The sequence below is a fragment of the Periplaneta americana genome, chromosome 9 (assembly GCF_040183065.1).
Source record: "Periplaneta americana isolate PAMFEO1 chromosome 9, P.americana_PAMFEO1_priV1, whole genome shotgun sequence".
Taxonomy (NCBI): domain Eukaryota; kingdom Metazoa; phylum Arthropoda; class Insecta; order Blattodea; family Blattidae; genus Periplaneta; species Periplaneta americana.
The window spans coordinates 128,559,371-128,620,318 of NC_091125.1; the positions used below are offsets into that span (position 1 = coordinate 128,559,371).

General features: G+C 34.7%; 1 protein-coding gene and 1 non-coding gene across 4 annotated transcripts; both read left to right on the forward strand.

Moving 5' to 3' along the window:
• Positions 1–9,122: 9,122 nt before the first annotated feature.
• Positions 9,123–60,694, forward strand: LOC138706499 (solute carrier family 66 member 2). Of its 3 annotated transcripts, none has more exons than XM_069835850.1 (6): positions 9,123–9,274; positions 15,467–15,748; positions 17,602–17,738; positions 22,931–23,017; positions 55,880–56,096; positions 59,911–60,694. In XM_069835850.1, exons 2-6 carry the CDS (start codon positions 15,546–15,548, stop codon positions 60,101–60,103), a joined length of 837 nt encoding a protein of 278 aa, XP_069691951.1. In that variant the 5' UTR covers positions 9,123–9,274; positions 15,467–15,545; the 3' UTR covers positions 60,104–60,694. The 3 variants fall into 3 exon arrangements, with proteins under 3 accessions (XP_069691951.1, XP_069691950.1, XP_069691952.1); XM_069835849.1 differs by lacking the exon at positions 22,931–23,017 and adding an exon at positions 48,378–48,473; XM_069835851.1 differs by lacking the exon at positions 22,931–23,017.
• TRNAS-GCU (transfer RNA serine (anticodon GCU)) lies at positions 40,936–41,009 on the forward strand. Its single transcript has one exon. It is a non-coding gene; the product is annotated as a tRNA-Ser (tRNA).
• Positions 60,695–60,948: the final 254 nt, after the last annotated feature.

Genomic DNA, 60,948 nt, shown 5'->3' on the forward strand with positions numbered 1-60,948 from the left:
AATGCAAACTTGATGGATTTTCTTTATTTTTAATACTATAGGTGTAATATTGAATTTCATAGTTCTAATGTGCGGTATAAAAGTAAGTTTTTTTGTCTGTCTGGATTAAATAAAGTCTGACTTATCAGAGTCTGGATTAACGAGGTTTTACTGTATAACACTAACACCTAACCATGAACATAAACGTTTCACGCAATTACAGGCATCCTACGAATTCTCTGTCACATTTTTTTATCAGACATGTTTCCATTTCATTTATTATATTCCATAAATCTTACATTAGCATTGAAGCTTTAAGATGTGGAACAAGTAAAAATTTTACAAAATTACAATTTTTTGGTGCGATATCCAAAATTATGTAAAGAAAGCTTCCAACGTTTTATTCACATGGACTTGGATAATAAAAATAGCTCGAGCGCTTAACTTCAGGAATCACTCTGTATTTTAAGAACTTATGCATAATTTACGCAAGTATTGAAATCAAATCAATCTTCTTAATGTATCCAGCTGTTTGCTGACAACATAAAGTCCACTATAGTCCACTGTAGTCTATTCAGTTGTTTTTCACGAGAAATGAGGGGTATTTTGATCAGTGTTCATTATAGATGCCTGTTGCTAGTAGCCAGAGTTGAGGTGTAGTCAATATATACTGCAGAGCTGTGTCTTCTGCAACTGGTACTGATGATTTTAATTTACTTCTTTTGTGGTTTATGGATGGACAGTATAGAAGAATGTGTTCCAGATCTTCATCTCGTTTTACAAACCTATGGATCAACAATTGGCTCTCTTCTGACAAAGGAAAAATTTTACAGTCTGTAAAAAAGAAACCAAATGACCTGGAAATGTACACAAGTATTGAAAAATGAATAGAAATCAGTGGCAGCTACTTTCATGATACACTGCCATATTTTCACATGTTGTAGAGTAAAATTTTATGCATTAGTAAAACATTCTTTGCCCTGGACGTTGTATTACCCCATCTCTGCCTAGAGACGTCACCAGCTATGAATGTGTGCCAAATAACTTTTTTATTTATCGTATGTATTCAGGGCTCTGTTATTGTATTGTCATATCATAGTGTTCCTTTATTGTATTACAGAATTAAATATATTAATTTGAACTAGTCAAAAAGGTAACTGATTTCTTAGGTCACTTGAGATGAAAAAAATGTTTTTTCTTGAGGTCAAGTTCTGATTTTCATATTTGTGGTGTAAATGTATGATTTGTTTATTAGTAAAGTTATATAAGTTTTTTTTATTTACTCTAACAACTAGGATATAATCGATCCTAATCTTATTTTCCGTTAACTTTGTAAATTGAAGAGTTTGATAGAATGAGGGTGCAGGAAAAGAGGAGGAAAATTACGCTTATTTTCCATTAATCAATTTATTGTTGGTTAAATTAGTTGTCATGAAAGTTTGATCTCAATATCTCTACACTATAGGTCTGAGCAGTCTTACTTTTATTTCTCATTTTTTAATTTTTGTTTTTCTCAAAAATCAGTTTTTGAATCGCCCTTATTTCATCAAACTTTTCAGTTGTCCTACATGTGTGCATTGCTGCATTTTCTTGTCTCAAAATTGCACGAAAAATTATTTTTTTTCCCCATTCGTGTTGTTTATAGAAATATAAATACTTTATAATATGTTGATCTCAAAGCTTTCGTAATCTATTACTTTTGTACCTTTATTTCGTTCATTTTTTCGTTGGCTAGTAATGCATTTTGTATTTTACTTATAAAACTGAATTGCATTTCTGAAGCTTTGATGATTTCCCTTCTTCTGTTTTGTACGTATGTAGTTGAGAGTATATATATTGAAAATGTTTGGATAATGTCTGTTTTTAGGAGTGCCATTTATAAACGAACTGTGAATGCACTGTATGCCATGTTAAAGAGATAGTCTTTATAAAATGTAAAAGCCCCGTGTTTGGTAATTGTTACTGAGTTGATTAACAGATTTAGTGTATTTAAAAGTAAACCAAAGTCAGCCACACCAGTGCAATGTTAAATATAATCTTTTTTCATTCGATTATATTTTATATTACATAATAATCTCTCACAGTTATTACTTAATTCTGAAGATCATATATATTATATGCTCTAAAAGTTTAAACAGCTACAAACCTGTTTGAGAGTAAAATATTTTATTGTATATAGCTTGGCTCATTATTTTTGACTTATTAAAATTGTGAAGCTATTCAATCTCTGTGCACTATTTTCCATTGGTTACCAACATAGTGCAGATTTGCTTATTAATTATTTCGTACAATTTACTTGTATGTACAGATCTTATTTTATTGTCTTAAGCTTTAATAAATATCTTTCACTAACAGTGTACTCTCATCTCTGTCACACCCACTGGTTTTTTTAAATCCTACTTAGTCTGAGACTTCACTAGAATTTACCCTGGAAGAGGAACATTTCGAAAATCTTAATGGACTTACTGGTGAGATTGTGTACCCTTAAAAGTACCAGTGGCGACACTAGGTGTAATCTCCTTACCTTATATTTTTATACAGCAAGTCCAAACGTCGATCCTTCTTGGTTGCTAAAGTATCAATTAGAGTCTCTTCAAACGAGACCACTTTTAGAAGCACTGCCGCTTCTGAATAATGGATATAAATGAGAGTGTTCAGATGCAGCCACAGCCACAGAATAGTGGCGCTGCAGATGCTCTGAGTTGTTGGCTTCGACGCTGCTGGCACCCACTAAAATTGGTGCTTCCCGCCATGATATATGAATTAAATTGTAGGTTTCAGACGGGACCACAGCCACACCATTATTTTAGTGGTGTATGAATGGCATGTCTGTGGCGTTGCTAATGGACCACTGTTGGGCTATCAATTCCTTATGACAGTATACAGCCTATTGTGCCACGGTGTCTTTTTTTTTTTCTCGAATTTTATTGGTAATTCCTATTAGAATCTCTTGAAATGATTTCTTAAACATGCGAAAATACGAAAAAAATCTTTTTATAGCCCTGATGTAAATCATCAAATAAAGTGTGAAATAGTCCTCGATTCTGTCTTTCCAAACCAATGGATGGATCCAGACTTTTCTTCTATTTTTACGTCTTTTCTTTCTCCATATGAGCAAAGTTGCAGAAAGTATATCTCCCTCTATGTCCATGTTCACTGGAAGACTGAAAAATTCTCTATAAAAATTTAGTATATTAAACAGTTCTTCAAACGCACGTTTGCAGCACTAATAATGCACGTTCCCAGCGCCACTAACACTCGTTTGTAATGTCATGAACAAGCCACTAGTGGCGCTGCTAAGTGGCCTCGTCTGAAGGAGCTCTTACTTGTTCCTTGAAACTCTGATCAATTGCAAGTTGTCTAACCAGTTTTTTTTTAGTGCCGGTTGTACTGAGAGAACTTAATCTTTCATTCTTCATTGAATTATTAAGATAATTTTTTTTATCCTTTCCAATGTGCTCTTACTCCTTTCGGAGAAAGCTGTAGTAATGGCAAATGCCAAGACCAACAGATAAGTCGTGTTACCTGTTTATAGATGGTTTGAAGATCATTGCTAATTATGAATTTCAGGAGATCTGCAGGGAGTAAATGCTGTTCTATAATTCACTTTCTAATCGTCCTTTATTGAAAAATGGATATGTGAGCAGAAGGTTATTTAATTTCATAACATGAAAATTTAGTTTATATTCCACAAAGTTATTTTGATCTAGCAATTCAACACATTTTATCTTTTCAACATCTCCAAAACACGTTTCCATTTGTACAGTCATTTGCACTTGACGTAACATTAAGGCCAGAAGAGCACACCAAATGATCACGTATAAACTGTTCTTGTTTGGAGAGAAGTTTCAATAATAAATCAAGATAACTCAGATAACTTCCTTTGTTGTCGGAACTTTCACCTTCAAGCTCTTGCTTACCTAAGAAGCAAACAACTTCGATAAGTCTCAATTACAAATCTATTTTGTTTCACAGTTTCATTATATTTGTTGGCTTTGAATCCTTCAGAAATTGCATGTTGAATTCTTCCGTGATCTAACAAGAGAAAAGTATCTTCCTTCTGAAGATATGTTCTTTAACTCTGATGTTTCTCGGCTCTTCTATCAAAATTTTTTTATGACACACCCCATAAGAAGATGATGAGAATTGAAATTTTGTTTTCCTCCATCTGCTATTTTAATATGCAAATGTGTTGTCAGGCTCCTATCTTTGTAAGTTTCTCTTCTAATTCAACAAATATTGACTTCAGTGTTCTCTTAATATGAGCAATTTTACACAAAATTAGTAGGCCTATAAAAAAAAAACACGCGCACGTATGCGCGCACACAAACACACACACACACACGTGTTTGATTAACCTAATGCTCCACAATGCAGTGCCTTCACAGAAAACCAATATAGCGCGGCATATTATATACATATTGTAGCTAGCCACCTTTCCTACAGAGCTGTAGAAGCAAATCCATATCCCCTCCCGTCCCTGGCCTCCCCACATGCTTGTGAGTGCCGCTGCCTATGAGGAGGCTTGTTCTATGAGTCTCATGCACAGAACTATCCATGACAGTGAATTTAATATATGGAAGGATCAGAATGAAATCTAGTGTTATGATACAGCGTTATTACGAACTTATACTGTTACTACTGGGTGTTCATTTCAAAGTGTGTCATGACGTCACTGTTGTTGGGTCACCGATTTGAAGCGAGTTTCAGTTTATATGTTAGAGAAGTTGCCTATTATTTAAGGCGTTCTTCAATCTGAACTTGAGAACATGTACGGTATAACTTGAACGTCGTAGCAACAGATGGCTGTCTGTACGGTCTGTGTGCTACCATAACCTCTTTCGAACCGTGTTTTGCGCCGGCAAGTCGTACGCAGGGTATTTGTTATCATCGGTTGCGTACGGTAACATTCCACAACACAAATCAAATGCTCCGTGTCCATGTTGACCGTCGAAGTTAATGTCAACAAATACGTAAGTAATCGTCTTAACCCTCTCCCCATATCCCGACAGTACGTATTTCCAAACAGTTCACATTCCTGCCACTACCGGCGTTACCGTACGTATCGGCACGTGCTCTTCAGAATGAACGCCGTACTTGCTAGCCAACTTCTCTGCCTCTTAGATTATACACCTGAGCTGCGGAAGTGTAGGAAGATTGAATTCTCTAGGCTCATCAGCTAGCCACATGACGGCATACAGCGAGCCAAGACACATTTTGAACTGAACACCCGGTAGTTATAATAACTCAAATTTTTTGGTTAGGCTAAAGCCTCAAAAACCTCCTAAGAGCTTCGCCACTGAAATGTACATGCACAGAATGATAACATTTGATGAAAAATATACATATAGGCTTTGTAAGATAGAAGAAAAGACCATCAATGCATATGATTCATCAGAACTGCTGCTTTTCATTTTCATGAGTAAAGACAAAATTACCAGAATTGCATAAAAATACCTTTTCCAAAGCCTCCTTAGTGCTGTACCATGTTTAAATAACTTGAAAACGATTAGAGATATCTCAAAACAGATTGCACCACTTTTTCTTTCAAAAATTTCACATGATTTTGAGTAGGCTTACCTACATGATCTCCTTTCCATTTAAAATTTCAAAGTAGCATCCAAAATGGCGGCTTTTGAGATGGCTGAGGGCTAAAATCGAATGTGTCACTGATAGAGCATTTGGTCACAGTCTACTATATACAGTCACGAAGCTTGAGTTTTGAGGGTGCTAGAAACAATAGACTGTGACGGTACTATTTTGCATTGCCTGTAATGAGGCGATATTAGCGATCCTAGTGGTGAGCAACTATCTAATGTTTGCATATTTACTACGTATTGAGCTTCGCGATTGTATATACTAGACTGTGATTTGGTCTTATAAATACTTGTAACACCTATAGTAATCGGAAATCAAGCATATGGAAGATATTTATATGGTTCCAGACTTTTGATTCATCCTGTAGAGAAATCGAAGTTCTTTTGAAGATAGAAGATTAGTATTTTCATTAAAAAATCACTTTCTGATGATTTTATAACATTGGAGTTAGCTTTGCTTTTGCTCATGAGTATATGTCGCACACCCAGTAAAATACTGTCGTATGTCGAAAAACACATACTACTTTCGTAAATTATTTCCAGCGCTGTTTTACTATGTAGGTGAAGGTGTGAAATTCTAATAATAAAATACTAAATTATCAAAGGTTTTTGTTTCTAATTGTTTGGTTTGGTTTCCAATTGCAGAAAAGAATAATTAAAATTATAAAGCAAGTCCCTATCCGATCTGAAAGTATAAGCATTTTTAGAGAACTAAAAATTCTACCTGTGCCCTGCATATATATACTAGAGGTAGTGTGCTACATTCATCAAAATATATACTCTTTTAAAACAAATTCATTTTATCATGAGTATAGTACCAGAACATCCAGGAACATACATTTGAATTACCACAGACTTACCAGAAGTATTAACAGTTTATCACATAGAGGCAGCAGTCTTTATAATAAACTCCCACAAAATATTAAAGACCTTAACATGCGAAAATTAAAAAAAAGAGGTAAAAAATATTTTATTAAAACACTTGCCACTTTGCACAAATGATTATCTAAATTTAAAGCTCTAGTATTTAACATTCTCCTCCAGATACTACCTTTGATGGTTTTATGTCAGGTAGAGTTAAAGCTAAGACTGGAAAGAGAAAACATAGAGACTGCATGGGACAGTGCCACATGGCTCTAGCTTGAAAGAAAAATATTAGTATATCTGAATTAGTGTATTCTGAAATTGGTACAATTAAGATTGACTTTTACATGTTAATTAGTATTAAGTTCTAAGTATAATACTGTATATATTAGCTTGTGTCGCCAAAAATGTTCTCCCTTCAGCGTATAAATTAAAATATTTGTAATTCTGTATCCTAGCATATTTAACACTAGATGTATTATATGTATTGTCAATTTTCTATATACTGACGATGCCATGAATGCTTATCATTCCTATGGCTTAATAAAAAATCAATAAAAATATTTTCACAGCAGTATTTTACTAGGAAGTAGCATATCTTTACAAATTACAATTTTTAAGTTGACACTATTTTACTGGGAGTGCATTGTGCCCTATAAAGAAGAAAATATTAAACTAAATGCATAAATTACATATGGTTTATGTATCGTTTTGATATACTCGTACTATGGCAACGCTATGTAGAGGAGTTCTGAAATAAGCTGATATTACTGTCTAGCCAACAATGCAGCACATTTTGAACATTTAATTTAATTAATAGAATACGGTAATTTACGAAATTACCCAAAAGAAACTGTGCGAACAGTCCAGGTTGCCAGGCGACAATAGAAAACAAAAGATGTGAGAACAAATAAATGAGAAGTAACAATCGAATACTCTTCCAAATTTATGTACCATAATATAGGGGTACTATTTGATATTTTTAAGGGGGGTGGGAGGCGAGTGGTGAAACCTAAAATGTAATTAACACTGGTTGTAAATTTTCCCCCTCAATATGTACATTGACGTGTTTTTTGTTTAAATTAAATTTAATTCAAACAAATAGTTATTTAGACTGGGAAGTTTTAAGATGAGAGCTCTGTATAATACCTTCATTAAAATTGTGATAATTTTTTACAACAGGTAATTCAGCAAACTGGTGATCAAGACGGTCTGTAGCATATCTATTTATTTTGAAGGTTGAATTTTATGCCACTGTGTGGATAAATTTTATTTCTTACTGGACTTAGGATGAGTTAGTGTTTTCGTGGTTTTCCAGATTTAGGCATTTAAGGACGCTGTATCATTAACTCAGTCTCATATTTCCTAATTTTTAGCTCTTTTGCTATTCTATGTAGGTAGTATTTTAAATTATTAAGCTATATAAAAATTTTGTCCTTTTTTCTCCTCTGTCATTGTTTCCTCACTTTTCTTTTTGACTTCAATAATTCTTTAAGATCTGTGTTGAGACCATATCTTGATGTTTGAGAATTGGATATAAAAGCAAATTTTAAAGAAAAATTGGTAGTTCAAGTATAGGCCTACTTACCAGAACTCACTGCTACATTTTAGTCTTATTTAGTTTTTATTACGATATTATTTGCAATTGAATTAGGTACTATCTCAACAATTTCCTAATATTTGATAGATCACACATGTGTTTCTGTTGCTTTTGAAAGTGGTGAAGACAGGAATGTGATCAAGAATGAGAAACACTGGTTTATGATCTGAGGTAAGAACACAGATTGCTGTAAGAATAGACTTTATTAATACAATATCTAAATTATCAGCTTTTTATGAATTATTATATGGAAAATGAGTGGGATGTTGACCAATAACATTATAGCCCTACCCATGCGAATCTGCATGCATTTCAAGTTGATGTCTTCTGAGTGTTGTATAAGCAATGAGTTTCAACTGATAGGCCCACTCTTTCCATTGAAATCTCCTGCATGCAACAAATAATTTTTAAGTCTGTTACTTAACGAAGCTTTATCAACTACTAAGTATTAAGCGTCAGTAGACTGTGTTATAGCAAGATAGTATTAGCCACCGATGTAGCTCAATCGGCTGAGGCGCATGCCGGAGTTACGCTCGGGCTTGGGTTCGATTCCCAATTGGGCTGGTTATCTAATTGGGTTTTTTTCGAGGTTTTCCCCAACCTTAAGACGAATGTCAGGTAATCTATGGCGAATCCTCGGCCTCATCTCGCCAAATTTCACCTCGCTATCACCAATCTCATCGACGCTAAATAACCGAGTAGTTCATACAGCGCTGTCAAATAACCAACTACAAAAAAAAAGCTGGTATTTGACGAAATGAGGTCGAAGATTCACTATGAATTGCGTAACAGTCGCCTTACAGTTGGGGAAACCTCGGAAAAACCCGAACCAGATAATCAGCCGGAGCAAGAATCGAACCCATGTTAGAGCGCAGCTTCGGATCAGTACCGTAAGTAAACTTAATAATTCATTCATTCATTTAGTGTTCTACCCAAGGGCAGATGTTTCATTGCACACCCAGCTTTCTCCAATCTCTTCTATTTTCTGCTTTCCTTTTCGTGTTGTCCAATATTATACAAACATATAACGCGCGCTTTTGCCAAGTCTTTTTGAAAGCGAAGACAGATGGCGTTGTCGGTGCCTAGTTCTGACAGGAAGTAGAAGTGTAAACATTTATCAGCTGGTTCATGTTGTAGATAAAGCAGCAATTATTCACACGTAAATTACAAGTGTTTGAACGATGTAATCGCAAACTTATGCTCTACAGCATACCACACCCTATTTCTCCTCCAGGTAAATAATTCTCTGTTCTTAGCTTACATACAGAATTGTAGTATTTTTTGGCAAAGTAATGTTTTGTGTAACCTTAAAATTAATATTTTGCACACTTATTACTAACATGGTCTTGAAATTAATTAAGAAAGCTGTAGTTAAATTTATCAGGAATGAAATCTCCGATATTTCAAATCTAATTTAGTATCGCAAGTCTGTCATTCTTAAACCGAATACACATGTAATTTTGTTAACTGGCTAATGATAAAGAGGTTATGTAGCTAGTTACTTCGGCATTTAGGATATATTGGAATTATGTTCAGTTCTGTATCATGCAGTTAAGTTAATGGAAAACAAATAATTATATAACCACCAGGTTATCCTGACATCGAAGTGAACTGAGTTTATTATCCAGTGTAAGTCCTCTTCCAATATTTGAAGTATAGACATTTCAGTAAGTAGGCCTACATACTTATGTATGTAATTTCAAATCCAGTTTCGAAAACGAGCTATAACGGCTTGGGGATCTTCATGCTGACAACATGTTACTCTCGTATTGGGTGGATTATCGCTCATCTCTACTGTGGCATGTGGACGTGAAAGAGTCGGTAATTCGGCCTTAGCCCTTCATGGACTGCCGTGCCACGAATTACCAGCACATGAAAGTGGATTATCAGTAATTAGTTCACTGCAAAAAAAAAAAATCCATCATTAATCTCCAGTACCGGTAACAAAAATGTCCCTAGTCAACAAATATCCAGTATGAAATAAATCCACAGTCATTAAATGGCCATTATCATAAATGCCCATTGACATTAAATGTCCAGTATCAGAAATGTCCACGGTCATTAAATGGTCATTTGTCCGGAGTTATTACGTGTATGGTTTTGAATGTAAATTTAAAGTTTAGCAGTGAAATCTAAGTAAATTTACAGTACCAGTATTTGTATTCTGTAATTAATTTTATTTTTCAATTTACTTCTCCACTGGGGTCAGAATGCAGCTTCGTATGATATGAAAGTGCCCTCAGATATTGTTTCACATTATTCTTGTCCTTGTATTGATTTTATTCGATGTGTAATCCCTTTACTTTGTCGTTGATTTGTAATACTGGCACACTTCTTGTATAAGTACGAGGTGCCTTACGTTTTTATGACCATTGTGAATTTGGATTATATATAGTATTCTGTGGCTGATTCTGTTCTTGTATTATGTTTTGTATAAATCTCCAAATACTGACGTCCAGAAACCATCTTTTGAAATTTAGAGGGGAAGCCTTCTGACTACTTTATTGGTTCTATGATTACCGTGCAACGTTATTTCATAGGAATTCCACTTAGGAGGTGGAAATTTAGACATTATACCTCTCCGAAAAGAATGTTGAATAATCATCTCTGTATGTACCATATTGGACATTTCTATATATTAAAAAGTGTCTTGCTTACCAACTTTATTGATGGAGGTGCTGAAACTGCCCTCCTTCGTTGTCCAGACATTTTTGGCACATCTTAATGAAATGTCCCATAACTTGCTGTAGCTCTGGTCGATTAATGCTGTTAATATGTGAAGAATATTACGTTTCAGTTCTTCCAGGATGCGTGGGGTACTTCGTCATAGAGGGATACTTCATGAACAATATCAGGTTTCTCAGAAATCTAATAATGATTGTTTTATGAACACACATAACCATGGAGCTGGAACCATGCCTCGTCTGAGAAAAATATAATTTTTTTGTGAACACATAACCATGGAGGTGTAACCGTGCCTTGTCTGAGAAAAATATTAAATGTGGGTCTATTAGTTCATTATGAATATTATTAAGCAGCACTCACAAAATGCGCGCCTACATGCAGGATCACCAAGTTGAAGAGCATGTGTCTTAGTTATTTTATATGGCTGCAACTTTAAAAATTTAGTAGCTTTTGCACAGAGCCATCAGAAATTCGTACTTGTTGTGAAAGGTGCCTAAGTTATTTTCTAGGAGAATGTTCCAGTTGATGACCAATGTCATTTAATATTTCTTCTGTGAGAACCCTACGCTCTCTGTTTTGTTTCTTAGTCTGAATACTTCCTGTTGCATGATGAAATGTATTATAAAGATTATGGATTGTTGTACGTGATGGAATTTTTACATCTGGGAATTGTGTTTCAAACCACCTTCGTACTTGACTAGCAGATTGGGTTAACACATATGATATGAATCATAAATATACACGTTCTTTAGTTGAAAACATTTGAGTAGCCATTATACAGCTTATACTTATTCATATTTTCATTATAAATGGACAAAAAAACACCATATAATATAGTCTTGTGGGATTAAATCAATTAATCGATCAAAAATATTTAATCGAATAATTGAGTCGATTAAAATTAATCAGTCGTAGTTGATATTAATTATTATTTTGTTACTACAAACTCATACTAAAAATTCCGACAATATTTCTCTCTCTGAAATTGCTTACTTAAAAGCACAATAGTACTGTTATTTTCTAACTGTAAACCAGGTAGTGTAGGGAAAATCTTTGCACAAACACTTCAGAAAGAGATGGAGATAGAGTCTACTTCTATTGAAAGTTGAAACGCAATGTGAAACCCTTATTAAGTTTTATGGTTTTCCAAGAAAACTTCCACCTTGTTGTCAGCTCATCTTCCTAGCATATGAAATATATACTTTTCTGGGATTCGTCCCACTTATCCCTTATAAAATAGCCATGTCTACACTGTGTGTAAGTGAGAGCGTAACTATCTTCTTCTCTTTCTAAAATCTGGCCAGTGTTCTGTTTCGACCGCTGTATTTTTGCAGTTACAGTTTCTGTACTGAGTTTTTATATGAAGGTTGTGTGTTTAGTTTGATAAAGAAAAAAAAAAAAGTTTTCTGTGGTTTGTGAAAAGTGTAAACTCCATTATGTCATATGAGAATTTGAGAGGTAAACTCGGTGAAATGTTGGGGTTTAAATTGAATGATCGTGGAGAAGTGCTTGACAGAAAAAAAAAGTTTTTTTTCGTGTTTAGCGATGCAGGAAACATTGTTAGTAAATGTAGAGCGGCACTTAATTCTGAGCATGTGAATGCACTCACATGTTTAAAATCATGGATGAAGCAGTATTAACTAGGCGAGTCTTCATACTTTTTGTTATTTATGTTTATCTCAAAAATTCCCGGAGAAATTGACGCAATAAATTTTAAGTCTCATAATAAATATGTTAGTAAGTAATTAAAATAGTTGTTTTGTAATATAATGATACAATATATACAGATATATAACATTTAATACTTATGCTTATCACCAAACACAAGTTAAATTTAACAATAATTGTGTATTACAGTATATTAAAACATTTTTCCACCTCGATGTGCATGTGAATGCACTCACATGTTTAAAATCATGGATGAAGCAGTATTAACTAGGCGAGTCTTCATACTTTTTGTTATTTATGTTTATCTAAAAAATTCCCGGAGAAATTGACACAATAAATTTTAAGTCTCATAATAAATATGTAAGTAAGTAATTAAAATAGGGCCTAGTTGTTTTGTAATATAACGATACAATATATACAGATATACTGGGTGTTCATTTCAAAGTGCGTCATGACGTCACTGCTGTTGGGTCACCGATTTGAAGCAAGTTTCAGTTTATATGTTAGAGAAGTTGCCTATTATTTAAGGCATTCTTCAATCTGAACTTGAGAATGTGTACGGTATAACTTGAACGTCGTAGCAACAGATGGCGGTCTGTACGGTCTGTGTGCTACCATAACCTCTTTCGAACTGTGTTTTGCGCCGGCAAGTCGTACGCAGGGTATTTGTTATCATCGGTTGCGTATGGTAACATTCCACAACACAAATCAAATGCTCCGTGTCCATGTTGACCGTCGAAGTTAATGTCAACAAATACGTAAGTAATCGTCTTAACCCTCTCCCCATATCTCGACAGTACGTATTTCCAAACAGTTCACATTCCTGCCACTACCGGCGTTACCGTACGTATCGGCACGTACTCTTCAGAATGAACGCCATACTTGCTAGCCAACTTCTCTGCCTCTTAGATTATACACCTGAGCTGCGGAAGTGTAGGAAGATTGAATTCTCTAGGCTCATCAGCTAGCCACATGACGGCATGCAGCGAGCCAAGACACATTTTGAACTGAACACCCAGTACAACATTTAATATTTATGCTTATTTATATAAATTGAGGGAAAGAAGGCAGAGGACGGACACTGGAAAGTTTTCTTTTCTCAATCGTACTATCAGGGACTGGAATGCTTTACCTGCAGACTTACTAAAGGCTTTACCAACAACCAAAAATGTATTTAAAAATAGGCTTAAGGACCTTACTAATAGACGGTAATTATACACAGTACTTAAAGGGTGTAAATGATATGTTGTTATTGAAGTGTTGTATCAGTGAAGAATTATGTTGTGTCAGTGAAGTGTGTTGTATCAGTGAAGAAGTATGTCGTGTCAGTGAAGTGTGCTGTGTAAGTGAAACGTGTTCCTGTCAGTGAAGCTGTATAGGTTATAGTGGCAGTGCAAAGTATTTGAACAGTGAAATGTTTTTGAAGTGTTAGTGAAATCAGGATAGAATCAGTGAAATGTGTCGTAGTTCCAGTGCAGTGAGTGAGTTGACAGCGAAATGAGTGTAATGTTGAAAGGTACTTGTGCAGATATGAACATATACTCGTGGGTTTTAGTTCGATCTTAGTTTTAAGATACAAATTAGAATATTTCAAATGTTATTTTAAGTGATCGTTTCATTTAATTTAGTATATTCCCTGTTGTTGTTGTTATTATTATTATTATTATTCATTATTAGTATTATCATTAATTGTATTTTTAATTAATAAGTTTATTATTGTCATTATTGAGTGTAATTAGTTACCACTGCCACCGGGTATATACCCATTGCAGTGTGAATAAATATATACATACATACATACATACATACATACATACATACATACATACATACATACATACATATACATATACATCACCGAACACAAGTTAAATTTAACAATAATTGTGTATTACAGTATATTAAAACATTTTTCCAACTCTATCTAAACTCGATTAATCGATTAAATTCAAATAGTTAATCGATTAAATATTTTGATCGATCAACAGCACTAATATAATATGTACTGTGTTACTCACCAGTCACTTGGAGACTGATTCACTAACCTTGTCACGAGACAGAACAAACACATGCATGCTTGCGTCATCATTATGGAAACTTGTATGGTTATATCACCTCGACTCTACACTTTCTGTTCTGTGCCGCGAGAACATCAGCAGCACACAGTGAAAACCCCATTGCTCCTGTCCAGACCTCATCTGATCTCTCTGTGCCTTATTTTTTCCTCTTAATTCTTCTCTTCAGGCTAATTTAGTCAACACATTCATCTTTCCAGTTATATACTTATAGAGACTTGAATATGTTGGAAATTTCACAGGACAAGTTACAGGCTTGTCACCAGTTAGTCCAGTGACAGGCTGCTATCGTAGTCTTTTGGAGAAGCTAGTATGAGGAATTTCCTCCATATAAGATGCAACAGATATACCACTGTGACTCAGTCCAGAGCCTCGTTAGTAGAAAGAGGTAACACCACGACAAGGTCCACCGCTGTAGTGTAATGGTCAGCACGTCTAGCTATGAAACGAGCGAGCCAGGGTTCAAATCCTGGTTGGGGTTTTTTCCAGTGTTTTCCCTCAACCAACTGAAGCAGAATTACTGGGTAATTTTCGACGTTTGACCTCGGACTCCTTTCGCCATCATTAACTCACATATTATTGTCATCATACAATAGCCTGGGTTAAGTTCACAGTGCTGCATGCTGTACTTGTCCAAGAGCGCAGTCGTTCAGGCCACCAACACCAACAGACTGGAATATGGCTAATATTTGTTGGGAAGGGGTGCTCGAGTTTGAAAAACCTGTACAACAGCAGTATTAGCAGCAGCAGCAGTAATGACATATATATATATATATATATATATATATATTTAGCTACAATAAATGTTTTAGTAACTTTTTAGCGTATTTGCAGGCATTTTTAATATCTGCATTTGCATATTTGGGCTCTTGCTATAACAATGCTACTGACATAATATAAATTAATGTGACAACTGATATTTAGAGAGAAAAATATCCATACAATTTATTTCTGTTTTGTATAGCAATTATTATTACCGCAACTTTTCTCTTTTTAAGTCGCACCAAGAAAAAATCACCAGTATGCTACATTTGACATAGCTCCACTAATAAAACGCTCATATCATCGTTCTTTATAATGGATTCCATATTGGAGGAGGTTTCAAATGTATCAGTGAGCAAGATAGTGAAATGGATCAGTGCAGGAGCTATGATATTCGGAGGTGTGGTTCCTTACATTCCACAATACAGAGAAATAAAGAGGACGGAAGATGCTGAGGGATTTTCACTCTTTGTATGTCTCGCCCTGCTTGTTGCAAACACACTCAGGATTCTGTTTTGGTAAGTACAGTACTGGTATGGCGAACATTCAGCCTACTTTTTTTTCTGTCTTACTTTTCCTTCAGCTTGATAGTCCCTTACATTGCTTCTTTTGTGGATAAAGTCTAGTTCTCTCTCTCTTTTATTTTACTGCTGAAACTCATGTTTACAATATCATGCTCTTTCAACTACCGTACATTCCTTAATAAATAATATTTTTTTTTTATTTGGTGTAGTAGAAAATATTGATATTCGATCATTTTTTAAAATTAATTTATTTTTTATCAGACAATCTATCAAAGGTAGAGAAATGATCTTGTATTATATTGTAGACATGACATGCATAAATACACACAAAAAATTTAATCACAGAATGTTGGATAGTTTTTGAGTTATGAGGGAAAAGCTTAATCAATGCACAGTGAACTGAAAAAAAAAAAAAAAAAAAAATTTAAATCGTAAAAATATTTTTTTTTCATATAGCAGAAGGTCAGTATTTTACACATACTAATTTTGATTATTGTACAAGATGCAGTGGAGAAAAAATGGGAGTATAAGGGTACAGTACATCAGTTATTCATAGATTTCAAAAAGGCGTACGACTCGGTTAAGAGAGAAGTTTTATATAATATTCTTATTGAATTTGGTATTCCCAAGAAACTAGTTCGATTGATTAAAATGTGTCTTAGTTTGTATAGGCCAGTTTCTATCTGATGCTTTTCCAATTCACTGCGGGCTAAAGCAGGGAGATGCACTGTCACCTCTACTTTTTAACTTCGCTCTAGAATAATGCCATTAGGAAAGTTCAGGATAACAGAGAGGGTTTGGAATTGAACGGGTTACATCAGCTTCCTGTCTATGCGGATGACGTGAATATGTTAGGAGAAAATCCACAAACGATTAGGGAAAACACGGAAATTCTACTTGAAGCAAGTAAAGCGATAGGGTTAGAAGTAAATCCCGAAAAGACTAGGTATATGATTATGTCTCGTGACCAGAATATTGTACGAAATGGAACTATAAAAATTGGAGATTTATCCTTCGAAGAGGTGGAAAAATTCAAATATCTTGGAGCAACAGTAACAAATATAAATTACACTCGGGAGGAAATTAAACGCAGAATAAATATGGGAAATGCCTGTTATTATTCGGTTGAGAAGCTTTTGTCATCTAGTCTACTGTCAAAAAATCTGAAAGTTATAATTTATAAAACAGTTATATTACCAGTTGTTCTGTATGGACTCTCACTTTGAGAGAGGAACATAGGTTAAGGGTGTTTGAGAATAAGTTTCTTAGGAAAATATTTGGGGCTAAGAGGGATGAAGTTACAGGAGAATGGAGAAAGTTACACAACGCAGAGCTGCACGCATTGTATTCTTCACCTGACATAATTAGGAACATTAAATCCAGACGTTTGAGATGGGCAGGGCATGTGGCATGTATGGGCGAATCCAGAAATGCATATAGTGTTAGTTGGGAGGCCGGCGGGAAAAAGACCTTTGCGAAGGCCGAGACGTAGATGGGAAGATAATATTAAAATGGATTTGAGGGAGGTGGGATATGATGATAGAGACTGGATTAATCTTGCTCAGGATAGGGACCAATGGCGGGCTTATGTGAGGGCGGCAATGAACCTCCAGGTTCCTTAAAAGCCAGTAAGTAAATAAGTAAGTACAAGATGCAGTAATGGAGGAAAAAAATGTTGAATATTTACAAAATTTTACTGCTGTAAGCTATATCTAACCCCTTAAGGTCCGAAAAATGTAGTCATAAGGCGCAATAATAAAATAACTTCAGTGAATGCATGGAAGCATAGTTTAAAAAGTGATGTGTGCATTGCAGTAATGTGTTTTTGTTATATTTTTGCTTTACAGGTTTGGGAAACGATACGAAATACCTCTTCTAGTTCAAAGTATTATCATGAACGTGACAATGTTCGCAATGATCCACCTTTGTGTAAGTGTACGAAGTAAGAACCAGATAATTCGAGGCAGGGAAAGAGTTTTTACAGGTAACTTTAGTTAATAAATATATTTTATTGTCTATACTAGTTCTATGGTACTTCAGTAAAACAAATTAATTATAATAAATCGGTGGTAAAAGTTGATAACCCAGAACTCCTTATTTACCATAAAACCACAGAATTCATAACTTTTAGTTGATTATGTAATGTTGAAGGATTTTTTTTCTTCTGCAGGAAAGGTTTACTGTATATTTTTGTGTGTGACTGGTTTTTAAGTTCTGGTATAGTGAAATGTTACAGCAGCAAGCAACACAGTTCACTCATTTACCAGCGTAATCTTGTTGTATATCCATTAAAAATGTATTTTATTTATATTCAGTGTCGCAGAGTTCTGTGCAAGTGATGTAAAGAATATAGAGCAGATATTTCAAGAAAAAAAGTCGATTTTGCCTTATCACTGTACTCTAGCATTAGCACCAACTCTAGAAATTCTGAGTTGTTTCATTGTTTGCCATCTAGATTCGATAGAGTTCTTGTCCTGTAAAAGAGAACATAATGTAGTAATTTTCCATTGTTATTGCACTGATATTTTATTATTTCTACAGATTGCAAATCCTAAAATTAAGTAGGCCTACTTTGTACTATACAGTGTCCATTTTTAAACTATGCAACAGCATACCATTTAGTAATGAAACACCTGAATCTTACTTCTAAAATATTACATATTAAGTCACGTACATTTCAAAATAAATAACTGTATATTCGAAAGAAAATTAGTTAATAATGGAGTTCGACAAGGTTGTCCACTATCACCAACTTTATTTAATATTTATGTAAATTAAATTATTTTAAAATGGAACCAAATCTACACATCAGGAATCAAAATAACCAGTGCTCTAACATTAAATACCTTACTCTATGCCGATGATCAAGTCATAATTTCCAATTCAGAGGATAATTTACAAAGAGGATTATATACATTAAATAAAATATTAAAAGATTTTGGGATGGAAATTTCAGCACAAAAATCAAAAAGTAATGGCATTTTTAGGACAAGACCCAGTCAGAAGTAAGATAATACACAATAACCAATGCCTCGAACAAGTACAAAATTTCAGTTATCTGGATTGTGAAATATCTTATCAAAATGAAAAAGATGTGAACAAGAAAATTACCAAATTTACACAAATTCTAGGAATAATAAACAATACATTAAAAGCTAAATTAGTACAAAAATCTACAAGAATAAAAATATATAATACACTAGCATTACCCTCCCTTTTATACGGAAGTGAGATTTGGACATTAAAGAAAAAAGACATGAACAGAATCAAAGCAACGGAAATGAAATTTTTCAGGAGGACAGCAGGATATACTCTTTTAGACCGAAAAAGGAATGAAGAAATTTTAGAACAATTAGAAGTAGAGTCAGTAGAAGAAAAAATCAGCAGATGCAAATTCAATTGGCTAGATCATATAAGAAGAATAGAAAATTCAAGAATCCCAAAAATTATGATGCAGTATAAACCTAGAGGACATCGTCGACCAGGAAGACCTTTTAGAAGACTGATAGATGGGGCCGAAACAGGTCTACAGAGGCCTAATTCGTGAAGGATGATGATGATGATGATGATGATGATGATGATGATGATTACATTTCAAGTGCAAATAAGTAATGTTTCATGCCATTTCGATGTGAAGAACAAGTTGGTGAATTGCTGAAACGATTATTATTTACATATGATACTGCCGTAAAAACTGAGTCATAAGGAGATAAGGTGAAAAAACATTTTACAAGAAATTCCCTGATATAATTATTCTCAGAATGGCCACTCACTATGTACTAGACTGTAATTATAACAAAAAGGTATGATGAAATGCTCTGATGTGTTGAAGGTTTCCAATGAAATTGACCAACATATGGAATATTTGAGCAGGTGAGGATGTCTATAATGATACATGATGGAGCTTGTATAGAGCACAAGAAGCTCATTATAGCTCTAAATGTAAGTATATTGTTCCTTGGACTATTGAAACTTAAAATCAAAGCGATTTTGGGCATAAGTTTACATAAACTATATTTTATTATTTTTTATGTCCTGAATCCATCCCTGAAGTGGATCCCATTTGTTATGAACTTATGATACATTCTGGATATTAAATAAAGTGATTTACTCGTTAAAGGCTCCCCAACTTTTCGTAATAAAAGGTCTTATACATTTTTAGATTGGAATGGAACTTTTGTATACATATACACCTATAGGTCCCTTCTAACATCAAAACACTTTATGGCTCCAAACCAATTCTTGAACTATCATCACACGATATAATCACAGTTTTGTTTTGTTTTTTGACAGTTTTCTCACATGTAGAATATGGAATGATATTGTCTTGGGAAAGTTGCCTGAATTATTCTTAATATTAGAGGAGAAAAATTCGCTTCAGCACCGGGGATCGAATCTGGGTCCTTGGTTCTACATACCAAGCGCTCTAACCATTGAGCTTCGCCGAAGTTCAATCCACAGCACTGGATCGAATCCCTTTCCTCCGGTGTTTTTCCCTTTGTGGTCTGACTCCAAATTCGACATGTATGTTGACATTTTTTTTATATTAAGTCAACTGTCATTATACAAGGAGTGCACTCAGTTGAGTGACTTGGTGGCCGGGATTCCACAGTAATATGCACTATTGGGTGAAGAACCTACGTAAAGATAATTTTTGACCCTACAGAATATATATGTTATGGTAACAGAGGAGAAAAATTTTGCTCCGGTGCCGGGGATCGAACCCGGGTCCTTGGTTCTATGTACGAAACCGAAGTTAAATCCACAGAAGTTAAATCCCTCTCCTCCAGTGTTTTTTCCTTTGTGGCCTGACTCCAAGTTCGACATGTATGTTGACTTTTTTTTTTTTTGTATATATTAAATCAACTGCCATTATAAAGGGAAAAACACTAGAGGAGAGGGATTCGATCCGGTGCTGTGGATTGAACTTCGGCGTGGCTCAATAGTTAGAGCACTTGGTACGTAGAACCAAGGACCTGGGTTCGATCTCCAATGCTGGAACGAATTTTTCTCTTCTAATATCAATTGTTACTATAACAGATATATTCTGTAGGACCAAAAATTAATCTTTACGTAAATTTCTTGAGAAGTTATGAAAAATGTGTTGGAGAAAATGGGTATCATTTCCATCAACTACTGCAAGGAGGGTGAGTATCAAACGTTGTTGTGTTTCATATGCCTAAGTTTTAATCCTGCGAAATGCCAAGTAATCACTGCAATACGAAATGACGACAGTGTGAGCAACAACTGGGCAAGCACTCGACACATGACCTGCCACTGACTGATGAAATGCATTGTAACTGTATAAGATAAAGGTGTCCATGTGTACACTACTGAGTTGGTGATTTCTTGACATGGGCACTAGAGGGGTGCCTTTTACCCCCAGAAATGGCTTATTTTTCGAGGTCTGGATCTGTATCTAGGTCAGGTCCAAAGGCCTTAGGCTTGCAGTGACCCATTCTGAGTCCTATATATGTGATGAATGTTCCAAGTCTGATGGGCGACCTGGATGGCATGTTCACAGATGGGAATCCTGCCTCAGCCATAACAGAGTCAGGTCACATCCCCAGACCAATACCTGATAAGCCCCAGGGCCTAGAGCTCCAAATCCATTTTTGCATGTCATCTTTGTCCACAACAAATTCCATCATGACCTGGCCAGTAATCGAACCTAGACTGCCAGGATGGAAGATCATCATTATTTGTTGCATAAAATAAAATCATTTCTCCCAGCATTTACCTCTTATTATTTAATATACAAAGAAATTAACGTAATTTTCATTTCAGATTATTCCTCAAAAAGCATAACATAGCTAAAGAACTCTGAATTAGGAAGGTAGAGCACTTGGCTGTGTTTTTATCTGCTGTAACATTTCACTGTATGTTTAAATAATTTCTTTCGCCCTAGTTAATTTTTTGTTTATGTTTTTGTTGGCACTCTTCACTGTGTTACTGTGTCACTGATTTTCTTCATAATTGTCAACTGCGCTTGCATTTCTTTCTTATGTTATGCTGAACTCACTGCTAAAATGTTTACTTCGTAGTAATGGTACTGACCTTACAGTTAACATAATAATATTGAGATTTCACTGTCACAAAGCAATGTACCGGTAGTGTGACTATGAATGAACTCAGCAGTTATATGGACAACTGGTGTTGACCCTTGTTTATGTTGTTACAGATGCAGATTATAGTATGCTTTAGAAAACTGTCTTTGTTACAGGATGTTTTATAAGTTAATTGTCATTTAGCAATTCAATTACTTAAAGTAAAGGAAATGTAAAAGTGGAAAAGTTGTAAAAAAGTTAAATGTTTTCATCTCAAAGCCTTTCTTTATCTTACATTATATTTAGATTTTAGTCCTGCTGGAAAAATCTTGTACGGTTAACAATATCGTTAAAAAGTTGTATTTATATCTTAGAAAGTTGGCCTAGTGAGAAAAGTAGTGAGTATTAAAGCTGTTAAATTATTAGACAATTATAGCCATATTTAGTGGGTTAATGGTTGCTCTTCTTGCCTTGTGGGGCGGCTGGGTAGCTCAGTTGGTAGAGCAGCTGGCTACAGACTGGAAGGTCCGGGGTTCGATCCCAGGTGGTGACAGGATTTTTTCTCGTTGCCAAACTTTCAGAATGGCCCCGAGGTTCACTCAGCCTCCTATAAAATTGAGTACTGGGTTTTTCCCGGGTGTAAAAGGCAGTCAGAGCGTGGTGCCGACCACACCACCTCATTCTAGTGCCGAGGTCATGGAAAGCATGGGGCTCTACCTCCATGCCCCCCAAGTGCCTTCATGGCATGTTACGGGGATACCTTTATCTTTACCTTCTTGCCTTGTGACTGATGTTTTAAGAATTCAAATGTGGTTGAGGGCAGTGGATTTTTAAGTAGAAAAAGTTCTGCATGCTCTTTCATTAGATAAGGGAGTAAAGTTATTACTCTGTTATAGTAGGTAAGCGTATTTTTATTGTAAGTCTACGTAAAAAAAAATTAAATATGTAGAAAAGTCCAGTTGTTGTGCCTTCATTTCTCTTTTTGGTATATATTATTTCGTTTTTCATTGTACATCGTAATGTAAAGGCTCAGTACCACTGCTATTGGCAGTCTCTTGTGTCATTGTCAGCACTAGCACACACTGTGAGAGTTTTGGCAACTAATTGCATATTCTGTCTGTCATAATAGCAGCTGAAGGTGGAAACACTTGCTGTCTGAAAGGAGCATTGTCTAAAAGGAGTTCTCTGCAGTTCCATGTCGGCCACTCCTTTTGTGGTATGTGGTGGACACACGTGTATCCTCTTGTCCCCTCTGCCTTCTAGCTTCTTAAATTCTGCTTTACATGTAATGGAACTGCTGAGGTGTACAATCTATCTCCTATTTATCTTTTTTGTGCTTAAAATTTATTTCCTGCATTGCCATTCACCTACCTTTACTTTTCTCTTTGGGTTTTCCTTCTCTAATGGTAGCTTCTTCTCTTTTTTCTACGACATAGAGTAGTGGAATCACATGTTTAGAATGTACAGTCTTCTGATATCACTCGGATGCAAGTAGCCGAGGCAGACTATTACGACATTGCATTTATGACAGCAATAGTGCATTTGTTTCGTTTTGGTGTGCATGGTTAATGAAATTATATGAATTTTATTTCCGTATATAATGTGTGTCTATATACAGTGTGTTTCAAAAATACGGGGCATAATTTCAGGTATGTATTTCCCACATGTAGACAATCAAAATAGTTCATTACAACATGTGTCCGGAAATGCTTCATTTCCGAGTTATGGCCTTCACAACATTGAAATTCACCGGAACGTTTTTCTTTCCGCAGGTCGTTGCCGTCAAAGGAGACATTAAGAGGGCACTCTGACAGTTCATTCCGAGGCGAAGGTTACATTCAGTGTTGTGTAGGCGTTAGACCGTGCGACATGTATTCAAATCAAGAGCTGGCAGAGATACACTTCATGTACGGTAAGGCGGACGGCAATGCTGCGCTGGCTCGTCGTTTGTACCAGGAGAGGTACCCACAGCGACAATGTCCAGATCGGAAGACATTTGTACATCTCCATTACCGTCTGTGCGAGTATGGAAAATTTAACTTTCCTGGTTTGGGAAGGGGACGACCAAGATCTACAACTCCAGAAGTACAGGAGGAGATTCTGGAGGCTGTGAACATGACTCCTTCTATCAGCACACGAAGGGTAGCGTTGCAAGTCAATGTTTCTCATACGACTGTCTGGAGACTGTTGAAAGAGTATCAATTGTATCCTTATCATTTGCAACATGTACAGGCCCTGTCACCAGCAGATTACCCTGCACAAGTTAGGTTCTGTCAGTGGTTCTTGCAGCAGTGTGGTGTAAATCCGAACTTTCCTGCCTTAGTATTATTTACAGATGAAGCACAGTTCACACGAGATGGCATAACAAATTTCCACAATCAGCATGTATGGGCGTATGAAAACCCACGTGCAACTGTTCCATCTCATCACCAGGTGCGGTTCTCCCTCAACATGTGGGCCGGTATCATTGGTGATCGATTAGTTGGACCCCATGTACTTGTAAACAGACTTACGGGGCAGGCGTACACAAACTTCCTGGAAAACACCATACCTCATGTTTTAGAAGACACTTCACTGATCAATCGTCAACACATTCACTTCTTGCATGATGGCATTCCTGCACACTTCAGTCGTACGGCTTGCCGGTACTTGGATCGAAGGTTTCCTGATCGATGGATAGGTAGAGGTGGCCCAATTGCTTGGCCTCCACGCTCACCTGATCTGAACCCTCTCGATTTCTACTTGTGGGGCCATTTAAAATCATTGGTTTATTCGTCTCCGGTGCCTGATTGGGAATCCTTTCGGAATCGAATTGTGGCATGTTCTGAGGACATACGCAATACTCCTGGAGTTTGGGATCGTGTTCACAGGTCAATGAGACATCGATGTGAGGTCTGTATTCAAGCAGGAGGTGGACATTTTGAACATCTTCTGTAATGACAACGACCTGCGGAAAGAAAAACGTTCCGGTGAATTTCAATGTTGTGAAGGCCATAACTCGGAAATGAAGCATTTCCGGACACATGTTGTAATGAACTATTTTGATTGTCTACATATGGGAAATACATACCTGAAATTATGCCCCGTATTTTTTAAACACTCTGTATATATATGTATGTATATATATATATATATATATATATATATATATATATATATATATATATATATCTTATGGACACATCTGGAAATTTGAAAAATGTAGGTTTTTCTGTATATATTACGGAATTCCCAAGAGAATTAGACAAATCTTGTACTGATATTTTATTTCAGCTTTCACTTGTTCGTATTGCAGTTTAACAAGAACCTTTTAGGCAAATAAGAAAAAATAAAGGTAATCAACTGCTTTCATCAACGTTTGCTTGATGAATGTCAATTATCAAATGTGATGTCAAAATAACAACTGGTCCATCAAGATTGATAAAAAAATAACTAACAGTCTATCAATTTCATGATTCCGTGGTTCAGGTATATTTATGAGAGCCATTTGTGAAGTAAGAATCGTTTTGTTGTAAACAAAGAAAAGATATTATATTTAAAACTTTCATTTTGCAATGAGAATTCAACACTTGTTATTCCTCTACATAATATCCATTGACATTCAAGTATTTTTGTGATCAGAATGCGTGCTTGAGGAATCACTCACTGAAGAAATCTGTCACCAGTCCTTGAACCAGCTGGTGACATTTTTCTGGATGTCATCATCCACTTGTATCAGTTTTCCGCTCAGAAGTCCTTCACTTTAGTAAAAAGATGAAAATCAGAGGGGTGCCAGTTTCAGACTGTAGAGAGAATGATGGTCGGATTCTCTCATTTAAACTTCTGCAGCAAATATTCCGTTTTTCGATCAACATGAGGACGAGAGTTGTTCTAGAGCAAACACACTTCCTTAGTGAGCAGACCCTTCTGAAGAGTGTGCTGTAGCCTTGTCAAGATTTCATAATACCTGTCAGCATTTTTGGTTTCTTCTTGTGCAGAAAATCAACCAAAAGAGCATCTTCCTAGTTCAAAAATTCTGTTGCTTGACTTTCGAAGTTGAAAAGTGTCTGCTTGAACTCTTTTTTTTCTCCATATTCGGAGGATGTGGTGGTTCCATTCAAGAAACTGCCACTTCAGGTTGTAGTGAGAGATCCATGTTTCATCTGCTATCGCTGCAATCCAAGAAGTCATCTCCTTCTGTATGCTAGTGATCTAGAAATTCCCAAGACGCAGTTATTCATTTCTGTTTGTGTTCTGTGTGAGCAAACTTGGGACCAATCTTGCACAGTGAAGCTGGACATTAACAGTGTTATAAACAACAGAGTGAGAAGCATGTGGGAAACCTTAAGAAGCACATCAGTAGTGAAGCAATTGTTTTTTATAATGTGTGCACATCAACAGTATTCTCAACTCTTCGGTGATGGCAGGTATCCAAATCTTGGTTCATAATCGTTCTTCTTCCTTTTAATAAACGACACCACTTATGCATCTTTCCTCATTTACTACATCTTCTCCATATACTTCATTAACCACTTCCCTGATTAACCCGAGTTAACTCGGGTTGCTAAATTGTGTCAAAATTTATTAACCCGAGTTAACTCGTTTGAGTCCCGTTTTCGCTGCTAAGGATTATATCCCGAATATATGTTTCCATTCTTTCATTAACCTTTTCCTCACTAGATGACTACAGAAGTTAGTGATATTGCTATATCTGGTGGTGTTTTTTGTACTTCTTCCTTGCGAGTGGAATTCTATGCTCATATAGCATTCACACACAGTAGTGAGTAGATGCTAGTTAGTTTTGGCGGTTTCTGTTTGTGTTTAGTGTTTTTTGTGTTGTTTTGTGTAAAGATGGATCAAGTTAGTGATTCCGAAACTTTTGATCAGGAATATATTCCTGTAGAAGATTAGGAAATGAAACATCGGTATCAGAAGACGAAGTTATAGACCAACAAACAAATTCAGATCAATTGATGTCGCGTCTTTTCGACAGTGGTTTGAATAGAAGACATCTGGCACCATTTCTTCTGCACCTCCGAGGTCCCCATTCCCTGAAATTTTAACATTGTTTCTGATAACGTTAATTCTCAGTTTTTAAAATTATTCTTTAATAATGATCTCATCAACATTATATTCGAGGAGACGATTAGGCATGCTAATAAGTGTTCACAGAATGCTGAAAATAATTCGTGGCGGCCTACTACAGACTCTGAAATACGTGTACTTTTGGGTATAGTGATACTGCAGAATATTATTCACAAACCTGAAGAACAGATGTACTGGTACAGATATTCAATGACTGCTAAACCATTCTTCCCAAAACGCTTTCATATAGGAGAGCAGAATGCAATGTGCCACTGTGCGTAATACCCTGCTTTCGAGTCTATCACACGACAAGCAACATTTAACGCCTTGATAACAGCACTGGTATTGTACCTCATAAATTAATCCATAAAAAAACATAAGTTGGTAAATAGTTCAGGAGAAAATCAAAGTGGGACAACTACCAGATCTGGAATCAAGGTGCACGAGATAACTCGGGATAATAATTCAGGTATGAATGTATGCCTATTTCATAGTGATTTTTTAGGTAATCAGAAAATTACTGATGTACAGTGATTCTGCAATATTAAATGACCTCTTTAAGAAAATAAAAAATATGACACTTTTTTTCACAAAACTGGTAAAATATATAGTAAGGGAAGAGGTTAAACAGATTAATTTTGGCAAGCAAATATTTTCTGCATTCAGAAACAAAATTACTGATTGCACTACAGAATTAGCGAGATTATCAATCGAAATGGTTATCTAAATAATATCGTCTAACACATTCAGAAGCTCAGAACTGACTGGTAGTGTAGACAAACTATCGATCTTGTGACAGCTCGGGATGGTGATATGCTCAGGCAAGATGCACAAATGATTCTTACTTCAAAATGGCTTTCATTTTTAAGAAGGCGTCTTTCATAGAAGCAAAGGTTATGATATAAAAGTGTTGATTTTTGGTAGCAATACAGCTCTCAAAATGTACATTATAGAAATTACCAATAAAGAATACATATAGAAAAGAAAATAATTTTAATTGGATGCTCAACAAGAAGGCATTGATAAATTTAATTGGAGAGAATAGACATAATTTAAAATAAAAGAAAGATGGAAAAGTATAGTATATAAAGATCTTACTTAACCTATCACTAGATTTAATTGGGCATAATAGTCACGCAGTTGAAAATAAAATGACGATTGGAAAGCGAAGAACTTGCATGGCAAGAATAATTTAATGTGTTTAAAAAAGTGAAATGAATCTGTTGGTTAAAATCTTGAAAGTCAATAGCAGTTGCTGTGAATTAATATGTGACTGATTTCTGTAGTAAGAATATTCCCACTTATCAATACTACAGTATGTTCAATGTTCTTTATGTTTCTAAATTCGAAGTAAATGTTATGTTAATAAGACGTTTTTCGTTTTATTTTGTAAATCATATCCCCTCAGCTCTTTGCACGACTTTCCAGGAGGTTGTGACCAATACTTTGGGAACCACTCCCTCAAGTTTGTCCAGCAATTGACAGTATATGAAACTGGAATTGTTATTGAGCAAAATACCTGCAAAATTACGCAGTGCTCTTTCCTTTTGAAGATCTTTAATGAATCTATCATTCTTAGTTTGTTTACCTGGAAAATATAAATACATGTGTGATACAGTTTAAGCTAAAACATTGAATTTTTGTAATATGAGATGTACGAGAATGTAAAAGGTTTTTTTTTGTATTATCCTCTACTTTGTTTCTAACACTTTGTGTTTGTGTGCGTGCGTGATTTTTCTTGTCATATCTTTTTCTCTGTTTATCTCTGCACGTTTTCAGTTATTTTGGCTCAAACTACGTTACTTTAGTTACAGGATTTTATTTCACCTCTTAAGACGATAAGTATTTCAGGCATTAAATAAGTTAACTTACTATGTAAAAACAATATTGCGTAGACTGTAAATTAATTCATTCTGTTAACCATTCAGGAAACCAAAACAGAAAGTTGGCAAGCATATGTAACCAAAGCATATTAAGTCAGCTGGAAACAAAATTTGTTGCTGCAGATGTATGGTTTGTTACATTAAACTTCGGACTTAAATGCACTTGTGACTGTAGTCTGAAATATATCGTTGAACAGGAAATGTTATGAATTATGATTTTGCTTATTCATTCTTGTAGTTCTCTTAATTTTCAGAATTCAATATGTGTATTGGGAGTTGTTCCTATAACATAATATATTGTATGTTCTTCTGTTGGCAGTTGTACATACCTTAAATTACTGTGTTATACGAGTATACTGGTACTTCCTACATTTATTCATAAAAGAATTTCATGTCTTGTTTACATCTGAAGGAAAGAATATTTACAATAATCTTTTTAATGCATGTTGTTATTTTTGTGTTGTTTTTTCTTAGTCATAAGATTTTTACATATTTTTTTCTCTACTCTTTATATTTCAGGTAAATAGGTTATGTAATCTGTACCAAAATTGAGTTTATTGAAAGATTTATAGTAATGATTGTCATTGCTTTGCTTTGTGGAAACTTTCATGCAGAGGTATGTTTCATTAATGCATACAGGCAGATGGATAGACACATTTATGTTTACAGTAAAAACTAAAATTATGTAACTAACACTAATACTTTTACCACAATAATAATAATTGTTGTTTTTAATCATTGTTTCTTCTGTGTGTGCCACTGCAGTAGTGTTTTCTGTTTCTCTGTTCTTGTTAATATTTATATGTGTTGATATGTTTAACTTCATTCAGATTATATTTTTCAATTTAGGGGAGAGTCGGGTAGTATTGGACATAGGGTAGTATCGGACAGTGTGTTTCTTTCATCTACCACCATATGGTAGTACCTAAATGACAAGGTTACGTTTCTCTATGCGACATTACAGAAACGTAACCATGTCAATCAGGCACTGTCATTGTGTGGTAGATGAAAGAAACTCACTGTCCGATATTACCCGATGTCCGATACTACCCGACTCTCCCCTAATGTTCACAGCAAATCTAATTTTATTATTATTCAGGTCTTCTGAGATTTTTTACCGTGTTTTTTGAAGTAATTATTTCTCGACTTCATTTCTCCTTCTTTTTTGAGGACATATTAGAAGTCTGTTTGTAATCCAGATACAGAAATTCATTCTCCCATTCGCCATGTGAGAGTTACTGGAGACACAAATTAGTGAAGTTTTTTTCCTAGTAGCATTGACAGTGTATTATATTTAATTGAATATAAAATGTTTTATCTGTTTTTGTTGCTTTAAAAAGGAAGAATGCAGTTTACATTAAAACCGTAAAACAGTTCAGCGATTATTATTTATTTTATAATCTGATACATATTAGAATTTTTAAATTTTACACAGAATAGAAAAAATATACAGAAATGAAACAGTGTATTATATAATAGGAATAGATGGATTCAGAAGAAATGTTCTGTAATAACATAAATTTCCTACACTACGTAAAATAAATTATAAAATTATGCCGTGCCTTTTAATTTGATTATTTACAAACAAAATTATAAAAAAGATCAACAAAGAACAGTATAGCTCGTGCAAGGAACGATTACCGAAAACCAGTGGTGGCGTTGCTCTCTGTTTTGACGTGTGTATGTAGGTACGCCGAGGGGGGAGAGATGCGGGCCGATGGAAGTACTGTCATCTTTCAAGAAGATGAACAAATGAGGACATTGCTGTGGAAATAAAGAACGTAGCAAGAGAAAAATTCGAAGCTAATTAAACGCGCAACATATGTTTATGAATGAAATAATAATACCGTGCGATACAAGACATGTATTCACATGCAATGGAACAAACTGAAGTCGTAATGTAACTATCACAACGCAAGACTGATTCTATCGATGTCGTTTCTCTTCCAATTGTACTCTTGAATATCATTCAAGTTATCTCGTGACCTTTCCTATCGCCCGCTCTTCCTTATCGCAGTGTTTGATTCGCATTCCTTCTGTCGGTAATCCATACTTGCGAGACCTATAATACTATATATTGATATACAATTCATTATTGTTTTTGTATGGAAGTAATTCCATACAAATGATTTATGAAAATTTAATAATTATGACAATTATTTGATCCTGCAGTTCTTTTCATATTTTTATTTATTTCTCCACTTAACAAAAATTTTTGGAATTGTTCCTCTAGAACCGAATAGGAGACCTATAACAGAAATCTTTTGGATGTTGTAATGCTCTAAAAAATAGGGTATGGTGGGCTCATATATGAACTTCTTTTCTTTGTCAACGTCTTGAGGTTGCCTAATGCTAGTTTCAAAGCAGACGGTTTGATCGATGATCTCGGCTTCACATTTAGATCTATTGATGACGATAATGTCGATGCATCTTGTATTTTTGCCATTAACCATGCATTTCTTTTGTGATATTTACCAATGACTCTCTCAGAAGTAATTAGTTTGTACAGAATAGGAGGTTTCAGTATGACGTGAAGTAAACAAATTTTAAAGTTTGGCTTCTGAAGGAATCTTTGCAGTATCTTGAATTAAATACGTTCTTCAATATAAGTGAGGCTTTTTTAATTGCTATTAGATTTTATGTGTATTTCTGGAGCTGGACTTAATGTGAGGGAGTATTCTAAACCATGTTTGGTTCAGAGTCCTTAAACAGGTAGAAGATACAGTTGAACGTGGTTGTAGCGTTATAGAAGGGACTAAAGAAATGATGTTGCATGAGTAATGCTGTAAGAAGAAATAAATGCATTACATAAAATTTAGAGAAGGAATACAATCACTTTATTTCACTTACTTTGTACACTACTGTAATTTAATTTGTAATTTTAAGTAGACCTACAGTACTGAAACTTTTTAAAATACTTTAATGTAACATTTTTAAATGAAATACTGTACTGACTTTAGAAAATAGTGACAGTGGACCCAATTTATAGGAAGCTGAGTGGACCCTTGAGCCATTCATTATGGAAGTTATACCAATAATGAAAAATTCTTCCTTTGTCTGGGCTTGAACCTGGCATCTTCCAGTCTGTAGTCTATCTTTTTCTACCAACAGAGATAGCTTGACTCTTTACTATATGATGTTGTACCAGAATAGTCAGAAGCCATTTTCATTCATCACAAATTATACTTTCGTTTATCGAATTTTGGACTTGGGCGTCCAGTGTGGAAAGTTGATGCCATGTTCATTCAGTGTAACAGTGCTCCATATTGATTTTACTTACAAAGAAACTTGTAATAGAGTCCATAACTGTGAACTGACTTCGTAAATGTGTCATTAACCCATTATTTTAATCTGATGTTCTTCTACCTTTTTAAATTCATGTTAACATGGAATAAAATCTCAGAAGACTCGAGGTATTTTCTCAATAGATTCACTTATTACTGCCTGATATTCTTGACTGTTTTACAGTGTATTATCTCGTCCATGGAATGCATCAAATTTCATTCTAGCATGGTGTAATTATCATATTTATATTCCCATCATCTTTTTGTGTCATGGATGGGCAGTTGTTTAAGAACTCAGGAATACTTCTTATATTTTTAATGACTATATAAATTGAAATCCATTTTCGCAATAAATGTTATGTTTTAATGCACTACTTCTGTCTCTATAGCAATCTAAACACGAAGTCCAGTTTTTCTCTCTCTCAGGGAGGGACAGAAAATAAATACAGGAAAAACACACACTTCTTCTGCCATTGGAAGAGTCTTGCCGACATCCACAGTAACTGAATTTTCTTGCAGATATTGATTATTTTTGTATTTTGTAAACTCTTAAATAATAGTTAGAGTGAATTACAATACTTCATAACACTTTTGTATGTAAATAATTTGTTAAAAGATAAAGTAATCATGAAATCAATGACGTACACCTCAGTCACGGAAATAATTGACCTAAAATAATTATGGAACGCGTAGTAACAACAGAGTGTAATCCTTAGGAGATGATGCCTTTCTTTGAACTAGAATGGTTGCTCAGACAGTAATACTTCACATTTTTTCCTCCGAAAATATTTATTAAAAATCTGAAATTTACATGTAATATAAATGGATGTTTTCTTTACACTTACTATTTTTCTACACAATCTTCAGCAACTTGTATGGTCTTATGCCAGCATGAAACAAATGCATGCTTGCCTTGCCTGCGCCAGCTATTGTCCTGTTCACGTAGCCATGACTCTACTGCATGCATCACTCCATACAATCCCTTAAGCTTGTCCTGCAGATAGCATCTTTAAGTGCACCAAAAGATTAAAATTGGAGGAGCCACGTCTGGACTGTAGGGAGATTGGGGCAGCACCTGCCAATCCAATTTGTTGATGGCTTAATTGATATCATCATCCAATTCAAGCACTAGACCTAGTGGTCTGTTGCGATCTCAATGGTCTCATGCCATCTTTTTAATGGTCTTCCAACAGATCGTTGTTCAGAAGGGCAGTAATGTAGCACTGCCTTTGGCCATCTTTCTGTTGGCATATTAATTGATGTGTTGGAGCAAAATTTCTGTCTGATTTTTATAAGGGCAAACTCAGTGAAAGCTCTTCTTAAGGGTTTTCAACCTCTTGATGTACTGGTATATGTCTAATCGAAGGTCTCATCTCTTGCTATCACTGTCTCAAAACAAAGTGAGCATGACTTTTCTGACAGAGGCAGTTATCTCGAATTTCTTTTGTCGTAATTGGGGATGATGCTACTCACTTGACTGCATTTTTGTGTCTGATTCAAAATGGTGCATCTGGGTTTCGTCACCTGCAGTGTTCTGAGACAAAAAAGCTTGATTGTGAACACCAAAATGTTTCAACAATTCAGAAAAAAATTGTTTTTCTTTGAATTCTGTGTTCGACTGTGAGACTTCATGGAAACTGTCTTGCACAAACTTTCGAAAATCTCAGAGCCTGGATAATTAAAATATTTCGATTGTTGGATAAAAGCTCTAGTGCCAATTAGTGGCTTGTGATGCGCCGATCCTGGCAAATAATGGCATCATTGTGCTTCAGCATATCTGGGCTGTTTGCTGTGGTAGAATGTCCAGAATACAGTATATCCTGGAGCTCAGTTCGTCCTGTTTCTGAAGCTTTAATTGTCTTAGCCCAGCGGCCAACAGTGTTCTGATTGGGCAGCTTCCATATACTCAACACACAAATGCTTGTAAATATTCACCACAGTTTCTTCTCTGCAATTAAGAAATCAGTTATGTATAGCTTGTTGTTTGTAATGAGAGTCAATTCAAAGACTTCCTAATAACAGTTGACTATAGATCTACTGTCTGTTGGAATGATTTGCAGTTCCGTACACAAAAACTACAAACTTCAAATCTGAAGCATCTAGAATTGCACTTTCCTGTCTTTATTTTTACCTGAAAAAATATGAGGCATTACTTCCTGAGCAACCCTCGTAAATTCTTCGATCTACAAATTTCTATTGAGAAAGTATAGCTATGTCAAGTTTTAAGAAATAATTTTCGAGATAATCTGAGTGAGATTAAAAAAGATGGGTTATAGTTCATCAGATTCTTCAAAAAGTTTTGTCAATAAGAGATAAAACAAGAATAAGTTAATTAAATAAAACTGGTTGCATAGAATCAGATTTGTGAAACTAGTTTCACCAATGTGAAGGATGCAGTTGTAACTACCAGAGAATATTTTGCCCATCCCTGACGCACGCTAGTTAATAATGTCTGCCATTCTTCAGTATGGTAGTGATAATATGTAACAATCTCTTGTGTTCCTGGACTTGAAGGCATTCTTCTTTCTGCTGTGTGCATACATCTATTTAACTTGTAATAATTATATTTTGGTTTACTTTCACTAAATCTTGCACTGTTCTCTTCAAAGTTGTATGTGATACTTCTGCAGTGATCTTTTCTTTGTTCTTTCTTTTAACTAACAATTTGTCTTTCCTCCTCATTATTTGAACTTTATTACTACAAGTAAATGTGTGTTAAAATGTTATTATCTTTGTAATGTTCTTCTTTGCATTTTAATTAATAATCAGTTCATGGAAATTACGTAGCTCTTTTTATAGCATTGTATGTTTAAAGATATATTTTTTGTATAGTGAATTTCAAGTTAACCTTTAATTTTCTAAGCACGCCTGTAAATTATTATTCGTTATAATAAAAATACTGTGTGTTCACAAAGTTCCTCCCTCCAAGATTCTTAGCATGACCTGGTTCTTAAAACAGATTTAGCTAAACATGTGTGCTTTTGCTCTCTTGCATTGAAGCTGGAATAAGGAGAAGAGAAATCATTGGAATTACCAAATTATTTTTTAGATTACATTTAATGTATAAAATGAAGTACATTGAAACCTATATTAAATGACCATTGATAGTTCCATGTAAAATTGATATTTTAGAGATGTGATTGCTTTGAATGTTTAGAATAGAATGTTTTATTTTCGCTGGCAGAATTAAGGCCATAAGGCCTTCTCTTCCACTCAACCAGTCTTAATCACTAGAATATATATTTAAATTACGAATATTTACACTACACTTAAAATATTCTCCAGCAATATTCTTCAGTTGTTTTAACGACTAGTACATGTTTATTTAAATTTAGATAAACCTATAAGATAAAGTGATAACTTAATTTATGAGCTTTTTTTTTAGTAGGTTATTTTGCGACGCTGTATCAACATCTCAGGTTATTTAGCATCTGAATGTGATGAAGGTGATAATGCCGGTGAAATGAGTCCGGGGTCCAACACCGAAAGTTACCCAGCATTTGCTCATTTATGAGCTAATTTAATTCAATCAATTATAATTAAGTTCTATATCTTTTAACCACATCGCACATTAACATTTAAAATTAAAACTTCACGAAATTTACGAAAGCTTAATAACTTTTAATCACATTTTCTCGAAAGTACTGTCTCACATAACTGATTTTTCCCATTGCTGTTTATATGTAATCCATGTCTAGTGAAGTTATTTCTTTCTAACTGCACACTCACGATACTAACATGTTCATATAACTTAAGTCTTTTGCCCAGTTTTCTTTTGAATCTCTTCACCTCTTGGTTTACAAACAGGTGCTACTATGCATACTATCTATTCATAATATACCGGTAGTAAAAAACTAATATATTAATAAGTGTAAGAGTTTTAATTCTAGCTAAATCTGGTTAAGTAACATGTCAGACTAAACTCTTAGATGAAATTTGTTGGACACATACTAGTCTAATTTTATACATTTCATATGATATCATGCAGTATTAAAGTTCTGTTCTCTTCTCAGGATGTCTTAACACTGAAGAATTTTCCTCTTCTTCTTATATATTTACATTAGATTGTGTTATCTGTTTAATGTTAATTTAGCACACAATGGCAAAAATGTAGATTTGACATTTGCATTGTATATGCATATGTTACACATTCTCTGTTCTTTTGAGTTTTTTACTCTAGTCTTACCTTTTTGTGTGTGAGATAAAAAGACACATGCAGTCTGTCTGTGTCCCTCAGCCACTCATATTAATTGTAAGAACTTATCATGTTGTTATGAACTTTAATATATTCAGAAGAATTAACAAAAACTTGAAAGAATTAAGTATACTGCTAAACATTGATATCTAGATTTTTATACTCTAAAAAAAATAAAAAATAAAAATGTAATTAATTAATGAATTTACTAAACATTAATAGTACATTATGCAACGAGCCTATAATGGTAGTAATTAAGACGCGAGTATGTTTGTTTATGAATTGTGTGCAAGCGAGTTTCATAATTTTCATACGAGCGTCTTGATTACCATTATAGGCAAGTTTCATACGACTTTTTATGCTCGACCATATTTCTAACTTGAAATTATTCATAAGTATTCATGTTATGGTTATGTAAGTGAGGAGCGGAACTGACCTAAATTGTGAGATGTGCGCAGACGCGAAAGTATTGATTTTTTCCGAGGCACGAATGTCATTGACCTTGATATAATCTAGAGAATAACATGAACATTAGTCTTGATATAACCTGGAAATTGATTTAGAATTTAAAAACGAGATGACAAATTGAATGTATTTGAATATTATTTACAGGTAACGCTAATTATTATAGTAACAGAACATACCCTTCTGCGACAGTATTGGATTTCCAGCCTCAGTGACGTTTCGCTAATTGTCTTTTGATTGCATATCCGAGAATAATCGATACTTGTGGTTTTATAATGGTACAATGGTGATTTCTCATTGGCTGAACAACTGAATTATAATGAATAGGTGTACTTTAATGAGGTGCATTAAAGGGCTACTACCAGGTGTATAATTATACATTTCGGCATGGTCGAGCATAATAGTACATTATGCAACGAACCTATAATGGTAGTAATTAAGACACAAGTATGATTGTTTATGAAATGAGCACAAGCGAGTTTCATAATTTTCATACGAGCGTCTTAATTACCATTATAGGCAAGTTTCATACGACTTTTTATGCTCGACCATATTTCTAACTTGAAAGTATTCAGAATTATGGTTATGTGTGAACTGACCTGAATTGTGAGATGTGCGCAGACGCTAAAGTATTGATTTTTTCCGAGGCCGAATTTCATTGACCTTGGCACAGAATAAGATGAACATTACTCTGATATAACCTGAAAATTGATTTAGAATTGAAAAACGAGATGACAAATTGAATTTATTTGAATATTATTTACAATTAACTCTAATTATTATAGTAACAGAACATAACCTTCTGCGACAGTATTGGATTTCCAGCCTCCGTGACTTTTCGCTAATTCTCTTTCGATTGCATATCCGAGAATAATCGATACTTGCGGTTTTATAACGGTACAAAGCTGAGTTGTCATTGGCTGTACACCTGTGAGCTGAGTTGTCATTGGCTGAACAGTTGTACTTTAATGAGTAGGTGTCCTATAATGACATGCATTAAAGGACTGCTACCAGGTGTATAATTACTACATTTCAGCATGGTCGAGCATAAAATTAATTAAGTTTAGAAAGATTTACAAGAAATAAAAAAAATATACAGAGAAAAAGATTATATAAAACAATGACACTGCTAGAAAAGACAGACCTATCTTATATGCAGTTGACATAGTGGGATGTGGACAGACTGATGTTCAGTAGATAGAATTTCATTCGTAGCATTATTCCATAGGAAACAAAAGGGTTTGGGGAAGGCCCAAGTCCGTCTGCATGTCGGCGCGTGTCATATCCAGCAAAGAATTCTGGGGAACTGCGCATGACCCTATGTACCACCAGAAGTGGGAGTATGACATTTGGTCACTAAAACATAGCTTTAGTAGTAGTAGTAATGTGCCAATCAGTGCTTGAAGTAAGATGCCACTTAAAAGTAATCTTACCAGATATCATGTAAGAGGAAAATATGTAACATTGATTTTTCGTGTTGGCCTGGGTAGCGTGGTCTGTATATTGCTGGCCTTCTGTGCTCGAAGTTTCGGGTTCGATCCTGGCCCAAGTCGATGGCATTTAAATGTGACAGGCTCATGTCAATAGATTTACTGGCATGTAAAAGAAATCCTGCAGGACAAAATTCTGGCACACCGGCGATGCTGATATAACCTCTGCAGTTGCGAGTGTCATTAAATAAACCATAATTTAAATTTTAATTGATTTTTCGTTAATTTAAAAAAACAGAATAGTAAAAAAGCGGTCATATTATGAAATAAAATGTCCAAGAAAGGAATCTTTCACATTATCAGGTCGAAACCCCTTTTAACAAGGGGGAGATGGGTGAAATTTTTGGTCATTTTCAGTCAGAAATCGCATTTTCGTTTTCTTATGAAAAATGAACCAGCAATATCTTATTTATATGTTAAGCAAGTTTCAATGCTATGTGGTGCTTGAAAGCATAAAAATTACGCAATACTACACACTTTAATTTTAATTCCAAGCAAATTTTACAAGCTGTTTTCTCGCCTTTTTTTTTTTTTTTTCAACACATTTCATCAGGTTCGAAGTGTAAAGGCTCTTACAATTTTGATGCTTGGAACATGAAATGTTTACTGGATGTTCTACACACTTTGGTTAACAAAATAACGCATGAGTTTATGATTAAATGAATACCTTTGAAATAAAAAAAAATGAAGTATTTATAGTGGCGATGGAAAATTTATATTTTTAAGTATGCAGTGGTTATACATTTTTTTCCTCCTTTTGTAGTAAAGCTAAAGGAAAACTAATGCGTGATGTTTGTCTAAATATGCCACTGATCTTTCAAAAAAATTCAGACATTTTACTGAAAAATTGAACAATACACAACAGTGTGATGGATAATGATGTGGTGAAGTTTCATTTCTGTGAGTCAATTAGTTTCTGAGTTATTAACAAAAATATTTTGAAAAATTTGCATATATGCGATTATCATAGTCTGATGGACAGGATTGTTTGATCATTTTTTTTCTGTGAAGCATTTGAGTTGTTTTTTGTTAGGCTGTTGGAGAACATGTGTTCGACGAAGTTCCGTACAATTCTCCACTTTTCTTCATTAGCTAGGCCTGTAGATCAAATGGAAGAATTTTATCTTCATCTATACATTCATATTGTTTTTATTTTGATAAATGTATTAGGTAATTCTGCAAGTGTTTAATAATAGTAAAACACACACTTCATAATAGACATATAGGTAGTTAAATTGTACCACCAATTTGCCTACTCTGTAGTGTAGGATGTGATGCATCTTTATTGTCTATGCTAATAAAAGTAGGACTGTTACTTAAACACTACTAGAACGGAATAATTTGCGCAATATTTTGAACCTAATTTTTGTGTCTTACAGTACTACTTTTTGTAGGTCACTTTTCATTTGAAGTATTTACCTGTCTATAAATCTTTAAGTATAGTTTCGACTTAAAGATTCAGTTGTGAGAGAAATTAATTTGAAGGACTATAAAATCATTACAGTGCTTTTATTTGAAATAGAAATAAAATCACAGATTTACAATATATTGTCGCTGGTCCTCCAAAAACCTCTGTTTTTTTTTTTTTACATTTAGCAAGAGAAAGAAAAAAGGGGATTGCCAGTTTTAATTCCCCTGATTATTATTGAAGCTACTTTCTGTATAATTTTAATAATTACAAGAAAAATGATGAAATTATATCGAAAGTGGCTTTGAAAATGAAGAGAATTAAAAGTGACAATGCTTTTTTTCTTTTTCTTGCTAAATCTTTTTAAAAACACACAGCAGATTTTGAAGCAGAACGATGATAAACAGAAAATCTTTTCCAAAATTAAAGTTCCAGGCAATATTTACTTCCTTGCCCACTTTTCACTGTTATAAAAATTCATCAATTCTAAATAACTTCTACATTTGAAACCAACGTTAAATAAAATGGTAACCAATATTCACTTCAAGCACTGGGGCAGAAAAAAAAAATATGGAAGCATTGTTGTATTGGTTGTACTCGAATGTGGAAAGGGAAGTCTAGATTTGCTTGTCAGATCAGTATAGATATAGAAAGGGTAAGGGGCGGTATAAACAGAGCCATGCAATTTTTCATTCCATTATTGTTGTGCTGTGTCTGTAGTTAGAGTTGAAAACTTAAAAGTCAAACGTCCTTTCTTCTTCTGTCCCTGAGCAAATGGAACAGACCAGCATGAACCACTTCCCCATCCTGTTTCACTTGTAACTGGTGCTACAAAATTTAAGAGTGATCATAGGTAATAGTTACGAAAAAGTCAACTGTTCCAAAATGGTCTTTTGAGTTTGAGGACCAGAATTCTTTCTGTGTAATTTATAAACCATGAATGTTGGAGTCTTAGTAAGCATATTAGGTATGATTAAAAGAATAGAGAACTACTCCCATTTTATACAAATCTGGCTTTCAGGTAGTAGCTCCCTGTAAAGCAGGTTTGAATAATTTCAAGGAAAAATTGTTCCAGAGCCGGGTATCGATCCCGGGACCCTTCGCTTAGCGACTGAGCTACCTCAGGAAATTCCTTGAAATTATTCAAACCTGCTTTACAGGGAGCTACTACCTGAAAGCCAGATTTGTATAATACATTCGTTACTGGAGGTACGGTATGTTAACAGAAAGCCACAAATTAAGTCACACAGTATTGTGTGCACTCATAGTTGAATTCTGGCGTCTTGTCAGCTCATTTGAGTTGTGTGGATATAAAAGGAAAAATTGTGACGGTGTCATGTATAGTTCCTGGGGTAGCTCAGTCGGTAGAGCGTTCGCGCGCTAAGCGAAGGGTCCCGGGATCGATACCCGGCTCCGGAACAATTTTTCCTTGAAATTACTCCCATTTTGTTTTATTTTTACGTTCTGATAAAATTTCATTACATTTCTGATTAAAATTTAAATCTTTTATATTTGTACTTCCTGGATGAATTTACTTCTAATAGTAAATGTGGGGGGGGGGGGGAAGCAAAACAAATAGCATGCGAAAAATTACATTTTGAAATCAACATTTTTTTTTTTTCTTCAACATAATACTTTGTGGATACTTTTTATGAGAAAGCACAAAGAACATGGGTGATAACTTGGTAAGTTATCTCTTGTGTCATCCTTGGTAGTGCAATAGTACCACACTTGCCATTAGAGCAGAGGTTTATGAGTGCAAATTTGGTTGAGGGTAATGGGAGTTTTTATGGCTAATAGAAAGCTTTAGCATGGGTCTCACATTATAGATTTATGGTTCATAAAAGGAACCTTTTCCTGAATGAAAAAAATTCTAGACAATTTTATGGTAGTTTTTCATCTTTTTACATCTCAACAGGCCTATTGCTCAAAATAAGATTCTAGCTTTAAAGACTTCTGCTACGTTATTACGAGACGCGTCCATAAAGTAACTTTCCCACTCGTCCCACAGCTAGTAAACCATATGTTGCGCAAAGTGACTGCATGTACGTGATAGAGTAATGTCCTGGCATAGCGGATGTGCTAGTGGAACTTCCCGAGTGCTCTCAGTAGCTTCGTTGCATTGGTTGAAGATGGACATTCCTATTCCAGCTCCTGCCGAGTGTGAAGTGCGGTCAGTGATAAAGTTTTTGAATTCACAGGGCATAGCGCCGATTGAAATTGATCGTCAGCTGTGCCAGGTTTATGGGCAAGCAGATGGTGCGTTGCTGCTGTAGACAATTTTCAGCAGGACGCCAAAATGTGCATGACAAGGAGCGCAGTGGGAGGCCAACCATCATCACAGACGACCTTATGGAGCAACGTACCATCAGCTTGCTCATGATGTCAGGCCCATAGACCTGGCACAGCTGACGATTAATTTCAATCGGCGCTATGCCCTGTGCATTCAAAAACTTTATTATTGACCACACTTCACACTCGGCAGGGGCTGGAATAGGAGCGTCCATCTTCAACCAATGCAACGAAGCTACTAAGAGCATTCGGGAAGTTCCGCTGGTGCATGTGCTATGCCAGGACATTACTCTATCACGTACACGCAGTCGCTTTGCGCAACATATGGTTTGCTAGCTGTGGGACGAGTGGGAAAGTTACTTTATGGACGCACCTCGTAAAACCTGCAGAAGGAATGGTTATGGGTTTAGAATTTTAATTGTCTGGGGTTGAACAAAAAACAAAATCTATTATTCTTAAAGGCTCGTCAGTGATAGGTCGACCTATAGTCCAATAGAAAGACTCATGACTTGTAAGATCTTTTTGAACAGCAGTGACCAGTCACCGTATTATTTCTCTTTAATGTGGGAAGGACTTCAATGAGGAGTTTAGGGCTGGGAGCCCACTGCCCAACACTTCTGAAACCGATGGAAGAGTCGACCTGGTTGGCAAGTTGGTATAGCGCTGGCCTTCTATGCCCAAGGTTGCGGGTTCGATCCCGGGCCAGGTCGATGGCATTTAAGTGTGCTTAAATGCGACAGGCTCATGTCAGTAGATTTACTGGCATGTAAAAGAACTCCTGCGGGACAAAATTCCGGCACATCCGGCGACTCTGATATAACCTCTGCAGTTGCAAGCGTCATTAAATAAAACATAACATTTTTTCCGATGTAAGATTCTGGTTCAACAGGGGCAGATTCCAAATGTAATCTAAGTTAAATGTATTATCATTTTTCGCCAACATCAAAATTTAAACTTCAACCGGGGCCACAGGTCAGTCAAGGCTGAAACTCGTTAAGTGGAAACGAACAGGTTGGCAAGCCTGATGCTTAAAATGAAAGATAATTGTTTTACATAAATGGGCTCCATTACTTGAAAATCATGCAAAATCAGACTTTAAGTTATGACTGCACTGTATATATTCGTTTGTACTATTAAATGTGATGTGTTAGGTGCTTCTGTTCTGTGTGTCCATATGTGATTACTTTCGAATAACACCATTGATTAACACTTTGAAATTACTTGTACTCACCATTACCTTTTTGTTGGAATAATACAGTAGAAAAATTTTTGATGGTTTTTGTAGCAATAGTAGTGTTAGTAGCAAGAGTCTAACAGCAGTCTGGTAAGTGGTAAACCAGTCAAGTGACAGATATTGCTGTATCATAATCTATGTACATATTTGTAATGTTTTTTGAATGCTGGTGCACATTTGATGAGAAGCACTTGCCTTTTTTTTCTGCACTTTGTGTGATATCTGTGTTGCGTGTTTTTGCACATCTTTTGAAGAAATGAACATTTTGTAAGACGGAAAATGTTTTTTTTTTTTCATTTATAATCTGTATATTTGTTAAATGAACAACTTTTTAACTTCACTGTGTTATTATTATCATCGAAGTGAAGTTAAAAGTTCTTTTATTTAGCAAATACGAGAGTCAATATATTTCTGAACATTACTTGTATTTATTATACCATTAAATATACATGCGCGTGTTACAAAATCATTCTTCCATGCATGTTGAGTCAGTCTATCAAACAGCATCAGATTGTCTTCTCGGCCTTTCAAGTGATGCATTTAGTATAGATTATAGGCAGTTTCAACTCATAAGATTTGCTTTGAACGCTTTGGTTTGAGGGAAAAATATTAAATCAGTTCATTTACCAAATGATATGGAAGATCTTTCCCGATATTACTAAAGGGAGTATAAAATAAATACTCCAACACACAAACCAAGTTTAGTCAGAATAGGGTCACACCTATAGTGGAGTTGCACATGTCATTCTACCTATTTGTTTTACAACACTGCAGGCTGCAATGCATGCTTTGCAGGCGAACCCTCTCTCGCCACTACTGTGTCACATTAAATCACACTGAATCAGTCCAGTTTTAATTCAGTAATATCTAGCTGAATACATGTGAATGAACTAAATTCGCCATTTAGAGAGATAAATTACTGAAGAACAAAGAACTTTTATTTTTTCATGAGTGACATAAAGATGACACATATTTTCTCATTATACATTTTACATGTTTCACAACAATTCAGTTTCTTCATCATAAAAACTTGGCCCTATTTTGAAAGTTCATTATCCCTCTAAGTTAAAAAATGCATTGTCACTGAAAATCACAATTACTCTAAAACATCGTCCTTTTTTATTCATTTATTCATTCATTTATGCTAATGCGTTGGCCTGGTTGGCGCAGTTGGTATAGCGCTGGCCTTCTATGCCCGAGATTGCAGGTTCGATCCCGGGCCAGGTCGCTAGCATTTAAGTGTGCTTAAATGCGACAGGCTCATGTCAGTAGATTTACTGGCATGTAAAAGAACTCCTGCGGGACAAAATTCCAGCACACTGGCAACGCTGATATAACCTCGGCAGTTGCGAGCGTCGTTAAATAAAACATAACATTTTTTTTATGCTAATGCTGCACATATTGATATATACCATTTGTGCCTCGCGATTATGTTGAACCCTGTTCCGAGGTTGGGGCACTCTTTAGGTCAGATTCTGTTTGCCCCGTATGTTAGGATGACATGAGTAGGACCTATGGAAGTAGGCAGGATGGATGAAGATAAAGGCGAAATGAACCAGAGTCTAGTGTAAAAGTTATCCAATTATTCTTAATGGGTTGAGGGAAAACCGCGGAAAAAACCTACAGGCAATTTGTCCCAGTCAGGATTCGATCCCATGCCTGCTAGTTTCACAATCAGACACACTGACCGCTACTCCAAAGCGGTGGATCTAAAACATTGCTATTTACAGCTGGAAGAAATCAGTTGTGATAATTTATTCTGATCTTAGAGTCAGAAGTTGGAACTTCGATAATTTGATATGGACCCCCATATAACGGGGTTATGGGGGGTCATCATTTACCTCCTCATTTAACAGAAACTTTTTATATGAAGTTTACCTTCCTGAAGATATCATATGAAATGTAAACTCTAATTATTTTATTTCATCTCGTCTTTAAGTTTACATATACCGAGATCACTTTTCTTTTTTCTGCATTGTTGTGCAGTATATAACAATTCTTATACATTCATAAATTTAAAATAAATATTATAGTCCAGACACATGATCTGAAGACATTAATTCATCAATTTAAGCACAGAAACTTGATCATAAACAAAAGCAAAAAAGATCTTTTGATTTTAATATTTTCTAACGTTAATACAAAAAAAATTGAGACAAGTTTGGGGGGGGGGGACAATGCCACACCATGTCTCCCCATAACTCCGCTTTTGATTGAGGGCCCTTGCTTGTTGGGGTAACTTGAGAACGTTATTTATTTATATTCATATTTTTTAGATTTTTTTCACTTGATCACTGATATCACATACATTTTCTTGTGTTAAAATGTGACGTCTTTGGTTTACTTTCTTGTCCAGTACCAATTCCCTTAGATTGAGCAGTTGATAAATTAAAACAAAGCAAAAAACAAAAAAGGCAACAAATTGAACTTCGTTGCTGTTTAGTAAATCCCTGATCCATGATTTTATAGCACTTGCACATGTGGGACAAGATGTTACTAAACTAAATCTTACCAGCAGACTGACTTATCATGACTCAGTGTGACATAGGAGTAGTGCAATTGAGGCCTTTCTGTACAGCACATGCATAAGCCTGCAGTAATACATAACAAATTGATGGCACTGTATATACACATTAGTACATATGTACAAACATCTATTAATCATCTTCATCTTATTCATACATCCATTTAAAATGCTTCGAATCTCCTCAGTGGAACAGTTTGTACGTGATATGTTGGAGATAAGTGGCCCTTAAGCTTGGGATCCATTGAACACTAAGATCTCTTGAAAGCAAGGACATTAGAATCGTGCATTACTTTTAGGTTTTCTCCCTTTATTTTTTCCCTTTTGTCATTTGTTTCTTCGTTCAGTTATTAATTACCTTATAACTTTTCCAACCATGTGATTTTGCTTGTAAATGTAACACGTAAATATGATATTGAGTGTGCTTCATCTCTTCGTTTGGCACCACTTTTCGTTTTAAAAGTTACCTGTAGGACAGAAGGACATGTAAGAAAGAGAAACATATAAAATACAGGGTGCAGAAGAAACGAATGTTTTAAGTTTGACGTCACTTTCATATTTTACCAGATAACATGCCATAAGCTACAATGTCTGCTTGAAGTATTGATCAGAAGAACATTGGGACTAAGGAAACATTAAACAATATTTTAGCTGCAGAAACAGAACTTGTTTTTAGACATAATTTTGACATAAATATAAAGTTTGAGCAAAAAGTATCCGACCTTTGGTCGTGAAAAAAGGATTAGCTTATTTTCCGAGTTCACACTCAAATCTCCTTCGAACTTTACACACTTGTCTTGTCACAATGGTCCTTCCACTCCTCAAAGCACTTTCCAGAGTCTTTTTTTAAGATTTATATGAAGGTCTTCGTTACATTGGACTTGACTGCCTCAATGCCTTCAAATCTCGAACCTTCAGATAACATCTGTAGTCTGAAGAACAGACAGAAGTCTCAGAAAGTCATATCTGAAGAGTAGGAAGTCTCTTGGACTTGGGTGATTCGGTGGTTGATCAAAAAATTCCGAATAAGAGCAATAGAACATGGATAGATGGATATGGTATAAATCATATAGAACCTATAAATCTTGAATATAAATAAAATTTAATAGATAATAACTTACTACCAATATTAATCTTAGAAATTTCATATCCAAACCAACCACCTAAAAAACTGACTAACAACACTAAAGTTTTCAAATAAAAAGGGTACTTCGGTGCATCATAATAATATGATATGCATAAGTAATCACTTGTGAATCAAGACGGCACTCATCCTGTCGGATTCCAGTCACTTAGTCACTCGTAATGAGTGCACCTTACATAGTGCATTGGACATTGTCCCATTTTCTGTGACACAGTATGTGAGGGTAGGTCACCAAAGGGAAAACTGAGAGTAGAACTTAAACTGAGGGGATTCTATCCAGCATTGGAACTGGAATCTGGTGTGGCTTATAAGCAAACATTCTGATGGGGGCAGATAGAAAAGTTAACTTTTTTCTTTCACAACGTTAATAATGTCAAAAGAACTGCTTATACAAATTTTGGTCACTCGACCGCAATTACGAGGTCTGTAAACAAATAAGTTCGCCAGGGGCTGTTAACAGAAAGAAAACACAAGTTCATTGGAGAAAATTTATTGGAACAGGCACAGCAATTGTTGAGCTATTTTTTAACATATTCCCCACTGGAATTGAGACATTTGTCAAATCATAGGATTGACAGAGAGGTGCAGACGGCTGTCAAATGCTTCCGATTCAAGGTGGCTGACTTCTGCGACACAAGGATACAAAAATTGACCCCATGGTATGATAAAAGTCTGAATTTCAGCAGAGGATATGTTGACAAATAGCGCAACAATTGCTGTATCTGTTCCAATAAACCTTTCCATGAAATTGTGCATTTTTTCTGTAAAAGGTCCAGGGAAAATGACTTTCTGGACGGCCTCGTAATTGCGGTCAAGTGGCCAAAATTTGTAGAAGCACATCTTTTGACATTATTAACTTGGTAGAAGAAAAATATTTAACTTTTTTATTTGCCCCCATTCAGAATGTTTGCTTGTTAGTGGATAAAGCTTCAGCACGTAGAGCAGAAAACCCGGGTTCGAGTCTCGGTGCCGGAGAGAATTTTTCTCTGTTCTATCCATCCTTCATCATATGGTAACGCAGAATTCCTGCACGGAAATATCATATTTACTTCGGTACATCATAATAATAGCGGAACTTACCTGAGTGACTTCATCTTAGAAAAGTGACATAACATAATGCTTTCTTTTGTGATCTACTTATATTTATTTTTCAATTGAAGTATTATTTGCTCAAATTTCATTTCCTTCAATTATTTCTATTGTACCCTGTATGCCTACGAAATTGTGACTTACATAGCCTCAGAGAGTTCCCCTCTTCCCATTAAGTTTTATATTATGTCAAACATGTTTAAACTTGTGAAAAAAGGAAACTTTTAGTAAATAAATATTCAGTGTTTTTTATTGACAGTAAATACAATGTACCACATATTCGCATGTATTTAAAATGAATCATTAGACAAAAATCAGTATTTAACTTGTGATTGATGTTTGCTCTCTGATCATGGCCTTCTGTTCTATCACCACCTCGTAAGTGTGCGGTTTTTCTCACTGTTTTTGGTAAATATCACAGCGTGTGCAAATTTGGTGAGGGTTTATCTTAATATCGTGCAAATTAATAAAATGAACTCTTCAAATTTTTCATTGATTATGAAGGATATGATGTAGAGATGGGTCAGGAAAATGTTCAAGACATCAAACACAATAACCAGGCCACTGTTCCATTTGGATTCCTCGTGTCTCCAGAAAAATGTAAGTTTATATTTTGCTTTGCACTGTATGGGCCCTACTGGTTTATACATTAATACCGACACTAGCGGTATTATAATTATTATTATTTACTGTACAGTATAGAATTGTTCATATAATCATTTGTTTGGATCTATAAAATTTAAAATATCAATATCACTTCAAAATATTAATAACACTGCATAACAAATTTTAACTTTTTATTTATTTATTTATTTTTTTTGCGTTGGGCATGTGATACATAATTAACACGAGTAAGATCGCCATTTAATCAATTATTTACATTCAAGTGTTAAAAGTAGTGTACGAAAGATTCAACATGGTATAATTGGTTAAGTGGTTAATGTCATAAAATAACCTTTAACTTGTAATATTAAATCATTTACATGCTGTTAGCTCTGCATCAGTAAAATTAATTGAAAAACATTCTTTTAATACTGAGACTGCATACTATATATATATTTAAGTAGGAGTAGTTCTTGTAATATGAACTTAACCTCAATATTAATGTAGATTTTAAGTTTCATATTAGGTCTAGCCAGCATATATTTTTTTTCGGTATCTAATAATTATTTTTAAATATCTGTATAATTATTTTGGAATTGAAAGCAAATTAATAATAATAATATATCTAACAGGAGAAAATTTTGATGTAGAAACATGAAATTTTAATGCAATCCATACGAAATTTTAGGATTTTAAGAGTGATTCTCATTACACTTGCTATATGTTACAGACATAGACAATCATTTGTTTTAACAAAAAAATTAGACCTACCTTTTAAAACATTGTTGTTAGGCTCAGTGATTTCCATCATTTGTTGCTTGTTTGCAAGAAACCAATGACCAAACAGATAATGGTGAAGAATATTATACAGGAGGATCATGTTTTGAATCTCCTTATTCTTCCCCTCAGTTTCTTTCTTTTTAATGTGTTCTACTGTTGAATAGGCCTACATATTTTACATTATTATGATGTTGATACTCTTTCATTGAATTTGATTTTTATATAAACACATTTTTCGCAGGTACAGAAATACCAGATTCAAAGCACTGTACCCTTGATAAATTTATTTGAACTTATGTTAATGAAATTCAGTAAAAAAAAAGTGTCAGGGAATTCAAAGAATCCTGGTGATTGCTTGAATACGTCTTTGTTGTACTGATTTGTATTTATTTGTTATTTTCTGATCCTCTTACATTTTATTTGGAAACTCATTTTCTAGTAGTGTAATTTATACTCCACTTTTTGGTTGTAAATCTTGTGAAAGCCATATGCACTTACATTTTGTAAAGGATTACTATATATTATATGCTATTATTATGTAATTCTCGTGATTTTTTTTTTTTGTGTTACATAAATTCTCGCTCTTATTCCTTATTATTTTTTTTATTATCCAATTATATGAAGTTGCATTTTTACTGAATTTAGTTTCTTTATTTCATTTGCGATACTCACTATCTTGTGTTCGTGATAAAACAATATCAGTACTAACTAATTAAAATAATACATTGTCTACCCTGTCACATGTAAATAATCAACTCTTCCATTTTCAGTTGACTCTCTTCAGTGACATAACTTCCTTGACAGTGCTCAGTTATATGCAGATAACACTAGTTGTTTAGTAAATAACATTTATTTTTTTGTAAGTAGAATATGGAACACTCGCCATATAAAACATGTTTATGCTTTGGCATGTGCATCTTGCGGAGATGCCTTGGATTTCATGTTATACTAAAAATTTTAGATTTCCTCGTCAACAGTAATTGTACCTCAAACAAATATGTTTTCAGTTGAAAAGTAATATCATCATGATGATGTAAAAAAATATATTCAATAATAGGACATCAGAAAAGTAAGAGAAAACGAAAAATAAAAGAGTATGGAGATTTAAGAATCTAAAAAAATTAAATTAAGGGAACAAACAATCATATACAGGGTGATTCACGAGGAGTTACTGCCACTTGTGGAGTTTTTTTCCGAAGACTTTTGAGCCAAAAATGTTACATAAACATGGGTTCTACTCTCATTATTTTCAGAGTTACACTAATTTGAATTTGTTTTCTTCAGTTTTAAAGATAAAAGAATATTACAAATAGATAATAAACTATACAGAATTAGCATTTCTTCAATTCGCTAGTATTCTGAAGTTCAAAATGTGTTGTTAATTTCTTAGTTGCTTTGTACAGATTTTTTTTTTTTTTTTTCAATTTTTAACTAAAAATTACATTATTCTTACATACTTAACACAACAATTGTTACAAATAACACGAATTCTAGTAACTTGATTCTTTAGAGTTCAATTTTGTATCCTAACATACAGTTTTAAAGAGTTTACAAGATTGTCGTGATTTTAACAATTATTATGATAAGTGTGTAAGAAAAATGTAGGCCTACTTGTAGTTAAAAATTGAAAAAAAAAATCTATACAAAGCAACTATGGAATTCACAACACATTCTTAGCTTCAGAATACTAGCCAATTAAAGACATTATACTTCTGAATAGTTCATTCTCTATTTGTAATATCCTTTTACCTTTAAAACTAAAAAAAAAAGTATTTTACAGACAATTTCAAATTAATGTAACTCTGAAAATATTGAGAATAGGACCCATGGTTATAAGGTGTTTTTTATTCAAAATGTCTTTGGAAGCATACTCGGTAAGTGGCGGTAAATCCTCGTAAATCACTCTGTATGTGAGCAGTGAATAAAACGTAGTTAAAGTAGGTTCATTCCCACTTTAGTTTATTTGTATTGTTTATATCAGTTAAGTGGACCAGACTATTCCCAATGAAAAAGAAAAGTCATTTTTTTTCTTACAGAGGTAGTGCAGTTTTCTGGTTTCAATTATCATTTTCACTGCCATTGCCACCCCTTTAATGCTGCTTCCACCATCGCCAACACAGTCGTTGTTATGAAGACTTACATTATTAATTGATAAGTTTGGAAAATTATTATTTAATTTATCAAAATCATCCTATTTATTATAATTGTTAACATGTTCAACATTAACCATTATCACAAACGTCACTTGTGTAACAAAGACTTCTACTAAGTACGATTTGAGACTTCTGTGGTGTTCATCATGGTGTGAGGTCTTTAGGTATTAGCACTGTGTAAAACCATCATATCAGCTTCATCATCAGGAATGCAGGGAAAGTGTACTTATCTGTTGGATCCATTAGTAAGGGTTAATCTCTCTACTGCTGCTTCGTTGCTGGAGAGAATAATTCTTGGTAATGAACCCAACAGATAGGTTGCCTCTTTCTCTGCCTTCCTTGATGTTAAGGCTGTAACATTGAAAGTCTTTATATCTATTACACAGTGCAAGTACCCAAAAATATCGTACCAAGACTTAAACTGTATTTTTTATATCTTCTGATAGTTTTGTTTGATAATACATTTTCTGTCTTTGTTCTTGTGCAAATTGACATCAAATCAGATATCAGTATACCAGTAGTTTAAACATTGATACACCACTTGACTGGTTAGCTGCATGTGTGATGGACGAATTAGTAACCTATTTATTGTAGTTTCTGCTTTAGTAGTCTTTCTTCTAGATTAGTTGCAGTAGCAGTTTAACATTAGTGTTGGATATTACAAAATAATGATCTAGAGTGAATGAAAAGTATGCTTAACTCTTTGTTAATGTTTTAATATTGTTGTATTCTTTTTTATCTGTGAAATATATACAAATATTTTTCATTATACACAGTAATATTGTTTATTAGTTACAATATAAGAATCAGTTTTGAAATTTCCATCAAAACGTGTGCAGGAAGGTTTCGAGATTACAGAAACAGGGAAGATCTGAATTTATATGTTTATTTTACTGTAAGGAGAGGTAAGCTTATTATTCTTTATGTTTTTCCTTAAATATAAATTGCACATGTTCGTTCATCCATATTTACTTGAAGTCTTTGTGACTTCATTTTTCTCGAAGGGACTGAACTCTCTTAAGATGGCCTTGTAGTTTAGCCAGCTGTTTATATAGAGGGTTCAACCTTAATACGTTATTATTCCTTTATATTTACATCTGACAGTAAAGTGTTGCTGAGATTGCTGAAGTAACTTCCCCTAAATGTAATGGTTGTTAGAATTTGAGGAGTAGAAATGATAGTTGAGAATAAATAAACAATAAACTTTCCAAAGATACGTTCAGAATAGTATCATTCTCTGTCATTAGATTTAATTAAATAAAAATGGATACTTTTATAGTAACTACATTCTGTGAGGTCGGCCTGGTTGGCACAGTTGGTATAACACTGGTCTTTTATGCTCGAGGTTGCGGGTTCGATCCCGGGCCAGGTTGATGGCATTTAAGTGTGATTAAATGCGACAGGCTCATGTCAGTAGATTTACTGGCATGTAAAAGAACTCCTGCGGGACAAAATTCCGGCACACCGGCAATGCTGATACAACCTCTGCAGTTGTGAGCATCGTTAAATAAAAGATAACATTAAAAAACATTCTGTGAGAATTTTATATTCTACTATCAACTGAATAAAATGACAAAATAAAACTGATTTTGGTTGAATAGTATGTTACAGAATTAAAATCTACAGCTCATTCCAACTGATTTAACAAATTTCATGGTATCATACATAGTTAATAATGACTAAATTAACATTTGTCAGATGAATGAAATCACAATGTATGAAACTCAGTGTAATGTCTTTCTTTTTAACAAACAATACAGAACATAACATTTTTTCTTCTTTGGTTTAAAAAACAGTACACAACATATTTTTTCTTCTGTAAACAAATCTGTCCCAAAAGCGTCAGTTGCGATGGTCTATCTGGCAGTATGCTAAGTGAAATATATTTTACTGAGGGTTTCGAAAATCTGATAAAGCAAGATAATGTGTTACATAGAACATCGCAGAGCATGAGTATAAGAAAAGCATGTGCATCCTGCTGTATCAGATGCAAGTAGAACACTGATTCTTTCTGGTTTTATATATGTTTATCTATTGAGAATTCTGTAGTTGTAGTTAGTTGAAATGAAGGCCTAGGTTCTTGAGATATGCAGTTCTTTTCAATAGAGGCCTAACAATACGTAAGATACAGATTTCTTGCTATCATTTCATGTGTGATCACAAGAGATATTGTAAGGGGAGGTGGAGTGACTGAAAAATAGAAGAGGTCAAAGTTTTTTTATCATTATCTAATGATTTCCTCATGTGCCAGTAATGTAGAAACTTAAGCCTCTGGAGTATTTATTTGTGGTTATGTTACATTTATCACTTATTCATCAGGCTTCTGGTACTGTTATGTCACCTCACAAGTTTTCTGTTTTTGAGACAGACTTCTGTAGGTCACTATCTTAAAAAAATGCACTTCACAGCTGATAGAATATTGTAAAATATTGCCTTTCGTATTGAGTTTAGTTCTGGTATAGTTTTGAAGTGTGTTTTAGTGGAAAATACGAGGGTGATATAAAAGGTATGGAAACAACAGCTCTCACAGAATACATATTCCCTCTCTTGTTCGAAGTTTCCGCTAGAGCAGAAGACCACAATTTTATCACGTAGCCATTAGATAGCGCACATGTTGCTTCAGACACTTGTAAGATGGCTGTGCACACGGAAACATGGCCAAACGTGGAAGTGTGTAGTATGATTCGGTTTCTGCGTCTGAAGGGCATCTCACCAGCAGAAATTCATCGTCAGCTTGTTGAGTGGTATGGTGCAAAACGGCGCTTCCAGTGAGAGGTACTGGGCCATTCTCCCTACAGCCCCAACTTCGCACCCAGTGATTTCCATCTTTTCAGACTGTTGAAGGAGCACCTGGGTGGTAAGTGTTTCAACACCAATATGGCCATTGAGCAAACTTTCATGATGTGGCTTCAGGGACTTGATGCAGATTTCTTCTATGCTGGCATTGATACCTTGGTCTGCTGTTGGAACGAGCATGGTGACTATGTTGAAAAGTAATGTGTTTCAGTGCCGTAATACTGTGTATCAGTATGTCTGCCTGCAAAGTGAAGTTTGTCTATGAGAGCTGTTGTTACCTTACTTTTTGAAGCATCCTTGTATTAACATTTCGAAATTTATGAGTGCGTGAGTCAGGGAAGTCGTTCTTTGTGGTCAGTGATTCCCATGTTTGCCATTGGAGCTGACGTTCGTAAGCCGAAAATGACAAGAGTGATGGAAATCCATAGCATGTCTTCCTTTGAGAGGTAAGTAAAGCTGGGAGGCAGTGCTGTAGATTTATGCCACGTAAATGAAATTTGTTCCTGAATGAGAGAACTGCAGACTGCCTCTTAAGGTAGTACAATGGGTTCATATGGATAGCCTAAGTGAATTTGGGTTTGTTGCACTATCAGCTGTAATCCAGCATTCATCATTCGAAAATATAGTTCACTGCAATGTTTTGAACATTGAAAAACTCTTCTTCAAACGCGGTCTCCTTATACAGGGCAATTGTAAATGATTGGTACGGAAAGAAAACATTCCTGTGACTGCTGTAGTAAATTTATTTCACAAATACAAATATAACATAAAAGGTTACCTCTCCCAAGTTTCCCTGGTCATTCACAGATGATCGATGTGGGCGCCATTTATGACATGACAATGACCACACTATACTCCATTACTTGCCACATCTATGCCAGAGTCCACACCTGTGGAGTAACGGTTAGTGCGTCTGGCCGCAAAACCAGGTGGCCGGGTTCGATTCCCGGTCGGGACAAGTTACCTGGTTGAGGATTTTTCCGGGGTTTTCCCTCAACCTAATATGAGCAAATGTTGGGTAACTTTCGGTGCTGGACCCCGGACTCATTTCACCGGCATTATCACCTTCATCTCATTTAGATGCTAAATAACCTAAGCTATTGATAAAGCGTCGTAAAATAACCTACTGAAAAAATCTATGCCAGCATAGCCTGATCAATTGGACAATCACATCGCCTTAATTGCTGTAAGTCCTGTGGATATGGGGTACGAAATAAAAATAAATGTTATGGTATGGTATATAGGTGAAGAGTGGGACAAGCCCATGCATACTTAGGTCATTGATATGGGCGAATTTTGCTATCCTCAAATTTTGACGTGGCCCTGAAATTGCCGATATATGTTGCCTGGAACTCTATCAGGGATAGGCTTCTTTTGCGCAACATAATCTATGATGAAGAACCCCCAGCTTCACTTTTCTTCCAAAGAAAATTATGCGAAGGATCTCTATAACTCTTGGTCGGGTTTGAACCCGCATACCTCACGCCCAATAGGAAGCTTGGTAACCATTAGACTGCCGAATGTTCAGAGTCCAATTAAATTTCAATATGGTCCTTCATGTCTTTGTCTCTGTGTGTCTCTTTTACATAGGCCTTCATAAAGAGCTAGAGTTTTATAGTAAGGAAACTTTATCAAAAATACAGAATTGAGTGTGGCTATTTTGCTTCCTTACAGATTTTGACAGACGATACTTTTGGGCCTGGACAGATTTTATATCTTACGTGGATTTTATGCTCTTGTTCACCATTGTTTGCTCTACACTGATGTACCTATTTATTGACTTCATGCTATTTGTGGAGTTGGTAGGATTTCTGGCTGTGTTTACTGAAGCTCTTTTGGGGGTACCACAAGTTCTGTGTAACTACCAGAACAAATCCACAGAGGGAATGAGGTAAGTACGAGTAAATGCTGCAAATTATCATGATGTAGTTGTTTCTTATCCCAGAAAATCAATCTAGATCAGCTCCATGAAATTTGCTTTTCCAGCTTTTTGGCTATTTTCAGTGGGTTGACCAGAAGTTTTCTTTAGTAAGATTTAGACAGAACAAAATATGCTTCCTTCTGTTTGCAGCTTCTGCATGTGGAGGAGGTTCTTCTTCCATTGATAATCTTCATAGATTTTGTGTTTCATGTATGGTTCTTCTGTGCTACAGTGGTATAGAACTTAGAAGGGACATGTGTGGTTAATACAGTTGCGTAAATATTTATAGTGCCTGGGATGCTTCGAAATTGCTTGTTTTCCTCTCCCTATCGGATTTATGATCTTGCGACACATGCTTGTCACCAGCCTTAATTTTGTGTCTGTTGCATCAGGATTGTTTGCCAGCCTTGTTGCTCACCTAATGAATAAACATCTTCCATGTTTATATTCCGCCATATTTCAAAAAAGTTTATAAGGGCTGTAAAACTAAAGACTGAAGCATCATAGGAGTAACAGAAAAGTTTAACTTCCATTTTTATGTTCCCACAGCACACCATTGGTCATATATTTTTTGTGTGTGATTGAAATTCTGGTAAATTTTAGTGACATTATTTATGAAACAGGTTTTATTGGGTTATTTCCGTTTCCTGTTATCTTTCCATTTCTCATTATCGTCATAGCCACAGCCAACATCATCATCACAATCATCACTATACATCGGATTCCTTCATTCCATATCAATGAGTAAGAAGTGATACCTTTTATCTACAAAAATGGTCCTTTAGTTTAACTACATTATTATTTAAATTAAATACTTTATTATTATGTTCACAAAATTGAAAAGTTAACAAATATTTTGTCCTCGAGTAGAAGATCTTATATAAAAAGCTAGTTTATTTTGAGAAAAATTAATTTTTATAACAGTTTTTATTCACTTACGAATTTACAGATACGAGGTATCACTTCTTTAACCCGATATGTTCATTCCATCTTATTCGATGTTGTCTAATTTTGTCACTTATGGGGTTAGGTACAGCTTACAGCAGTAAAATTTTGGAAATATTCAACATTTTTTTTCTCCATTACTGTATCTTGTACAATAATGAAAATTAGTATGTGTAAAACACTGTCCTTCTGCTATATGAAAAAAAAATATTTTTACGATTAAAAAAAAATATTTACATTTTTTTTTTTTTTTTTTTTTTCAAAATTCAGTTCATTATGCAGTGCTGAAGCGTTTCCCACATAACTCAGAAACTATACAACATTCTGTGATGAAATTTTTTGTGTGTATTTATGCATGTCATATCTACAATATGATGCAAGATCACTTCTCTACCTTTGATAGACTGTCTGATAAAAAATAAATTCATTAAAAAATGGTCAAATATCAGTATTTTCTTCTAACTCAAAATAAAAAAAAATATATTTTTGATTAAGGAATGTAGTTGAAAGAGCATGATATTGTAAACATGAGTTTCAGCAATAAAATAAGAGAGAGAGAACATGAAAAAGTTAACAAGTTTATGAGTTATGAGATACATGCTTGATCACTGCACAGTGAACTACTACCGTTATGTATTTTGGAAAAAAATATTTTGTTTTAAATCGTAAAAATATATATTTTTTCATATAGCAGAAGGACAATGTTTTACACATACCAATTTTCATTATTGTACAAGATACAGTAATTGAGGTAAAAAATGTTGAATACTTCTAAACATTTTATTGTTGTAAGCTGTACCTAACCCCTTAAGTTGAATATTTCCAGTTCTTCTGTTATTGTTTCGTTTCACATTCTATAGTTTCTAGTAAATCTTTTTAGTCTTCTGAGGAACTTTCTTGGATCTGTATCTTACTTTTGTGTTTTTTTTCGGAATATGTATTATATATCTTTCACGTGTTAAATATTACAACTAGTTTCAGCCTGTTATTGGCCATCTTCAGAACCGTGTTTTTGTAGCCAGCCATGTTTCGCTTCCAAACTTGTTCTAATTGTTCATTATTCATTACTGTCTTTGTTCTCATTGATTCTGCCTTAATAAACGCCATTGTTTTTGTCTTTTCTAAGTGTATCTTCATCCCATACTTTACACAAATTTGACTTAAAGTATATGTTCTTCTTTGGAGGTAATTTTCATTCTTAGCATTTAGGTATAACTGCGTTGTCTGTATATAGAGTTGACAACGTATTTCTGTCTAAATATAGTCCTTTGTTGAATGTTTCTCATATTTCGTCTTGTCTCGTATCAACCCATCCCATCCCATCCCATCCCATCCCAACCCATCCCATCCCATCCCATCCCATCCCATCCCATCCCATCCCATCCCATCCCATCCCATCCCATCCCATCCCATCCCATCCCATCCCATCCCATCCCATCCCATCCCGTTTGTCTTTCTGTCTGTTTAAAAACTTCACTGTAGAAGGAATACAGCGTAATTTTGCTGAGGTAAAAAAGGAATTTAAAAAATGCATATGGGCTATTCCATATGAAATCGATCAGTAAAAAACCTCGCATTTTTTTAATACTCTAGTTTTTTCCCTATTTATACAAGGTGCTGAGGACAGTGCATTTTCAAAAATATACTATCGAAAGTCAAACGGTTTTCGTAGTACTGAGTGACAAATTTAGCTTATTTTATAAAAACAAGCCTCTTTCAGCACTCAGAACTCTGGAACCGTATACTTCAGAACATTGAATGGGAGCTCATTTTGAAGCTGACATTTGGTAGGTTATGATAAGAAGTAATACTTATTTTTATTATATACAGAGAGACAGATAATCTGATTTTACTTACTTTTAGGCTTTTTGCCAATTTGTAAAAATGTAAAAAATATTGAGAAAAAACCTTGCATTTTTAAGAGGGATTCGGCATTGTTTGCTTAGTGGCTCGGCAATAAGTTTCGAGGGTATTAAATAAATTATTTTCACATGCCTAGACTTGAACGGCACAGTACCGCACGCACTGGCCGAGAGCTGAAGATAAGCGAGCATTAGGGGTCATTTTACTCCTGTGTTTATGAAAACTTAAATGATAAAGCTAGCCCAGCTATGCGCTACTAGACGAAACATCACGTGTTTGTCTTCTGGCCTTGCTTGTCTCGGCTAGCTCCCGCCTCACAGTCAGCTGGTTACTTCACGCGCCTACTATTTATTTTCTTTATTTGATATTTTCAATACTTTCTTATCAACGGTGCACCAGTAAAAAATATGTGTTTATTTGTACTTTCAATGCGGAATCTAACCATATATTTTAAAAATATTTTTTCATGGTCAAAGGCGTCTTAATGAAGAAAAATCTAGATTTCTCCATTTCCATAAAAAGTAAGAAAAACTGTTTACATGTCAATATAAACTTTAATTTCTCAGCATCAAAATAAACCATGATTTTGATCATTGGGTGAAAGGGTTTCGGAGCCACAACAGTTTAAAGTTGCTAATTTGATGAAAATACGATAAATTTAAATATTTTAAATTTAAACACTATGAAGTTCTGATGCCTCAAACTTTGCACAAAGCATTGTATCACAGTTGTCTACGGACAGAAAAAGTTTCATTGTATTTAAAAATTGCAAGGTCAATTTTCTCTATATTTCGGTCGATTTGAGATGGAATAGTCCATATGTAACATGTATTCGGTGAGTTACCTATCTCATTTTACAATCTGAAATCTGAATGTTTTTTTTTTCATTTCAGTCTTCGCATAAGTCCTCGACTGTGATGTATTCATTACAGACGTTATATTTTAATGCATTTTTTTCACATGTTTGTGATGGCAGCTTGAAGATGGTGATAATGTGGACGATGGGTGACACATTCAAAACTGCCTACTTCCTGATTCGGGAAGCCCCTGTACAATTTTGGCTGTGTGGAGGACTGCAGGTCTGTATCGACATCTTCATCCTGTGCCAGGTGTACTGGTACAGGAACAGTCCTGGAATCCGGAGCAAGAAACAAGACACGCCCGACTAGTAGTGTCGGGGACAACTTTGTTCTGTCTTTTTAACTTTTTATGGTAGCTTCCATTCATCTTCATGTACAACAGGCTGGAACATAGTTCCAGCATTACATTCTTCACAATTGTTCCTGGTGGTATTACATGGGGACAGATTTTCTACTTCACTTTAATTTTTTTTTTCTTCCCCATGCCTAGACCACTAAGAGCACATTAAATTTAAATTAAGTATTTATTACCTGAAACGTTTTAATAAAAGTATTTCAGAACGTTTTCTTGAAGTTATAACTCTATATTGTAAAGTTCTTTTCTTAACTATCTGCAGCCTATACGAGTCAGTCTTTACGAGAAGAAGTATATAAAGTAATTATTTGTAAATATTTTTAATGACTTTTTACTCTTTGTAATATAAGATGCCCTTTTTCAACTTACACTGTGAGATGAGAGTGATAATGCAATGAAACTAGTTTATGTGATTTATCGTATAAGAATATCTTATTCTCTTTACAAAATATATTATTTAAATATAATACATAGTTTATCTACTGTTACAAATATGTAAATGAGAATTATTTAAAAGAAAATAATATTTCTTAACATACATCGAACTCTGTTGATATTAGTCCAAGATAAACCATGAAACAGATTCAGATCCAATATTCCCACTAATACCTTTCCTTGAATGCAGTCCTCTTTATATATATTTTTACTTTCTGATTTACCTGCTAATGGCTTCATTGCCAGATGCAAGGCACTAGACAACAACAACTTTCTGATTTACAGAGTATAGGGATGCTATAATAGTAATATGCGTTACAAGAGCGGTATGTTGAAGTTTTCATGTTCGAGGAAAAGTTTGAAA

What these genes read in the sequence shown, in the direction of transcription:
- LOC138706499 (XM_069835849.1), top strand. Translation starts at nt 15,546, where the DNA reads ATGGATTCCATATTGGAGGAGGTTTCAAATGTATCAGTGAGCAAGATA. An exon ending in ACACTCAGGATTCTGTTTTG is followed by an intron (nt 15,749 to 17,601) that starts GTAAGTACAGTA and finishes TTTGCTTTACAG; the next exon opens with GTTTGGGAAACGATACGAAA. An exon ending in CCTCGTGTCTCCAGAAAAAT is followed by an intron (nt 48,474 to 55,879) that starts GTAAGTTTATAT and finishes GCTTCCTTACAG; the next exon opens with ATTTTGACAGACGATACTTT.